We start from the raw sequence: 72,089 nt of genomic DNA, 5'->3' as shown, positions 1-72,089 counted from the left end.
TTAAAGAGAAGTATTATTACAGGTTTATAACAAAGAAAGTTGATGGATCTAGCTGTAGTCTTCATGCAATCCCTTCTGAAGCATTTTCAACTGACTGTTTTTGGCAGCCTGTTTTTCTGATTTTCTTGTTATCATCTTCCACAAACATGCATTATATTAAGAGCCCTTTTAGGTCCAGAAGAAAAATTAGAGTTACTGTTGCTAGAGCTGATCCTGGAGAAGAAATCAAACACTACTTGGATTTTATTTGCAATGTTGTAAGAAAAAGTCAACTAATTATTTTTCCTATTATAGAATAGTGAGGGCATATCTACACAGCAGGGCTAAACTCAAAATAAGCTACACAACTTGAGCTATGCTAATTGCGTGGCTTAAGTTGATATAGCTTATTCTGAATTTGGGAACATCTACACAGCACATATTTTGAAATAATCCTCCGACCTCACTTACTTCTCATACAATGAGGTACACAGAAGTCATTGTAAGTAGCCCGTTTTTTAAATTTATTTCTTTATTTTGAAATAACAGGCTTGATGTGTAGATGTGCAATACGTTATTTTGGAATAACTGACGTTATTCTGAAATAACGCTGCTGTGTCTCCAGTTCTCTTGTATCCACATTCTGCCATATATATTTCATATTATAACAGTCTCAGATGATGGCACAGCACATGTTCATTTTAAGAACACTTTCACTGCAGATTTGACAAAATGCAAAGAAGGTGCCAATGTGAGATATAAAGCAGTCATGTAGTGCTATAAAACACACTTCTACTCCCTACAAAAAAGAAAAGACAATAAACTTTCCAAACTACTCTATGCCACAGGATACTACAACGGCAACTACCTCAGCCCACCGGATAATATTGTTAACCTTTCTAGCTACAGACTCAGCCCAGCAGAATAGTCTGTCTTATCCCAGGGTCTTTCTTTCTGCCCCACCTTCCCCACGAACTAGGTTCAACTCTGTGGTGACCTTGAAGCCTTCTTTCGCCGCCTCCGTTTATGGGAATATTTCCAAGTCACCAATGAACATCAAGCTGACCGGCTAGATCCCCCCATCAATATAAAAAAAAATTCTATGTGAACTCCCCCCAACAGTCGTTATGACAGTCTGGATTTCTATATTCAATGCTTCTGCAACCGTGCACAGATTGACCTTATGCGCAAACAACAACAAGTGACATATAATCTCAGCCGCGCTGAACGCTATGCTATCCAGAGTCTCAAAACAACTCTGACATTATAATCAAGCCAGCTGACAAAGGGGGTGCTATGGTCATTATGAATAAGTTGGACTATGAACACAAGACAGCTAGACAACTCTCCAACACCACATTTTACAGACCTCTCTCTTCTGATCTCACTTCAGAATACCAAAAGAAACTAGACCATCTTCTTAAGGAACTCCCTGCCTCTAATACTCGGGACCAAATTCAAACAGACATGCCTTCTGAACCCCCACCAGGATTATTGTATTTGCTTCCCAAAATCTAAAAACCTGGAAACACTGGATGTCCCATCATTTCAGATATTGGCACACTCACTACTGGATTATCCAGCTATGTAGACTCCCTCCTCAAAACCTATGTTACCAAACTCCTAGCTATCTCTGAGATACCACTGACTTCCTGAGGAAATTACAAAACATCAATAACCTTCCTGATAACACAATCCTGGCCACCATGGATGTAGAAGCTCCCTACACCGATATTCCACATGAAGATGGACTACAAGTGATTAGAAACACTCTCTCAGAAGTTACCACAGCAAATCTGGTAGCAGATCTATATAACTTTGTTCTTATCCACAATTATTTCCAATTTGGGGACAACTTATACCTCCAGATCAGTGGCACAGCCATAGTCACTTGCATGGCCCCACAGCACGCTAACATCTTCATGGCTGATTAAGAACAATGTTTCCTCAACTCCCATCACATATTACCCCTCCTTTACTTACACTTTATCAATGACATCTTTATCATTTGGATGCAGGGTCAAAAAGCATTCCACAGAGGTTTTAATAACCTACACCCCACCATCAATCTCATCCTAGACCATTTGACACGAGAGATCCATTTCCTGAACACCACAGTACGACTCACTGATGGCAAAATCAATATCACTCTCTACAGGAAGCCCACTGACTGCTACACTTACTTACATGCCTCCAGCTTCCATCCAGGACATACCATCCGATCCATCGTCTATAGTCAAGCCCTTAGATACAACTGCATCTGCCCCAATCCCACTGACAGAGACCAAAAACTTCAAGATCTCTACCAAGCATTTGTAAAACTCAATTACCCAAAGGGGGAAGTAAAAAAACAGATTGAAAGCCAGACAAATACCCAGAAGCAGCTACTTCTAGACAGGACCAAGAAAATCAACAATAGGACATCACTTGTTTTTACCTATAGCCCTCAACTCAAACACTTCGAGTGCATTATCAATAACCTACAACCTATACTGGAACAGGATGCTACACTCCGAGAGGCTCTGGGTGACAGACCTATACTCTAACCATGGAGATTTCCCTTGCAACAAACCCCATTGCCAGCTTTGTCCACATATTTACTCTGGAGACACCATCACTGGACCTAATCATGTCAGTTATACGATCAAGGGCTCATATTCACGTACATCCAGCAATGTGATATATACCATCATGTACCAGCAATGTCCCTCTGCCATGTATATTGGACAAACTGGTCAGTCATTTTGCCCGAGAATTAATGCTTACAAATCAGATATCAGACATCTTCACACAGAGAAACCTGTTAGCCAACATTTTAATCAAACTGGCCATTCCCTTAAAGACCTTATAACATGCATCTTACTTCAAAGAGACTTTAACACCAGATTACAGAGGGAGACTTCAGAACTTTTATTTATGCTAAAATTCGACACGGTGCAAATGGGCCTTAATTTAGATGATAATTACCTTACACATTACAAAGACAGCCTCCCCACCTTTTGATATCTGTAGTAACTCCAGATTAGCCACTTAGTTGATTCTTACAATAAGCAATTTCCTCCTTCCTTGTCTCTTCCTTGCCCCTACCTCCTGTAGCTGATTCGTTACCATATAATTTGTTTACTTCTTCACTGTATCACTCTGTTATATAATGGTCATGCCAATTCACTTTCAGAATCTGAAGAAGTGGGTCTGCCCCACGAAAGCTCATCACCTAATAAACCATCTTGTTAGTCTTTAAAGTGCTACATGACTGCTTTTTTAAAATGTGAGATATGTGAAGCACTCGACCCAAAGTTTAAGAATCTGAAAGGGAAGTTCACCCATTTTTTAAATCCAATAATGTCATAATAGTGATTATAGACTATTAGCAGTGTATTCAAGTCTAAACAATGGAACAAACGTTGTGATGGAAAGAAAGTAAGAACTATCTGTAAGCATATAGCAAAAATCTTCATACAACATTGAATTTCAAAAATTTCCAGCAATTAAAATGCTTTAACATGCAAAGTAAAAAATGCACTAGAGAATGATGGCATTAATATTTCATGTTCTGTATATTTCAAGGCAGTAGTTTCCCTGGTGCATGAAATTGATCAATTCTAGTTGTAATATAAATGTAAAATATCATGTGTGAAGTTGTTTTCCCTATTACAACTTGAGGACAATTTGTGGGATTGGGGGAAAAGGGGGAAAGCTGCAGAAAAACCATTATATACCACTAAAATGTTCTGTGTTTAAACAGGAAAAAGCTGTCAACAACAGAAAGACTAATAGTCATTTAAACTGTAACAAACTGATTAGCAATAGCACAGCTGTGACATGTGTATGTGATTAACAGTTAATGCAATTCTACATGATCCTGCAAACAGTCATACATAAATAATTTTATGTATGGGAATAGCAAAATTACTCACATGCATATTTGCATCATTGGGGACCTATTTAGTAAGTTTTTTTTATCACTTTAATAACATTCTTTACTATAAACGTAGAGTTCTGAATTGGTAACAGTTATTTTATAGTTAATGCGGCTTTAACAATAATTAGTTAGCATAGATGGCATATAGGAACCACTATGTCTCTTTAGATCTTACTTTTAAAAATATTTCTTGTTATTAATCCACCTGTTTTTAATATTGCAATAAAGGATACCATTTACTTTTTTATATATTATAATAAAATTTCTCTTACAATTTCTTTTAGATATTAGAAAACACAAAATTTATTACATTTTCTGGAATAGGACAGAAAAAAATAAGTTAATATATTTACAAGTGTCAAAATTTTTCAAAAATATACTCATGTTTTATTATTTTTAATTGTACCAATAATATCAGTTAAGCAAACTATCTGAAAACTCTTCCTCTATGCTAATTCTTTTCTTTCTTGTAGATTTTCATTTTAACCCTCTTATTTTAGTTTCTAAGAACATTTCAAATTCCAGTATTTCTGCAAGATTTGCATTAAGCAAAAATGGAAAGACATAGGTGCACAGATGCTGGAACTAGTTTGAAGTGGTTCCCGTTATATACAGGATTTACAGTTTGATTCCTTGTTGGGTCACAGCACTCCGACTATAAAAATTGTTCCAGCCTCCCTGCATACGTGTGATGGAATTCTCCACAATGCAGTAGGAAGAAAATCAGAGCTGCTCCTGGCTGCTGTCTGGATTCTGGAGTATAGATAAAATCCCATGTCAACTGTTTTCAAACAATTGCTAAGGAAGCTGCAAAGCTCAGGAATATGAAAGCAGAGATGTTATTTTTTTCTGATTGAACTGGTGAAAGTATACAATAAGAAAATAAGTCAGAATGGCCTCTGCTGACACTTATGAACACAAGGGAAGAGTCATTCAATCTAGTTACCAGAATACTATATCAGATAACATGCGGACAGTCTCAAAGTACTGCACCAGGACACACATCAGCATCACAATGATATGCTGCAAACTGGGCTCCATGCTCATGCTGCTATGATGTCTGCCTGGGCAACAAGAGCACAAAAAGGCACAAGCACACTGCCTTCCATTGATCTCACACAAAGGGGGAGGGACTAGACCAGTGCATATGGGACGCTGATTACATGAACCCATAACCACCTGCTGCACAGTTTTGGTCTCAGCTGGCACTGTGAACATAGCCCAGAATGCAAAGCTGCCCATGGTGCATCATTCCATTTTAGATTTGACCTGATTTCATAGTATGGATGTGCACTGGGAGTTTAGGTCAAACTTAATTGTATTAAGTTGATTTCTAAACAATGAGTTCATACCACCAACCCCATTCCATCACCTTTAAGGGCTGTTAAAGTCAATGTCAGTATTCCTGCTTTTCATGAGGAGTAACGGTAAATTCGACCATGCATGCTTGACTTTAGGATAGTGCAGATGCAGCACTGGGAAATTCAACTTTCTTGGCCTCCAAGAGGTGTGGCCCACTGTGACCACTCTAGCTAGGACTCTCAACTCTGCTGCTCTCCAGGTGCACAGGAAAAGCCCAGGGAAAACTGGAATTTAATTTCCTGTGTGACCAGCATGGTAAGAGACTCAGAGCAGACAACACACTTCAGCAGTACACTTGACTATCAATGCCCAAGGTCACAAATGAGCACCAGAATGGAGCATACAAGGGATCCTGGACCTTATTGCTGTGTGGGGAGAGGAATCAGTTCAGGCAGAACTATGAAGCAGCTAAAGAAATGCTGATATTTATGCCAAGATCAGAAAGGGCACGGCACAGAAAAGATTAATCAGGGAAGCTGTCAAGGCTGATTCCCCACTCTGGCACAATGAATGCAGAAGTGGGGGCCTGCAACAGCAACCCCAAAACCTGATCTCTACAGACTTTGGTACAAAAACTCCCTCCAAAATCCTAATACCCAGATTTTGGGGAATCTATTGTCACCATCAAGTGCTTTTGAACCCACAAACAGCGGTGGACACTTGAAACCAACCCCAGGGCACCCCTAGCTCTCTTCTCCAAAGAGCATGAAAAGAAAAAGAGAAAATCCAAGCTGCCGTCTCTGATTACTGTCCTCTCATCAGAGGCATGCAGATCCCACAGACAGATTTTCCAGGACACCGAAATGAACCAATACCAGGTTAATTTTAAAAAAAGAAAAGAAAGAACTTCTATTATTAAACCAATACCCCAGTTACAAGCATAGTTAGAATGGCTAGATGGTAAGAGCCACCAATTAATATACTCATGGAGGATTCCCCCATGGGCTCAGGACTTAGTTGCAAAAGAGAGGAAAAACCATTTCTAACAGCACAGACATCAAATCTAGATTTCCTAACCAAAAAAACAATAAAACCTGACGGATTTATCCAGACTTTACCCTACTTACACATTATGAAGAGTCTTTTTCTTGGAGAGTGACTTGTCTTCTGTCTCCCTCAGTATCAAGAGAGTAAACACTGGCTCAGAGACAAAGGAGGGAAAATCCCCAAATTCTTTTGTCTCAGTTTGGCTGAGCAGATACCTGGCTAGGTACAGGGACATAGTAAACCCCTCAGTCCCCAAGCTGCTAGCCATCCCTCAAATCCATGACAGATGCCCAGCAGTGCCACATTAAAATAAAGGAGATAAGGCAGGAATAACATAAGACAAAAGGAGGCAAACGGATGATTTGGGTTATTGCCACAAACATGCCACCTCATGGGATTTTAGGGAGGGACCTAACCAATTTTCTAAGCCAGTCTGTGGATTCCTTCCAAGATACTCTTCAGGTAGCCTTAGGCAGCGGCGTGGAGGACAGTGTGGTTGAGGAAGAGGAAGAGGAGGAGGAAAATGCTTAGCAGGTGAATAGAGCATCTGATCTCACCAACAGCCAGGACCATTTTATAACTTTAGAGATAATCTCCTCCTCCCAGGACATCGCGCTGCTGGGTCGTGATGGCAAGGACGGGACTTCTTGTGAGTTCACATTTTTAATCATGCTCCAAGTTGGTTAAGGCAATTGGGTGTGCTTTGTGGTGGCCACTCTGCCTACACAGCAGGGGCTCCCCAGATTAGCTTATTAATGTGTCTGAAAACACAGCAGGAATCCTCCCTGCACGTCTTCAAAAAGCTCTCATAAAGGAACGCTTTCATCCATCTCACAAGATTTCTGGGGAGGCCTGCCTTATTCCATTTTCCACCGGACACCTTTCCATGCCAAGTCAACAGTAAGTGAGCTCCTACCCTGCCCTGACCACCGCTCCTCTCCCATCCCCAGGCTCCTGAGAGAAGCGAAAGTTGCACTCTCCTGGCAAATGGGGGGTGCCAAATACTTGGTCATTGCATGAACCCCTGCCCTGCCACCATGCCCAGGCCACTTCTGCTTCACAGGCTCAATTTCCAGCCTGACCTTTACCAGGGCTGCCGCCAAACAAGTCCAGCTGCTCCCTTCAGATATTTGTGGTGTACCTGCTGCATAGTGAATGCTTAATAGCATACCTGTGGCCTTGTACATAATACGTCCCTATTGTCTTTGGGAAGATCTCAATCTATATTAAGATTTTAGATTTTATGCTTCACATCTTTTTTTCGGGGAAGTCTTCCCTTCACTTTTCATTACAGAGGATGCATCAATGAGCTTGCTGCACACTCCCCCAGCTCCTCCAGCTATCTGGCTGGCACAAGTCCAGAGGCAAAAATATTCTAGGAATCACATGTTCAAGGAGCAAATGCCATCTGCCCTCTTGGACAGGGAGCAATTAAGTGCGTGGAGGAAAACACTGCTGCAGGAGATGTGTGAGGACAGGAGAGCATCCAGAGAATCTGAAATGAAGACACAGGAGAAAGTCTTGACAGTTAGTAGAGGTGATGATGCACATAGTGGATTTCTAGGACACCCTCTCTAGTCCATGTGGTCCCACATTCCCTCCTCACCAAGTTCCATAAGTTCCTTTCGTAGGGGCCCTAGAATGATGGGGTGGGAAGGTCCAGGGCAGCGTCACACTCAGTCCCATGGATTGTAATATGCACAGGGGGATTGTAATATGCCACTTCCGCTTCTTTCTACCCCCCTCCATCTGAAGCTTCCATCTTGAATTCCTTGTCTGTCACTGCTTCCTTGTGTTCCCTCAATAAAATCACGATTTCTCAACAATATTGTTTTTATTGCTGGTGTCACATGGGGAGGGGCTACAGGTTTACAGGCAAGCACACTTAATACCTTGTTAAAGAGCAACATGCATGACAGTCATATTGCTGTCTGGCCATTCACAAAGCTGTTTTTCAAAACCTCTCAATTTGCAGTGTCCCTCCTTATTGCTGTGGTGTCTGGCTGCTCATAATTAGTGGCTAGGCTCTCTGCCTTGACCCCCCACTCTGGCATAAAGCTTTCCCTCCTACTTTCACAGATATTATGGAGCACACAGCAGGCTGCCACAACAATGGGAATGTTGCTTTCACCAAGATCTACCCTAGTCAATAAACTGTGAAACCTTCCATTTAAACACTCAAAAGCACATTCTACTATCATTCTACACTTGTTCAGCTTGTAGTTGAACTATTCCTGACTGAAGTCCAGGTTGCCTGTGTACGGCTTTATGAGCCATAGGAGCAAGTGGTAGGCTGTATGTCCAAGGATTACAATTGACATTTCAATGCCTTCAATGTGAATTTTCTGGGAACACCTGCAGCCTTCTGAAGAGATAGGAGTTTGTAAAGATGTGTGTATCATGAACCTTTCCTGACCATCCCAGTTTGATGTTGGTGAAATGGCCCTTGTGATCCACCAGCACTTGTTGCACCATTGAGAAGTATCCTTCGCAGTTTATGCACACTTTTGCAAGGTGGTGCCAATATAGGAATGGGTGTTCCATCTACTGCCTCACCACAATTAAGGAACCCCATTATGGCAAAATTTTCCACTATGACCTGCATGTTTCCAAGAGTCTCTATCCACCTAGGACACAGACTCTGGCTCCAACCTTTGGCTTGACTCTGTTTTCTGCTTTGACCCTTGTTCTGGTGCCATAGCTACTTGGATAACAATAACCTCCATTATAGATTTCCCCACTCCACATTGATAGCCTACAGACTGGTAGCTGTCTGGTATTGCATACTTCCACAGGGCTACTGCCACTCATTTCTCAACTGTCAGAATGGGTATTGCTGGGCTTCAGGGTGGGGGAAAGTAATTCACATGAAAGTTACCTTACACAAGTGAAAGTTTTGCAGCCAATGCTGATTGTCCCATAGCTGTATAACTATGTGGTTCTACCAGTCTGTGCTTGTCTCACAGCACCAGAACCGGCATTCCACTGTGTCAATAGGATTGAATGCTGCCATCATCACTCAACACAAGTGCTTCAGAAAAGAGTATGTCCATGGGCTCCCAAGATTCTTCTTCATTCCCGCAGGCCCTGGATATGCTCTGGATTAACTGCAGTATAAAGCACAAGATGATTATTATAATTGCCATAGTACTTTGCTGCTGAACAGGTTCCATACGTACCATGCTATGGCATCTGCATGGATAGCCAGGGGGGAAAAGAGAGCAAGAAGATTGTTTGCCATTGCTTTCAAGCAGGGGTAAGAGAGGAGATGAGTGCATTATGAGATGATATAGGTTCTTGGTCCAGTCCTAACAGTTTCTGTATTTCCCTCCAGCTCAGGTTAGGCAGGCAGACTCACTTTTGGGTCCAGTCTCTCTGTTGCTTTCTGTGGAAATTGGTGAGTGTGAGGGAAAGTCCTAGCCTTCACAGCCAGATATGCAAAACCAGACTGCAGCTTCCACCCAGTAGCTTTCTGGTGCCAGTAGGGAATGTAGACTGGTTGAACTGAACTCACCAGTTGCTCCACCCATAAAGCTCTTGATGGGGGAGAGGAGATGTCTAGCCTCTCTGTTAGCTCAGGCTCACTATTTAAACCAGAAGGAGGCACAGGAATTGGTCTGAGAAACTAGGTGGGTCACTGGCTGGCTGTTACACTGGACACTGCCTTGTTCCAGCTCTCTGCTTCTACACCTCACCTTAGATAGGTGCCAGAGGAGGCTGTGAAGGCTAGGACTATAACAGAGTTTAAAGAGAAGCTAGATAATTTCATGGAGGTTAGGTCCATAAAAGGCTATTAGCCAGGGGATAGAAATGGTGTCCCTGGCCTCTGTTTGTCAGCAGTTGGAGAAGGATGGCAGGAGACAAATCGCTTGATCATTGTTTTTGGTCCACCCTTTCTGGGGCACCTGGTACTGGCCACTGTTGGCAGATAGGCTACTGGGCTAGATGAACCTTTGGTCTGCCCAGTACAGCCATTCTTATGTTCTTATGATACTAACTCTGGCTCCAATCCTTGGCTTGACTCTGTCTCCCGCTCTGACACCTTGTTCTGGTTCTTGACTTCTGACTCTTGCTCTGACTGTTCTGACCATTCGGCATTGTTGCCTGTCCCAAACCAAGACAGTAAACAGTTCCCTGAAGCCCCCAACTTGACAGGGGGAGTACAGTGGAAATTTCTTACACAGCCACTTATCCCCAAAACCACTGGATTTACAGAGCATTTTGTTTTTATAAACAAAATACCAAATGACAATGAAACACTTTCTGAACATGTGGCTGAAGTAAGGAAATTAATAGCATTGTCAGCTGGAAGAGAGTTTAAATGATGCATTAAGGGACCAATTAGTGTGTCGTGTGCAAAATGAGGTAGTACAAAAATGGTTATTGACCGATGCCGATTTGACTCTCGAACATACACTAGAGATTGCTGTATCAATGGAGACAGCTAATTAAAGATGCCAGGGAGCTTCGGCAAGTAAACATGGGTTCAAGCAGAAATCACAATGTGGACTACACCCAAAGACTGTGGGAGGACAGTCTCACATTACAAATGACTGTTGGATCAAGGACAAGCTTTACAGAACCTGCAACAAATGGGGCCACAATGCAGTGCAACCAGTGCAAAAAGCACAACAGCTATTTCACAACAGCATCATGAGATGATTTCAGTGTAATCAGCCTGTAAATTACAACAGGGATACCACAGAGAATGTTGTAGGATTTCTTCACCTGTATAATGTGAAGACAACAGGTGGAGTGTTGTTCAGATTTCTTTTCAAGCATAAGTAATTTTTAAAATAGAGGATGATACCAGGGTTTGCTGTTTCTGTAATTTCACAAGGATTATCAGAACCTTTTCCAATTTCTTCTTTCTTTTACCCAATGGAACAACTCTTTTCCCAATGCAGATGCTGTCCTCCATACCATGGATGGAGGCAGAATTTTCCTTTTGATATTTACCTCTTGGCCCTCAAATTTGGGTTAACGGACATGTATGCTAATAGATTGCTTAGACTCATTTTTTTTTGCCTTGCTGCAATAAATAATTTTGTCAGACATATCAGTGAAGGTAAATTAAATTTGATATTTCTCAGTATATAGATCTACATCTCTGTCTCTCCATATATATAAGCTGTGGGTAAAGAAGGATCAGTTGAGACAGGAATTTCATTAAATAAAATATATTAAAAATATCATAATGGTTTTAGTAAAATATTGAGGTAGATTCTGTTTAACAGTTATATCCTCAGAGAGGATCTTAGACTTCATTATATTGATGTAACAGATATAATGTATTTAGAAAGTAAAATAGTCACTAATTATCCATTTCTATTATGTACACACACTTCCTCTTCAGGTGAAAGATGCTAGATAAATGTAAAGTATCATTCCAGAGGGAAGATATTTTTAAATTGCAAACAACGTCACGATTAGAGATGTAGGCTACCTGGGATCTTGCTCCAGTGTAGTGCTTCTCAACATTTTTAAGATCATGACCCCTTATGCACCAGAGGCAAAAACTGTCACCACCTCCTTACATTTATTGTAAAAGTAAGAGTAAAAATATATCAGTAATAATAGTGTCCATGTCTTTCACTTCCTCCTGTATGTGTTCCTCATATTTCTCATGTCCTCCTGAATTCAAATTTTGGTTGTCCCAATATTATTTTGGAATTTTTATTTTGTTTTAGAATGGTAATAATTTTCAATGACTCCATTACACAACGGACTGCCTTCTGTGACACTCCTCCCTCCTTTCTCAAGGGTTGCAACCCACCAGATGTGAAACACTCTTCTAGTTCAGCAAATCCAAGTTCAAATTTCATTTTTGGGCCTTTACTTTCTGAAAGGCAGAGCTGCAACTACTCAGCCAGGAGTTAAGAATATGTTTCATTGCTTTGCACTGATTCTTCTTAAATATTCTCCATAGTTCAAGGTCACTCTTACCTCCAGACTTCTCTGTCTACTTCTAGAGATCATTCTCCGGTCACAAGACCATTGAAAGATCTCTTCTGTTCCATTCTCATTTTAAAAACATTCCTTTCACTTTACTAACCAGGTTCTCACTAAATCCCACCCTGTCTCCATCCTATAATTGGATGGGAGGCAACAATATTTATGTTCAATAGGACCTTTCACAAGTTAGTTTTTATTTTCCTTTGGTCTGTCTCTCCACGGTGTTGTATAGTTGTTTGTATAAAATTTGCTGTACCTGATTCAATAAAATCTTATAACATATTATTTAATATTTCACTGTAAGGTATTTTAAGATATTTTACATATGAAATAATCATATATATAGTAGCCCAGTGTCTGAGAGTCTGTAACGCTGAAATGCTGGCTGTTCTCTCTGGGTGGCGCTGTTGCCTGAAATGCTGGCTGTTCTCTCTGGGTGGCGCTGTTGCCTGAAATGCTGGCTGTTCTCTCTGGGTGGCGCTGTCGCCTGAAATGCTGGCTGTTCCCTCTGGGCAGCCCGTACTGCATGGGGAGTGCGGGGCCGAAATGGCTGCTTGCGCTGCTTGCTCTCCCTCGGCAGCCCGGCTGAGCGGCGCAGAAGTCAGCCAAGCACCACAGAGGAGAGAAAGGGAGGCAGGGCGGTGACGTACATGGCCAGGGGGCGGGGCCTGGCTGTGTACGTCACCACCCCGCCCCTTCTTTGCCTCCCGCCATGGTGCTCGGCTGACTTCTGTGCCGCTCAGCCAGGCCACCGCCGGGGAGCCCAAATGGCCACTTGCTCCGCTTGCTCCCCTGCGGTGGCCCGGCTGAGCAGCGCAGAAGTCAGCCGAGTGCCACGGTGGAAGACGAAGGGGAGTGGGGCGGTGACGTGTGGCATGACAGTGACTCCAGACCCCGCCCCCTCGCCGTGAACGTCACCGCCCTTCCTCCCTTAGCCTCCCACCGTGGTGCTCGGCTGGCTTCTGCACTGCTCAGCCAGGCTGCCACATGGGAGCAAGTGACGCAAGCAACCATTTGGGCTCCACACTCCCCATGCAGCACGGGGAATGCGGAGCCCAAACGAGAGTTTGGGTTCCGCGGTCCCCCGAGTGAGAGGCAGGAAGGGGAGTAGAAGAGAAAGTGAGAGAAAGAGAGAGAGGCAGGAGGCAGAGAAGAGCTGAGAGAGAGAGATGGGAAGGCAATAGGAGAAGGAGAGAGAGAGAGAGACGGAGAGAGAGACGGGAGGCTCAGGAGAAAGTCTGAGGAGGAGAGCCCTGAAAATTCCGTCTTATGACGGGCTAATTGTCTATATTAAATAAATATCAATGAATGGAAGCAATAATGCCATTGTAAGTCTGGCTTATGAAATGTCTATGGCTAGAATAGCAATGAGGATGCAACTCAGGACTGAGGTCCATCAACAAAGCTGAGGGGCAATGCTTACATAGAATCTGTACATAAATTCTAATTGACATGGACCATCAGTCTCTTACTGATATGATCAGTATTTGTTAAATTAAACATTTTGAGATAGAGTATAGATACAACAATGTATTTAAGTAAAGAAAATAATCATAAAAAAACCTCTGCTAGAAAAGTTGTTATATTTCTGCATAATGTCATAGCAAACAAGAAACTGATGATTTCCCTTGTTTCTCCATTTTACAACTGGCAGTCAGTTTCAGGACTCTTGCTTCCCATTCCAGTAACCTATTCATTGGCTCATCAAGGCAAACTCCTAAACCTTGAATTACAACACTAGTAAAACTATTTGTTTTTTGGGGGGTAACTATTCTAGTGTACCCTCTGCTTTGTTTCATTGCAACTTTCAGTAGGATGTTAAAAATTATCTAATATCTTTACCATTAAAAAATAACGTGAGCTCTTTGCTAGTTTCATGTTTGGAAATCAAAGTTCTCTTCAGTTACTCATCAGTGTTCTCATCTCTTTGTCCTATGCAACACAATTTATTTGCAGTATGAGGGATGATTCCAACTTTGCTGACACTGCCACCCAGGGGAGTGTGATTCATGCAATAATCTCCCTTCCTTTTCTTTTTTATTTGTTGCAGTAATGAAATAGCCTTTTTGTATTTTCACCTTAAAGCATTCTTCCTAACACACTGCAGCAATTCATTCCACTTTTAAACCCTTCCTTTCTTACCTTTAGAAAACACATTTACCCATGAAAAAAATCTTGTAAGTGAAGATCTGGAATATTTCATTCTCTTATTGTAAACATCTAATCTTGCCAAGGCATCCATCCTTTTGTCACTGCCTCTACCTTTTGGGAAAGAACTACTGTACTCCTACAACAAAATAATAATGAGTTAATAGTTCTTAATAATTCCTTTTATTAAAGCACTCAGTACTCCTTAAAACATGTTTTTTTCTCTTTTTCAATAGGGAATGTTACTTAACATGCTCAAAGGACTACTGTGAAACAGTGATACAGGCAGTCCCCGGGTTACGTACAAGATAGGGACTGTAGGTATGTTCTTAAGTTGAATCTGTATGTAAGTTGGAACTGGCATGTATGTAAGTTGAATCTGTATGCAAGTTGCTCTGCCCCGGGCTTCCTGGAATCAGCCGCTGATCAGTTTCAACAGGCTGAATCTGGACGCCAGTTCTTACATACAGATTCAACTTAAGAACCCCAGGCGTCTCCAAGTCAGCTGCTGCTGAAACTGATCAGCGGCTGATTCCAGGAAGCCCAGGGCAGAGCAACTCTGCCTCGGGCTTCCTGTAGTCAGCGCTGGTCAGTTTCAGCAGCGGCTGACTTGGGGATGCCTGGGGCAGAGCAGCTTGGGTGCTGCTGGGTTGATCCAGTAGCGCTGCTCCTCGGCGCTACTGGACCAATCCAGCAGCACCCAAGCTGCTCTGTCCCAGGTGTCCTGATTCAGCCGCTGCTGAAACTGACCAGCAGTGGCTGAATCAGGACGCCTGGGGCAGAGCAGCTGGGGTGCTGCCGGGTTGGTCCAGTAGCGCCCAGAGCGGCGCTACCGGACCAACTGGCAGCGCCCCAGCTGCTGTACCACAGGCGTCCGGAGCAAAGCCGCGGAGCACGGGGGCAGCGGGACAGCTCAGACGCGCCGCGGCTGTCCTGCTGCCCGCGTGCTCCGCGGCTTTGCTTACCGTCTCCCTGGTCTGCTGGTCTCCAGCAGACCAGGGAGACGGGGAGCAAAGCGGAGCAAAGCCGCAGAGCACAGGGGCAGCGGGACAGCCGCGGTGCATCTGGGCTGTCCGCTGCCCACGTGCTCCGCGGCTTTGCTCTGCTTTGCTCCCCGTCTCCCTGCTCTGTTGGTCTCCAGCAGACCAGGGAAACGGGGAGCAAAGCCGCGGAACACGCCGGCAGCGGGACAGCCACGGCGCGTCTGGGCTGTCCGCTGCCCGCGTGCTCCGTGGCTTTGCTCTGCTTTGCTCCCCGTCTCCCTGCTCTGTTGGTCTCCAGCAGACCAGGGAAACGGGGAGCAAAGCCACGGAACACGCCGGCAGCGGGACAGCCACAGCGCGTCTGGGCTGTCCGCTGCCCGCGTGCTCCCCGGCTTTGCTCCCCGTTTCCCTGGTCTGGGGAGACGTGGAGCAAAGCTGTGGAGCACGCAGGCAGCAGACAGCCCAGACGCGCCACGGCTGTCCCACTGCTGGCATCCTTAGAGGCTTTGCTTCCCGTCTCCCTGGTCTGCTTGTCTTCAGCAGACCAGGGAGACAGGCAGCAAACCCCGTTCGTAACTGCGGATCCGACATAAGTCGGAGCCGTGTAACTCGAGGACTGCATGTATTTGTGACAAGCTATCCTGATTCCCAGTCCCCAGCTACAGCATGATTTGTTTTAGATGAACCTCTCAGACACATCTATGGGGAACAATATAGGACTGAATCTTTGACTTCTCAAAAAGGAAAGAAGCGGGGGAATGAGTGGCTACTGATGGTGGTTCTACCTCAGAGCAACTCCTCAATTCATAAAAGCTTTATGCGCCTTTTTCTACAAATTGTGGAGCTGGAATAGCAGCCTATACCATTTCAGAGACTCGTCTGTGTGGTTGCCCAACTTGCAGCACCTTTCACTGCATATAATTCACAAAAATAAAAATATAGTATTATCAGCAAGGTTCCCCTCCACCCTACCTGAGATGAGATGGAGGGAAAGAATCTAGCCAGCACACGACACTATGTTAACCAATTCAATGTCTATTGAGTAAAATGCTCTATAATCCCTAAAGGACTGGGAAACAAAATAAAATCCTGAGGTCAGAGGCGACACAGTTCAGGAGAGACCCAAAGGTGTATGAAAGGTTAAATGGCCTTTAAAAAATGGACTTGACATATTTAGTAAATTTTTTCTTGAAGAAAAAAATTCACAATGTATTTTAGAATGCTTAGAGCAATGTTGCCAACTCACATGAGCAACATGGTTTGGTCTCTCCTCTAAGAACTCTTGTGAAAACTTGATAAATTCCTTCCTCAGTGTGATTTTTATTTGGGAGATCTGTGAGAAGTGGTGTAGGCTGTGCCACCACTTCCTGCAGCTCCCATAAGCCACTATGAAATACCAGTGGATGCTCAAGTAAACAAAGCGCCTCATAGCCAGTCAGTGACTTACTCTTATTAGCCGCAACCCAAGTTTGAAACCTCTGGTCTAGGCAAAAAATTACCAATTAGGATACTATGGATTCTAATCCCAAATCGTCCAATCATAGTTATTCATAATTTTATACCCTTCCTAATCTCATAATGTACTGTAGAGCAGGTAATGATCATTCTCCTATTCTACAGATCTCTGAAAGTGTGTTCAAGGTTACTTCCAACGGAGCTGGGAATAGTAGAAGCCAAGTGTATAAAACAGCAGACTCAAGCCTTGGGCATGTCTACATTTTGGAGGGCTGGGGGCTGTACAGTTTGGGCAAACATACCTGTGCTATCTGTGTCTAAGATGGTTTACTAAAAATAGTGTATAGATAAACACGCCCTTTGATGGGGGAGTGGGAAAAAGGGGCAACTGCCCTATGATTCAAAAGGGCCTAGGGCTCCTGACTGCTGGTACTGTGACAATAGCAGCAGCTGGAACCCAGACCTTTTAAAATACTGCTGGAGCCCCGCATGGCATGCTCCAGGCAGCAGTGAGGGGCTACCTGGGAGAGGTACAGTGTGCTCTGAGCAGCACTGAGGCTGCCTTGGGAAGTTATTCCCAGCCCTGCCCCTTCAGCCTGAGGCTCTGCCCCTTCTAGGAGCATGGATCCAGCCTCCCACCCCCAAACCCTCCGCCTTGCCCTGGGAAATGAGAAAACTGTTGGCTCCACTGTAGACACAGCAGCAGGAAGCTGTTCCAAGAACATATCCATCCGAGATACAATACATGTATTTGGAGTGGTTAGACCTTTCTGCCACTCATGTTTGCTCAGAAGGGTATGTCTCCTTCAGCTGGAGTTTAGACCATCACTTTGATTTTCGGTTTCATTTACAACATAGAGCATGTATCACTTTCAGGCTTGAACTAGTGTAATAAGTAAATTCTCTGTAACTTCAAGGCTACATCTACATTGGCAAGATTTTGCGCAAATACTTTTAACGCAAGAGTTTTTGCGTTGAAGTATTTGCACAAGATAGCGTCTACACTGGCATGTGCCTTTGCACAAGAGATGTGCTTTTGCGCAAAAGCATCCGTGCCAGTGTAGACGCTCTCTTGTGCAAGAAAGCTCCAATGGCCATTTTAGCCATCGGGCTTTCTTGCGCAAGAAATTAACGTTGCCTGTCTACACTGGCCTCTTGCACAAGAACAGTTGCACAAGAGGGCTTATCCCTGAGCAGGAGCGTCAGAGTACTTGCGCAAGAAACACTGATTTTATACATTAGAACGTCAGTGTTTTTGCGCAAGTACTCGCGGCCAGTGTAGACAGGTGGCAAGATTTTGCGCAAAAGCTATTGCTTTTGCGCAAAATCTTACCAATGTAGTCACAGCCGAAGTGTTTAAACCATGATTTGAGGACTTCAATAACTCAGACAGAGCTTAGGGGTCTATTACAGGAGTGGCTAGGCAAGATTCTGTAGCCTAAAATGTACAGGTCAGACTAGATGGTCATGATGGTTCTATTGAGCACCAGAGATTTAAACCAGTCTGAATTCAGCCCAGCACAGTAAATTACAAGTTGTCCTCATAACATGGGCATTTAGTGGTCCTATATCAGAGGAGTTTAGTGGGATGCAATTGCAGCTCCTAGGCTATAAACTTACCTCTATGTTTGCACAAAATTATAAAATGTTCAGAGCAGACAATTATAATGTTTTTACTGGGCCTAGTTGTGCCAATCTTAGTAGAGTACCCTAGGGAAAGCTACTGCTGGAGGGGTCAAAACTGTTATTTGTCATAAATTTGGAACACTCTAATGGTCACACATAAAAAAAGGGGTGGGGAAGGACATAATATGATGTCCTATTTTTGTAAATCTTATGATTCTTTTGGGTTTGAGTCATGATTTTTGAACTTTTGGCTTAGTAATACCACCATCATTATATTAATGCAGTCAAACTATAAATACATAGTTTTTGTGGGAATTGTACTTTATTCCACTACCCTAAATCTGTCTTTTCAATCCTCCTCCCCCCATTCAGTATGTTTTCAATGTTCTGCACTTAGCTAAAATCATGTAAAATGAGTTACTATAAAATTTAGATTAATTTACTGTAGAGCCAGAATATATTAAATTGTTCCAATACAACATGCCAATGGAGCCCTCTACAGGTAATTGGTTCAAACTGATTATTTCATATCAAGTTATAAAATTGACAATTACATAGTTGTCACAATCATGCATATCTCCTACTTTATCTTGTTTTTAATGAGTTAATACTGTAGAAAGTAATGTATTTAATTGGGTTAAACTTAAATGAGATGGCCACTCTGAAACAACATCTCTCTGGAGGCCATTTCAACATAATCACAGTTTATGGTGATGACTGTTGCTTAATTGGTATATAATTAACATAAATCTACTTAAAAGAGATACATTCAGCCAGCATTAAGTGGTTCAGTGTTGCTTACTTTGGTGTAAAATTCTGATCTCTAGTCTTTTAAACCAAAAGTGGACAAATAAACATTAAAAGATAAAAAAATAAGGATAAAATATAAAATAAATGTAATTAGTATAATTTTTGTTCTTTTTATTTATCACTATATTTTAAGTCCTTTTTGGAATTTTTTAAGCAGTGATGTCTTTTAACTGGGATGACAGCTATCTTTCAGGTTTCAAATTCAAAGGATCCATCCAGTTAAATATTTTAAACAAACGTCTATAATTTACAAAGAATCAGATGTTTCCAGCAATACCACTGTGTATTAATCAGCAAAGTAGAAGATGTCTGCTATCCCATCAAGAATTGAGTGGAGGCATTGGCATTGTTCAGAGGAAGGTTAAATTGTAAAAATTCAGTAACATTTATGATGTTTTGCTATTTTGATATTTCACCTATTATTTTTCTTATTGGTGGTCATAAGTGGTCAAATTAAAAATTTCTATATTACAACACTAAATTATCTTGCAATTCATTATTTCTACAATTGACTTTTAAAAATATGTTTTTATTTCATTTAGGCAGTTAGGACCTAGTCCAACATTCAGCTGAAACTCTCCTATTTATTTCAGTGGGATTTGGCTTGAACTCCTAAATTTTTGGGCCTTTCTACAGGCTCAAACACAGAGATCACTATCTTAGCCTTTTCTTTGATATGATTACTCTGCAGCTCTATTCATGGAGATTTTTCAAACTGTGAACTCCATGGCTTTTTTTTTTGGTGAGTCTGGGAAGAAATGCAAACACTTGTGTCCTCTTTTCTGCCATACAGATATGTTGACAAGGCTGTCACACACTCATATCACAAATGTCTGTCACACATTATCTGCTGTTATGGTGATTCTTAATGCTCCTTTCCAGAAGATTGCACTTTCCTCTCAAATGTATTTCACTGTATTTATGTCACTGTCACCTGTGGGCTGGATAATACATTCTATTAAAGCAGCCTGTGATACGTCTCTATAGTGCAATGTGGAGTAATTACCTTTGGGCATGTCTACAGTAGGGAATTATTTTCAAATAACTTATTTCGAAATAATAATTCCTGAGATAATGATTTTGACAGAGTGTGTCCACACTACTGGGAAGCCTCAAAATTAGCCCAAGGCAGGCTCCCCTAATGTGGACATGCTACCTCCACTAAGAGCCCCAGGAAGCACAGGGGAGAAATTACTTTGAATGAGTTTGGGGAGTAGTTATTTTGAAATAGCAGCAATGGATTGTCTATTTCAAAATAAGTGGTATTCCTCGTGGAAAACAGGAATTATTATTTTGAAACAACCAGCCTTTTATTTGGTAGTGTGGATGCTCCGCTTGTTATTTTGAAATAACTCCTTAGTGTAACCAGAGCTTTGAGTACACGGCATTCTATGTAATTCACATATCTATAAGAATTTGAAAAATACTCATTGTTTTAGTGGGAGGCAGTTTGATTCTGGAAACAATCTGGGGGTACGTCTAGACTACATGCCTCTGGCAACAGAGGCATGTAGATTAGGCTACCAGGCATAGGAAAATGAAGCGGAGGCTGGGATGAGGCATACCTGGGAGGTCGACAAATGCCTTTGATGTTGACCATAGAGCATCCAGACTACCGCGCTGAGCCGACAAACAGCTCATCGGCTCAGCGCGGCAGCCATTTAAATTTAAATGAAGCAGCGATTATTTAAATCGCCGCTTCATTTTCCTATACTGGGTAGCTTAATCTACATGCCTCTGTCGCCAGAGGCATGTAGTCTAGACGTACCCTGAGTTCTAACTATCTTAAAAACCCTACCTAGTTTGAAAGAAATTTATATAAAATATCAACTTCTTCTCTCAGAATGAATAAAATCTGTGAGGCCTTTTCACTGTTTGTTCCCAGACCATCTGTAGGGCTTTCTTAGTTACAGGACACCGCTTTTGGAATATGTTCCTTTTGACTAAATTGTTTTATTTAGTCATGCCTTGCATTGAGCATACAATGGCTGGATGTTTTAGCTCAGATGAGTTTTTATAAATAGTGGAAGCTTTGAGATGTTCTCAGTACTGTATTTTTGTAGTAATTATTGTACAGTGATTAGACTATTTTCTCTTGTTGGTGCCATGCAAGAGAGTTAAAAAAATAAGAAAAAAGCTTTTCTTACTAAATTCTTCATTTTAAAAGAGAAAACAAAGAACTGCACGATTATTTACTAATGTCCTTATGAACCATTAACCTTTAGCACACAACAATCAACCACTGAATCTTTCATTGATCCCATTTTACAGCATAGAAATTGGTAGAATGTTTTGAAGAAATCATGTATTATGATCCTCACTCTGTATCCTATGGCAAAATAATTGGCTGAAGAGGCCTGAAAGCTTTGGCATTACTTTTATCATTTACTTACTTGGTTGTTCAAATGCCTGTTTTTATTGTCTTTTTCTCAGCTGCAATATTAGGAACCTGACTATTTTTAGTAATTCCCAAATCATAGCGTAGAACAAGATTTCATATATGTGACTCTATAGAAAAGGTTCTAAAATGGGTCAATCTGGAGTGCAAAGTTCTTCACACAACATTTTAGGGAAAACTCTTGACTGATGACAAATTATTATTGAAGATTGAAAGTAAAGAGAAACAAGTAATGTAAACACACGTCTTGTTTAAAAATATATACCAATTTTTAATATTTTTTATTATTTGTATTATTAGTGTCTGAAAGCTTCAGTCATGGACAAAGGCCCTTTGTGCTAAATGATCTACAAATGCAGAGCCAAAAGATAGTCCTTGCCCCAAGGAGCTTACAATCTAAGTACAAGACAAGAAACAACAGATGGATACAAACAAAACTAATGGGGGAGCATAAGGAAACAATGAAACATCATTGATCAGAATGATAGGCAGCCTAACTTTTGTCAAGTTCTTTGAAGATATGACAAAAAAAGTTCTGAAGCAGGCAAATTTGAAGCAGGATAATGAGTTAATTTTGTGATTTCTTATGGGGAGTTGAGTACAGAGGGAAAAAAGCACAACGTATTTTGTTTAGATATTTACAAGCAAGTGATGGTGTTTGGTATCATGAGCTGATTGGAGGAGGGAGTCAACATTTTGATGCTGAATGAGAGATGGCACGAGGCTAGACTTTGAAGGGCTTTGAAAGTGAACACAAGCAGTTTGTTTGGCACAACAGAGAAGGGGAATCCAGTACATGATGGAAAGGCAGGGTAAAAGGTTCAAAGCAACATCTTACGAAAATTATCTTTGCACAGCACTCTGAATGGATGAGTGGCAAAAGATTATACTTATTAAAGCCAGAGAGGAGGTTGTTGGAGTAATCAAGACACAACATGATAACAACCTGGCTGAAAGTTTTAGCTGTGTGGATGGGCAAGAAAGGACATTACTTAGGGCTTGTCTACACATAAAAGGTTGCAGATGTGCTACTGTAGCACATCAGGGAAGACTACCTATGGCAACTGTAGGGCTCTCCTTTCAGCTTAGGTACTCCACCTCCCTGAGAGGCAGTAGCTATGTTTATGAGGCTATGTCTACACTACGAGATTTCTCAGCAAAAAATATGCAAATGAGAGACTCTGTTTTGCAGTAGGGTTTTTGCGCAAAAACAAGCAATATGGACATTTTCTTTTTGCCAAAACCCCCTTTTTCTGCAAGATCAGTATACCTCCTTTTTTGGGGCATAAAGATCTTGCAGAAAAAGGGGTTTTCACACAAAATGTCCACACTGCTTATTTTTGCGCAAAAACAGATCGGCAGAAAATATGCAAATGAGATTGCAACTCATGCAAATGATCCCTCATTTGCATATTTTTCCCAACAAAACTCATAGTGTAGATGTAGCCTGAGAGAAGGCCTCCCATCAACATAGCACTGTCTACACTAGGAGCTAGATTGGTATAAGTACAACACCACTTTTGGATATGGAGTATGGATATGCCACACCCCTGAGTGATGTAGTTAGACTGAGATAAATGATGGGGTAGACGGAGCCTAATAGATGATATGGAGAAAGAAATAACACTTAAATTTTGTCTATGCTGTTCTGCAGTATGGATTATGGGAGTATGAACTGCAAAAATCACTGAAACATTGTACTGCTCTACATAGACATAGCTGGAGTGAATTTAAAAGGTAAGTAGTTTGCATTAAAGTAGTCCTCTTTCAAACAAAACACTTTAATGCATTCTACGATTTATAGCCCTGTAGTCTGCACCACTATGCAGTACAGACATAGTCTTAAATGTAGCTTAGATGGACTTCTAAGTCAGAGTTGAGAATGACATCCAGATTAGAGACCTGAGTGACAGGCAAAATAGTGTTGTTGTCAACAGTGATCAAGAAAGAAGTTAGTGAGAAAATTGTTGGGTTTTTTTCATTCATATTGGGCATGTCTACACTATGGAGAGCAACTCTCTGGAGGTTGATTTTCTAGAGTTCGATTTAGCGGGTCTAGTGTAGACCCTCCAAATTGTATGTTGAGGGCAGCTCCCACAGGCGTCCTGTACTCCTCTAAATTATGAAGGGCTGCTTTTCTGTACATTTCCTGCCATTGGGACAATTGAAGTTTCTGACATGCTTACAGTGCTGAGATCTGAAGGACTAGAGCTTGACAGGATGCTTCCCACAACAGGATTCTCAACATTGGAATTTTTCTCTCTTATTTATCTAACAGAATTGAACTAATGTTGATGGCCTTTAGGGCACTATGCAATCTTTCCCCAGGCCTTTGAGGGTGCATCTACAGAGCAGGGCTAAAGTTGAATTAAGCTACGCAATTTCAGCTATATCAATTGCATAGTTTAAGTCAAAATAACTTAATTCAGCTTTTGGCGCAGTCTACACAGCAGGAAGTCAAAGGAAGAACACTCTTCCTTCAACTTCCCTTATTCCATGTAAAATGAGGGTTACCTTGAGTCAGAGTATAAAGTCCTTCAGCTTGACATTATTTTGAAATATAACACTGCTGTGTAGATGAACCCTGAATGAGCAGATGAGAAGGGGTAGCTTATTTTGTTTGATTCTGGACTTTGTCCATTTTATGAAGTTTTTGTTTTAATTAATTCAATTGAATGCTTGTCATCTGAGTATCACCATAGTAGTCAGTATAACCCTGTTATAGTTTTGCAGGAAAAATATCACAGGGAATCTTACTATTAAGAAGGATGAAGTGGTCTCACGGATGCAAGGTGTGGTGTATAAAAAAATATGTGCTATTAACCATGGCGTTAGGTCCTGAGGTTAGTGTTCTGTGATCTGGGTGGGTTGGAACTACCCAACTCTATTCAGTGGGAAGGGATCAAGCTAGCGCCTAATCTCAACCTCTCTCCCATAAACAGGATAGCAAGTCTGGCTAGGAATTGTAGTATAGAGGATGGCTTTGGTAAATCTCAGCCTGCAGCAAATCATGCTAAGATACAGAGTACTGCCGAAACTCCAGTGTTTCTACAGTTAAAGAGAGATCAGTAATGAGCCAGGCTCTTGCCAATTAACTTATTTGTTTGACTGTTTATTTTGTTATCCTTTTTCTCTAATACAGGCTCTTCTGCCTGTCTGGAAGACTGAGTTTTTAATAATATTGTTCTGGGCAGAGTAAAATAAAGACATGAGCAAGGGAAACTCTCCCTCTTCCCAATTTACCAAAGTGCTATTTAATTAAAATCTATTTACAGTAATAGGTCCAAATCCTGTAAGCACTTATGAACAAGCATAACTTTATTACCCTGAGTAATTTGATGGGAATCAACATTAAGTATATACATGTCTGCTGAATTTAGACCTTACATTTCAGCACGATGCATAAATTATCCTTTTTAAGAGCATTTTCCTATAGAAATATTTTATTTAAATCATGAGTGAATGGGCTTTGCAATAGTAAAAATATATATTACGCAAAATAACTCCTCTGAAGTGCTTACAGTCTAAGCATTCTTGCTAATTCCTATATGTTGCAAATAGTTGCTTAGCTTCTCTGGTGATGGACAGTATGGAAAATATTGTTGGAAAAATAAAAGAAGTCTATTTTTGTATGTGAAATATTTCCATTCAGTGGTTAGTTTCATTACTAGTAGTATTAACTACCTATATTACATATGTATTGGATGCAAACCAATGTTTCCATACTCAAGACTTCCCAAATGTCTTAAGTATATACAAGATTCTGTGAGTGTTTTACATTTAAAATCTTTAAAATAAATAAAAGTATATACAATCTAGTGTCTGAGTTTTCTATGCTGAGAGATGCTTTTGGTTAACTTACCCAAATTGGTTTTATTCACACTTTAAAGTTAGTGTTTGCAAATATTTTCCCCAACTATGTTAAAAAGCATAAGGCTAAATATAAAGGAACTATTCAAAATGATTACAGAGGAATAAAATATTCACTAAATTAGAAACTTGGTGATTCATCATCTCAACACCTAACATATAACCTCTTTTTATTTAAAAATATAGCTATAGAACAAGCAATCAGAAAAGATTATACCAGTCCTGAGTCCAAAACTTCAGTGTGATTTTGATCAAAATTCTAGTTTTTTTACTTAATTTTTTTTCTAGAAGTTTTAAACTACTAAACCTACTTTTAAAAAAAATCAATAAAACCCTTCTTCCTTCATGATAACACTTTACAAAAAAAATAATAATATATTACTCTAGCAAAAGTTATGTTGTACATTTTCTGAAATTCCTACTTGATAAATGCATGAAAATTATCAATTACTTTGCTGATCCAGCAAAGCATGTATGTCTAAGCATAAGTTTACATAAGTGTGCAGTCCCATCCACAAGTCATGTTTTAAAGTTACACAGGTTCTTAATGGTCAGTCCTATTGAAATCAATGGGAGTTAGGATCCTGGCTTGCAGACACCCTTTTGAAAATCCCAGTAGGTACCAATATGCATCTGCCAGCATCTGAACTCCTTCAAAAATGTAGTCCTACATGCTTCGCTGTATTGAGGTGTGTGTCAGTACAAGTAGGTGTCCTAATTCCTAATGGGCTTAGCTCAGATTTAAATTTTTTTTTTAAAAAAGGAGGCAAACTAACTTTTTGTCTTACTGAACCTGAAGAAATATTACTGTCAGTAAATATGTTCCAAGACAGAGAACATATTTTCTTATATGGGATGAAATTTTAAAAACTGATTCCTATTTGGTTCTGGAGGAGTGTGTTTTCTTTTCCCCCCTCCTCTACTTTTCCTGGACAGAGCCACATCAACTCTCTGTGAGCAAATTCACCTTATCTCTGTTCATTAACCAATGCTGCATTTATGTTAACTTCACATTTTATCGCATTAACAATTCTTTAGCAAATTCAGAAAACAATCCTGACTTAGCCCTCCCCGACTTTTTGAAGAGAAAGTTGGGCACAGGAAGAATGACAGGTGGACATATTCCTTGTGCACCTTTTAGCATTGTTCCACAGTGACTCTCCCTGTAAGACTGAGAGGAGCTCTGGGCATGTTGGAGGTGTAACAGGTCTCTGCAAGCAACATGAATCCAGTAACAGCATTCCTCATTATAGCGCAAAGTCAGCAGTAGTAAGAGTAGCTATCCCTTGGCTCTGTTTTTGCTCTAGGTTCAATGACCAGGAGATTTTTCCTTATACAAACTCCATGAAAATCTGTCAGGCAAAACGTGTTGACTCAGGCTTTCCACCTAAATAAAAATTTAGTCCCAAGTTACTAATACATATAGGAAACTGAAACCAGAAAAAACTGTCTGAATTAATGATGTAATTATTTTAGGTTTGTCAGTAAGTAGGCTTTTAGGTTATATTTATTGTTCTATCACTTCATAAATCCATTCCTATTATAACCAACACAATCACCACTTTCTGCTTAATTCTCTGAGGGATACTGTTATGGTTAAAACACATTCCAATTTTTTTATATACTGTAATCTGAAAACCATTTTACATACGTATTCTTGTACACATTCTTGTATGTATTTATTTCCTTCACTCTAAAACGTGGAATTTTCTTCAAAATGTTACACAAAAAGATTAACCAGAGGAAAAGTCATCAGTATAGGACATAAGTCATATTTCTCTCTGTCTGTAGTCATTTATACAGCAAAATTATTTTTAAATGTATTGCTAGTTATCTTTAAGAGTGCTTGAACCATGTGTTTAAACCATGTGCTGTTTCAATTATACCTAGCATTCTAATGCATATTTTATGAGTTTCCTGGAGCTGAACAAAGCTAAGATTCCAATTTTTAAAAACACCTACTTTATTGATTTGGCACCTATTCTCTTCCAATGTGTACAGATCATCCACACGACAGGGAGTCGGGGGGCACTGTGCCTTCATATTAATTTATTTTTAAGTAAAATCCTGCTTCTATTCATTTAAAAGAATGCAAACTATTGTATTGTATCATTATGGTGATATCCAATTACCTACGTGCTATTTTGATCAGGCATGTATGTTACTCTGTTAAGAATAGCAGTATTATTTATTAGGCTCCAACACTGTAGTCTTGCTATACAAGACAAAGTGAGGCATGTCTCTGACCCTGAAGACCCTAGCCTTATAAACTGATCTGTGGGTGGACTTTTGGGCCTGCATGAGCTTCACCAATAGATGAGCGTGCTTTCCACTGCACTAAGTTTTCAAGTGCAGTGGTCATCACTATGTTTTTTATAGCACAAGGGAGGTCTCTAACTCATTTCTGCAAGTAATGCGTTAGGTGCCTAAGAAGGGATGTAAAGGTTTAACCAGTGTAACATGTCTCTCTGTTAGGGCTGCTTCAACTGGGATGCCGGGGCAGCCTCTACCTGTAGGATGCCCTGGTGTACCACAGGCTGCGGCTGCTCCAGTGCACCATGGAGAAGCCTCTATCCACAGCAGGCCTGGGTATCCCACAGGCAGTGGCTGGTCCGATTGGGACACTGGAGCAACCCCTGCCTGTGGGGGGAGTTGGGGAAGAGTGGCAGGGAAGAGAGGGTGGAGAGTTTCCAGCCCAATGGCAGGTGGGTGGGGCGGTGCTCCAGTCAGGCTACAGTGCCCCTTGACCCAACCCAATCAAATCGGTTATCCGGTTAAACAATATATTTAACTGGTTAGCCAATGAAATGGGATTTTACATCCCTATTCCTAACCTGCCTGATTCCAGATGGATTCCTAGTCACAGCTCGCTAAGCAAAGATAGGCGCTGAACTCTGATGACACAGACAGGCCTTAGGACACAACTTTTGGTCAGCATTTGCCATTGCCAGCTTAGGAAGCTCCTTACCTAGTGTGCTGGCTTTGAGGATCACATTCTTAGCTACCTAGCTCTTTCCATGCATCATATAGGAAGTGCCTATCTCTTTATGGGTCCCATTGCTCCTGTTGCCAAAAAGTTAAGTGTTGTGATGCTGCATGACAAACGTTTAATTCCCTTTTGTGTCTCCCACATAAGAGCATGTTTCTAATTCTTTAAGCAACTCTTTTGAAAATATCAATAGCTCCTTTGAACAGTGGACCCCTGTACTGGACACAGTATTCCACCAGTGCCAGAGTTAAACAGAGGTAAAACAGCCTTCAATTCTTACTTGAAATTCTCCAGGATTGCAATATTCCTTTTGCTCATTATTGCACTGTGTGCTCATGTTAGTCTACCCATGAGCGTCAAATCTTTCTGAGAACTCATCTTGACCACCATGTCTCAACTTAAACTTACAAGACTAGCAGTTGGGAAAAAACAAACATTTTATTTGTAAACCGATTCTGTAGGAGTTGCTTATTAATATATACATGGTGGGATGCACAAATACAATACTTTTAAACATTTTTTCAACGCATCATGCACCCACTGATATCAGTATCAAAACTTCAATTAACTTACAAAGACATTAAATTAGAACCTTAATGAGCAGCCTATGAAATAAGTATGTAATTTATGGACAAAGGACTATTGAACAGAATAGCTGAAATCTGCCCTAGCAGAGGCTACGCTGGCTCAGCTCGAAACAAATTAGTGTATGGTAAAGAGCATGAAGGCTTTTTAAGGTGAGCATTTTTCTGCTGGCATAGTTATGTTAATATTACATATAAACATGGATGATATGCAGCTGACAAACTCAGAATATGGAAGGTGGTAAAAAACAACAACATGGTAATATTGCAGCTCCCAGTTAAAAATAAGATAAGATGGAAGGAATGGTTACATAAAATGTTATTAAAATACATCAATAATCATTTTTTCTTTTCTTTTTCTGCTTTTCTTTTCTGTTGTAGTGTCTTCAATTCAGTCATTACATTCAATGTTTTATAAACCCAGGCAATCTGAAAAATAAGTAGATTGACATATGATGTGGGCACATTAAATTTAAAATCTGCTTTATAAAAATATAAAATTAAACTAAACACATACCACTATTATTATAGCATTCAACAGCAATGGAGCTGAAAATACTAGGGAAATAAACATCCCTCTCGAATCAAAGTATTGGTATTTAGAAAACAACCTGCAATAAATAAAACAAGTATTACTCAGCATATTTCCAAAGCTTTAATAAAAAATAATTTGTGTACATGTATGTTCTTCTCTGCATGCATATTTCAACCAATTCTACCCTTTCATTTTTGCACAATGTTTTTGTTAATATGATAGAAATGAGGATGTGTCCACTGTAATTTAAAGCCTGCAGCTGGCCTGTGCCAGTTTACTCAGGCTAAGGGGTTGTTTGATTGCCGTGTAGATGTTGGGCTCATGCTCAAGGACTATCCTGCCTTTCAGGATCCTAATGGTTAGGCTGAAGCCCAACATCTATACTGCAAGTGAGGTATGTTTCTGCAATTAAAAAAAACTGCAGCTGGCCTATGCAAGATGACTTGGGCTAGTGAGGCTCAGGCCAACTTGTGGGTATGTAACTGCATTGTAAAAATACCGAAAGTGACTAATGGATACAATGTCCTCTTTGTCAACACACAATTTTCATTCACTTTACAAAGTTATGCTTATGCATCCGAAAGAAAACATACTCTTACATTTATGCAACAGTTCTCTTTTTGTAGACACCAATTTCAATTATTCCTGATATTTGAATACATAAAGCAGTTATGTATTAAGACGAGAATTTTCAAGCATTTATGTCTCAAGTTTGGCACATAGCTCAACAATTAGATAACTAAATAAAATCATCAGATTTTCAGGGTGATGCATACCTATAGCTCTCATTTAAATCACAGGAAGGTAAGGAAGTTCAGTACCTCTGAAATATCAGGCCATAATTCAGGTGTCTAAATACAAATTAAGAGCCAGATTTGCAAAGGCATTTAGACATCTAAAGATGAAGATAAGCATCTAATGGGACTTTTAAAAACAATTAGGAGCTTAACTCCCATTGATTTCAGTGGCAATTAACTACTTACATACTTTTGAAAGTCCTACTTGCTGCGTACATGCAACTTAATGTGCTATTAATTGATGAAGTGTGAAATATGGCTTCTTAACATAAAACTTGGATGCCTAAACACTTAGGGCCAGATTTTTAAAGTTATTTAGGCACATGAAAGCCTCCTGAAATACAGACAGGTATTATCACACTTTGCTGTTCCAGCATTGTGCCTTCAGGATTATACCAATCATGAAAAATGTCAATGTTTTTACACAAATAAAAATATTGGTGAATTTTACAACCACCTCCTCTCAAAAAAACATAACCCTGATTTTACTTGTGACTTAAAAAGATTTTCACATATTTTTTGAAGTTAATTTGAACTAAAACTAAAACAGCCTTCCCGCCCCTACATTTGAACCTATTCTTAACGTACAGGCAGTCCCCGGGTTACGTACAAGATAGGGACAGTAGGTTTGTTCTTAAGTTGAATCTGTATGTAAGTCGGAACTGGCATCCAGATTCAGCTGCTGAATCTGGACACCAGTTCTGACTTACATACAGATTCAACTTAAGAACCCCAGGCGTCCCCAAGTCAGCTGCTGCTGAAACTGATCAGCAGCTGATTCCAGGAAGCCTGGGGCAGAGCAACTCTGCCTCGGGCTTCCTGTAGTCAGCCGCTGGTCAGTTTCAGCAGCGGCTAACTTGGGGACGTCTGGGGTAGAGCAGCTCGGGTGCTGCTGGGTTGGTCCAGTAGCGCGGCCGCTTCTCGGCGCTACTGGACCAACCCAGCAGCACCCCAGCTGCTCTGCCCCAGGTGTCCTGATTCAGCCACTGCTGAAACTGATCAGCAGCGGCTGAATCAGGACTCCTGGGGCTGAGCAGCTGGGGTGCTGCCGGGTTGGTCCAGTAGCGCCAAGGAGCGGTGCTGCGGGACCAACCGGCAGCGCCCTACCTGCTCTACCACAGGCCCCGGGCTATGCTCCACATCCCCCTGGTCTGCTGGGGGGGGGCACTAGCTGCGTCCCCCCCCAGCAGACCAGGGAGACGCGGAGCAAAGCGGCAGAGGACCTGGGGCTGGACCTGCGGCGCTTCCAGATCAACTGATCTGGAAACGGCTGCGGGTCCGGCCCCGGGTCCTCCGCCGCTTTGCTCCCCGTCTCCCTGGTCTGCTGGCTCCCGCAGCAGACCAGGGAGATGGGGAGCAGCTTTTCTCGCCCCGGAGGAAGCGGGCGGCGGGACCAGGCGTCCCGCCACTCGAGTCCTCCGGGGCGAGAAAATCCCCGTTTGTAACATAAGTCGGATCCGCGTAACTCTGGGACTACCTGTATTCTTAAAAATGGTTAATCAAGAAAAGCATAAAAATGACCCATATGAAAACTGATGTAAATGATTTTTCCCCCCTAAGGATCAGAATTAGGTACACAAAACCCAACAATATATAATATTTATCACATATGATATTATACTTTTCATGTTCAAATATTTTGTTAACTAATGAAACCATTCATGATACCGCTTTTCATGGCTGAAGGATGTAATACTACATTTAGAAACTGCTTTTGAGGACTGTACAAAAAAAGACAGCATTACAAATAAAAACATTTAAATATGAAAATAAAAGTTATGTAGTTACCTCCAATTCATAGCAGCCAGTTCATTGATATATTCAGCACAATATACCAAAGCCACTGCATCATAGAAGGAAATGAGCATTAGGTTGAATATTTTTTAAAGACAGACTTCCGGTGATCAGTTTGAGTCTGTATACTAAGAATGTGAGTAGTCGAATAGCTGACTACCCGATAAGCCTGGGCTTATCAGGTAACTGAGTTTACCACTCTCATTCCCCCTGCTCCTTGCTCTCCCTTAAAAGACGGTTCCCCCTAGCATCATCACCATGATGCTGTCTGCCCCATCCTGTCCTCCCTTGCCCTCCTCCCCCAATGCTGCTGCATCTATTAGTGGGGACTCTCTGCAAACAGGGCCTGCTGGACCGGCCCAGTCTGGCTCAGTCTGGCTTGCACGGAGTCTGGGAGCTACCCCCACTACAGCTCTGCATTTTAAATATAGTAAGAGCCGGGCCAGCTCATTATGTGAGCACACAGTACGAATGCAATATTATAAAGTGATAAATGCACAAGTACAAGCTTGTAGAATAAAAATCAACAATCAATTCTATAGTATAAAATTCAAATTTTAGTCATTCTTACTGGTAGTGCAGTTGTATAATTTAATGCAAAAGCTAAAATTTCACCAAAATCTAAGTAATTATATTAGAATTAAGTTTGTCAATATCCACTAAATTACTCTTAAGCAAAAACACGAAGAAAACATTTTAGTTCTCAGAAAACACAACTGCCTGAAAGCCTGGATAGGTTAAAGTAAAAAACAAAAATGCCTGATATTAGGAAATATCTACTTAGCAGTCACAAAAATAATAATCTCTTTCCTATCCTCTGCCAGCTTTCCTCCCTATGTACTTCACAAATGGACCATCCTGAGGAAAGCTTGACAGTTTTGTGGTATTTTTAATATGAGGAATTTAAAGCAACATCTTAAATCCACTTTATTTATAAAATGTGTCTGAGAAATCAAACTTTCATACATGACTTTGATTTTCTACCTAAGTGCCCTGCATCCCTGGTTGTACCTGATTGAGACACTGCTCCCAGAGAGGCTGTAAACTTCATAATTATTGTAATTGCACATCTATACAAAGACATTTGGAACTTTGTATATTTTCAGATAATGGTATGGTCCTGAACTCACTTCCTGTGAAGGGATATAAAATCCTGTATTTTTCTTTTGCTTATTTATGGCTTTAAAAAAAAACCAGTTGTGACTTGTAGTGATGTGAAGAGTGCACACTTTGATCTAACACTAATATATACCCAAACTATCAACAGGCAGTACAGTTAAATCACTTATTTTTGGAGACACTGTTGCAATGAAGAGGTATCTATGTATAGGATCACCTCCTGGATCACTGTTTTGCAGAAAATGATTCCATAACAGCAATTTAGGCCTAGGTTTATCCGTTAATCTTGCTGGCTACACACATCCCCCCTATATTAGAGGCAGCAAGAGGGGGCACAGGAACCGGTGGTGGGGGGAGACAGTGCAAGGGGAGAGATGGAGTAACCTCTGTCTATGGGGAGCTCAGACCTCCAGCAGACAGAGGCTGCTGCCAGACCAGTCTCTCTCTGCAACCAGCCCGGGGCCACCACAGATAGAAGCTCCTTCGCAGCAGCCTCTCCCACCCCCCCCCCTTTCCCCCTGCAGCAGTCTCTGTCTGCTGAGTTGGTGACACCCCATGTTGCTGCCTCTATATCCGAGGTAGCATCCTGGGTCAGCAGCCAGCGTGTCTGCAGGAAGCTGGTTTATAAACTGGCTCTCCTCGCAGACCAGCTCCCGCTTGGCACCCTGTGCTGCTGCCTCTGGAACAGAGGCAGCAGCACAGGATAGCAGGGGGCTCCCTGGGAGTGGGGCCACAGCACACTAGGTGCCAGCCCAGCTTCCTGGGATTATCAAATAGTTGTGTAACCTATAAGAATTCATGCTATTCAATTACTCGATATTTAACATCCCTAGTTGGATCATATATAATAACAAATGAACACAAGCAAAATTATAATCATTAGCGTGGCATAAAGGAAGTGTACAATAATACGTGAAGATATGGATGCCTATTTCAAACTGCAACACAAACTCAGGCAAGCTACTAATTCTCTACTCACCCATGCAGAGAAAATGTCCTATCTGTAGGTAGTAGCGCTGGAATGAAATGCAAGTGAGCAGGAAGCAGAGAATGTGGAAAACTAGAAGTCCCAATAGCCATGGTTCAGACCAGTCTGTTTGCTGCAGACAAAACATGAAATCAATTAGGAAACTTCTATATCAACTGGCGAGGAGTCCTGTGGCACCTTATAGACTAACTGAAGTGTTGAAGCATAAGCTTTCGTGGGCAAAAGTGGGTCTGACGAAGCGGGTCTTTGCGCACGAAAGCTTATGCTCCAACACTTCAGTTAGTCTATAAGGTGCCACAGGACTCCTCGCCGCTTTTGCAGCTTCAGACTAACACAGCTACCCCTCTGATTCTTTATCAACTGTGTATCAATCTTAGACTGTTTACTTGTGTCCCTTGCAAACCTGTTTTCTTACGTGCTGTTCTAAAAGCAGAACCTTGCATTACAGCCTGACAAAACGATGGAACAGTAAGGCAGAAATCTCCCCCTCGATGCTTCCTTAAACAAGTGAGCCAACACAGTGAAGCAAAGCAGGCTGGCCTGGACACTGGGGGCACTTACACATGGGAGTGGCCTCACTCCATATCAACAGGGCTGCTCCCACCATTGGGAATTCAGGCACTCCCGGGCAGCAGGGACACACGCCACTCGCTGGGCCTTTATGCGGGGGGGGGGGCAGCCCCGCTCTCAGAGCCCCCCAATCGCGCTTTGCGCCGCCCGAGCGCTGAGGCCGCCGGACCACTCCGCCCATCCCGCCCCCCCGGCAGCCGCATTCCCACAAGTCCACGTGCCCGCGGTAACAGAGACCAGCGGGGCCCCACAACGCTCCTGCCCCGCCCACCCCGCCGTAGGGCACCCACAGCCCCTCCCGTTCTCGGGGAAGCTCCGCCCCCACCCCTCGCGCTCCTCGCCAGGGTGGGAGGGGGAAGTTACCGCCACTATAGTAGGGAGCCCGGCAGGCACGCGCTGCGGCGCCTCCATCTCCCCTAGAGGCCGCCTCCCTTCATTCTCGCGAGAGGTCGTGAGGCATTCTCGCGAGACACGACGCCAAAGAGGCGGCGGCGCGCGGCGTTTCACTCCGTATATAAGGCGAGGGACTGCACTCCGCTTACGCAGTAGCGTGTGGGGTTGGGCTCTGTGATGTGCTGCGGTGCTCCCTAAGGGTGGGCGCGGCCTTCTTCTGGGGCGTACATGCCGCTTAGCCGCGCTGCTCTGGGAGGCGGGCGGGGTCTCTGGCTGTCTGGCGCGGAAGGAAGCTGGGGGAGTGGGCGCTGCTTGGTTTGGTTCCTGCATTGGTGGGGCGCCCTTGGCGTGAAGAGTTTGGGAAATAGCATTAGGTGTCCGCATTGGGTTTGAATCTGAAGTTTTTTGTGATGTGCGGGCTCGAGGCGTTTGTGCTACAGCACAGAGACAATGAAGTAAACCTGCCTGGCTGTGTCTAGACTGGCCATTTTTTCTGGAAAATCAGCTGCTTTTCCAGACAAAACTTGCCAGCTGTCTACACTGGCCGGTTGAATATCCGCAAAAGCACTGAGGATCTCATGTAAGATTGTCAGTGCTTTTGCGGAAATACTATGCTGCTCCCGTTCGGGCAAAAGTCTTTTTCCGAAAAACTTTTGCGCAAAAGGACCAGTGTAGACAGCAGAGATTTGTTTTCTGCAAAAAAGCTCTGATCGCGAAAATGGCGATTGGGGCTTTTTTGCGGAAAAGCACATCTAAATTGGCCATGGATGCTTTTCTGCAAAAAGTGCTTTTTTTTGCAAAAAGCGTCCTGCTAATCTAGATATGCTTTTCCGAAGGTGCTTTGCCGTTAAAAGCATTTCCGGAAAATCATGCCAGTGTAGATGTAGCCCCTAAGTTTCCCCTTCCCGACTAATGGCCGGTGGGTGGGGGGAGGGGAGAGAGAGAGAGAGAGCGCTGCCACCAGACCTTATGCCTTTAAAGTCTCTGCCTGTGTTTTCTAAAGAAAAATAGTGTTTCAGAACAATGGGATCTTTGTTCAGTGTGCTACCTGTGTTTGGTGGAAAAGAATTCAGTGGACAGACCAGTACAAGTACCAGTACCGCAGGGGGCAACTTGTTAAGAACATATATAACACAAGACTCATATAATTGATTAAACTGGTTTTCAAAGCCTCTCTGCTTTGCAGTGACCTTCAAGTGTTCACCTTATTGCTCTGGTGTCCAGCTGTTCTTAATTAACCATGAGGTGATATCCTTCAACCTCTTAAACTTTCACACACATGTACTATACAGCAAACAGCAACACCAATGGTAATTTGCTTTCACAGAACTAACCTAGACAAACTGCACCATTTTCCCTTTCAATAGCTAAAAGCATGACCTATAACCATTCAGCACTTGTTCAGCTTGTAATTGAACTACTCCTTATTGCTGTCTAAGCAGAGTGTGTACAGTTTTATGAGGCATGGGAGTAAGGGGTACGGAGGGCTTCTGAAGATAACTATTGTATTTGAATATCTCCAATGTTAATTTTCCAGTCTGGAAAGAAAGCTATATCTTGGAGTTTTCTAAAGAGACTGAAATTCCTAACAATGCATGCACCTTTTTTGACCATCCCATGCTGATGGTGGTGAAACAGCCCGGCTGTGTCTACACTGGGCCACTTATTCCGGAAAAGCGGCCGCTTTTCTGGAATAACTTGCCAGCTGTCTACACTGGCCGCTTGCTTTTCCGGAAAAGCAATGAGGATCTACTGTAAAATTGTCAGTGTTTTTCTGGAAAAACTATGCTGCTCCCGTTCGGACAAAAGTCCTTTTTCTGAAAAACTGTTCCAGAAAAGGGCCAGTGAAGACAGCACAGTAGTCTTTTCTGCAAAAAAGCCCCGATTGCGAAAATGACGATTGGGGCTTTTTTCCGGAAAAGCGCATCTACATTGGCCACGGATGCTTTTCCGGAAAAAGTGCTTTTCCAGAAAAGCATCCTGCCAATGTAAACACGCTTTTTCCGGAAATACTTATAACAGACAACTGATCCATTTTAAGCATTTCCGAAAAAGGGTGCCAGTGTAGACGTAGCCCCCTTGTATTTCCCCAGCTCTTGTAACACCATTGACAAGTACCTTTTATGGTTTATGTACTCTTTGGCAAGGTGGTCTAGTGACAAGATAGGAATGTATTCCATCCATTACCTTTCCACAGTTAAGAGACCTCATTGTGGCAAAGCCCTACGCAATGTCCTGCATGTTTGTCAGATTCACTATCTTTCATAGCAGAAAGGTATTGATTGTTCTGGCTACTTGGATCACAGCAGCCCCTGCTACAGATTTGTCCACTCAAATTTGTTCCCAACTAACTGGTAACTGTCTGGTGTTTCGAGTTTCTATAGGGCTATCATTGTTCACTCCTCAGCTGTCATAGTGGCACTCATTCTGGTATTGCTGCACTTCAGGGAGAGGGAAAGCAATTTGCAAAGTTCCATTAAAGTGTTTTTACATGTGAAAGTTTAGTAGCCCCTGGTCATCGTCTCATAGCTGCATAACTATGCAATCCTACCAGTTTGTTCTAATCTTCTGGGACCAAAATCAGTGTTCCACTCTATCAACAGACCCAACCGCTGCCAACTTATGCCCATTGCTCCTTTCAGAGAGTTCCTGCATCCTGTCTAAGCTTTGGAAAAATTGTAGTATAATGCGTGAGATATTTGCAATGTTTGCCACAGCAGTTAGGTCCATGCTTGTTATGCTATGGAATATACACAGACAACTGCCTGACAGTTCTCTTTTGAAGATGTCAGGAAATTGGTAGCTAACACAAAGTTTGGAGTGGTCTCTGGGTCAGACACAGGTTTCTAGTGGCCAGCCCCCTGTCTGTCACTGGGGATATTTTGATGGATTCACTAAAGAGTCCACTTAACTTTTGTCCTTTGTTCCTCCTCCTGTCCCCACTATCTTTTACTCATTTTATGCCTACAAATGTTACAACAAAATATCAATCTAAAATGTCAAAAAAATAGAAAATTAAGAAATCAACTTCGTCATTTTTTGTACAGCTGTATTTTTTATATCAGCCATCAAGCATAGGTAGACTATAGGCTTTCCTGTTTTTCTAAGCCACATGCTTCAACAATTTTAAAAACAAACAGGATGGCAGAAGAGTCATGTTCACTTGTAGCCATTCAACCTCCTCCCCTCTGGCTTACTTAGTTATGCTAAGGTTGCTACAAAGGGCCTAGAGCTTTGGGCAATGAACATGATAATCAATAGTCCATGTTACTGACAGCGGGATAGGACTTTTGCTGGTCTTACAAAATCTCCCATAACAAGCTGGTTGCCACACAGGTTCAGACTTACAGGATCCTGGGTTTGAGTGCAAGGTTAGCACATTTTTGCTTGACCCTGAGTTCAGACCTCGACCTAAATTGATGTGTAAACACACTCTCTATGTCAGGCAGTTGACGTTGGTAGAGCTTTTCTGAGTGATTGAAGAGACAGGAACTGATACAGGGGAGAGTGAGAAATCATTTTAGCCTCCTGCTAATGAGAGTACAAGAAATTGTTAGAGAGGAGTGGGTGAAATCTATCCCCAAACCCAGCAATGGCACATGCTACTACTAATGCACAGAACAAACTGAAGAAATGTTGTTTCTAGTTATCCAATAAGCATGCACAGTAGAAAGGTAAAAAGAAATTGAAGAAATAAATCACTCATTTAGCAGTGACCTTTTGGAACGTGTGTCAGAGGAGAAAATTAGTAAAGAAAACTGCTTTCAGTATGCAAGAACCTCAAGCTCCAAAATTTTGCTTTCAGCCTCACAATGTCACAGTTCTGTGTTCCCTCTGTTCAATAGTGTAAGACTTAAAACTTTCAGTAATATTTTTTTAGGCTACCCTTATGTCAGATTGATGAAAATTCTAATTTTTGCACGATAAATATGAATACCTTAAACTTATATATTTAAGAAAATAAAAGTAAAAGAAGTAATCATTGCTATAATATAACATTCATGCATGTCTGCTCCATAGCAGCATGTATGCCTGGCCACGTCTTCATACGTATAATTTATATTACTAAAGTCTTATGCTCTGCTATTGAAGAGATCTTTCTCTTTTTGGGAAAGCTTAAATATTTGAGACATCTTATATTTAGAGCATAACATTGCTGGTGGTTTTACTAGTATTGTTAACCCAACAATTCTGGATCCAAGGCACTTTTGTTAGTTGGCCCAAATGGGCAGAAGGGGATAGCCCACCCTATAGGAATTTCCAGAGTATTGCCAGGTGGTTTATCTCTGACCCACGGAGGACTCTCCGGAGCAGCCTAATCCTGCTAATCCCTAATTTGAGAACACAGAGGATAAACAGTTATTCTTCAAAACCAGAATTTATGTTTCTTAAAAAGAAGAGCAATTATAGTATAGTATAATAGAATACGACAAAAAGTAATACAGAAATACACAGCCTTGTTGTATGTCATAATATTGGCATGTTCTGATCCCTTTTACATATACATGGGACACCCAATGCATGTATGTCAGACAGTATAACAATGCAACTGGAAAGAGCACAATAATACAGCAAAAGTGGATTAAGAGACATAAACTAAATATAGTGACAGAAATGTAGCCGTGTTAGTCTGGTGTAGCTGAAACAAAAAACAGGACTATGTAGCACTTTAAAGACTAACAAGATGGTTTATTAGGTGATGAACTTTCGTGGGCCAGACCCACTTCCTCAGATCAAATAGTGGAAGAAAATTGTCACAACCATATATACCAAAGGATACAATTAAAAAAAATGAACACACATGAAAAGGACAAATCAAATTTCAGAACAGAAGGGGAATGGGGGAGGGGGGACGTAAATGTCTGTGAGCTAATGATATTAGCGGTGATAATTGGAGAAGCTATCTTTGTAATGGGTAAGATAATTAATGTCTTTGTTTAAACTTAGGCGTAAAGTGTCGAATTTAAGTATGAATGACAGTTCAGAGGATTCTCTTTCAAGTGTGGTCTGAAAAGGTCTTTGAAGCAGGATGCAGGTAATCAAGTCATTGAGACAATGTCCTTTCTGGTTGAAATGGCAAGAAAGTGTTTTTTCTTTGTGATCCTGTCTAATATCTGTTTTGTGGGCATTGATTCTTTGGTGAAGTTTTTTGTTTAAACTAAATATAGTTCTTCTTCGAGTGGTCCCCGTGGGTGCTCCACTCAAGGTGTCAGGTCCTGACCCGGCACCGCTAGTCAGAGATTTCCAGAGCCGTAGCCGGGCCGGACCGCACATGCCTGAGAGCAGAGCGTGGCGTTTGCGCCTTTGCAACGTCTCACAGTCCGGCCCCCCCTCGTCACTTCCTCTCAACTGCCTGTGGTTGCTGGCGGAGCGCCGCTTATCTCCTCAGAGAAAAGCCGTTCTTAAAAAAAAAAAAAAAAAGGGAATTTATTATAGACAGTTTAAATTCTAGTACCTATAGTTAGTTAGTTAGTTAGTAGTTCAATTGTTAAACTTTTTTTTTTAAAGAAAACTATTAGTTTACTTGTATATAGTTAAGTTGTTAACATCATGTCCGGCTCATCCGGGTTTAAACGGTGTGCGCAATGTAAGGAAGCGATGCCGGCGTCTGACGGGCATGCGACCTGTATCAGATGCCTAGGAGAATCGCAAGTACCACAGAAATGCGCCCATTGCGCGAAATTGACACTCAGAGCACGCAGGGAGAGAGACATGAGAATGAAACTCCTACTGTGCGATAAGGCCTTACAGCTTCTAATGACCAGGTGTCAGAACCTCCCGCAGGGCAGAAAGGAGATCGCGATCGCCAGCGGTGATGGGGTCAAAGAGAAAGAGAGTGTCTCCGTCACGCTCTCTTCCAGCCACTTCATTGTCCCGGATCAGTCAGGGACAGAAGCCAGGTACGTCCGGAGTGATGGGGCACCAAGAAACGCCACACTGGGCACTGTCGGCAATGCCTGCACCTCTGAGCCGATCGTCATTGGCACCGGCTCTGAACGCCTTTAAGCGTTTGGCTTACCGAGAGCAATCGGCACCGCCGGAGGTGCTTGAACCGGGACCGACTGTGCAGCCGCAATCTACAGCGGCACCGCAAGTGGCGCCGATGGCTCATAACAAGCCGGCACTGCAGCCGGCGCCGGAGTCGGCAATTAGTGACGGGCCCGAGGAGGAGCATGAGTGGGCCCAACAGCAGGGCGTCCCGTAGCGCACCGAGTCGGCACCGGGAAATCGCTTGCGCTCAACAGCCTTGGCAGACAGGGAGCTGCCCACGGCCCCGCGTGCGAGCCTGGCTCAGTGGCATGATACCACAGTGCACAGGACGGAGGGTCAATCCCCTCCCCTCTCCCCCCGTTCTTTACTATTACAAGGGAGGGAAGATGCCCATGCATCTAAGGTCCCTACGAAGTCTGCTAGAAAGTCAATGCCAAGACACTCCATTTCACCATCACCAAAATTTTCACCTGAACCTTTGCTTTCACCGTGTCATTCAGCGGGGGTCAGAGATTACTCAATGTCTCACGGTCAGGCAATGTGTTCTCCGCGATGGAGATCAAGGTCTCGTCACTCTGGCCATTGCGACCGGTATCCCTATTATCATCAGGGATCATATCGGTCTCGCTCACCTAGCTACTCTCCTCCAAGATCTTATCATAGGAGGTATGCTAGCAGATACTCCTCGCGACGATCGTCCCCGGAGCACATTAATTACAGGAGCCACCGTTCATCCTATGAACACGGTAGATTTCAGTCCCGGTCCCGTCTGTGCTGCTGTCAAGCCCCTTGTGCATCACAACAATCACCTCCAATCCAGGAATGTCGGAGTGCGAGACCTCTGTCAGAGACCCCCTCGGCCCCAGCTCACCTGTCGGAGCCCGAGGAAGGACAAATTTTGGATATGGACCATCGCCTGCATACTGTATCTCCAGAAGATATTTCGTCATCCCCAGACGATGCTGTGTTTGCAGGAGATTCTTCTCCTCCTGATGACACAAAGGAATTTCAGGATCTTTTTAGAAGAGTACCCAGTCTCAGGACGTCCAACTATCAGATGTCCAGACGAAACAATTCAAACTCTGGAGAAATTTACATCCTAAACAACAATCTAAGGTCGCTCTCCCTATTGATGAGGCAATCCTACAGTTAGCAGAAGAAATTTGGCATACCCCAGCTTCGACAGCTCCAACTTCGAAACCAGCGGAAAAACGTTATTTTGTGTCATCTAAAGACTCAGAATTCCTCTTTACCCACCCTCAGCCAAACTCCTTGGTCATCGATGCAGCTCTCCAAAGGGCTAAGAACCCACAGCTGAAAAGTGTAGGGACAGATAAGGAGGCAAAAAAAATGGATATATTTGGCCGCAAAGTATACTCATTGGCCACGTTGGCTTCTTTGCATAGCGAATTATGCAGCCCTGTTGGCGAACCATAGTTTCGATAATATCGCGCAGCTTACAGAGCTGGCCCAAAGATCATCGGATGCCAATAAAGAGCTGTTACGGACGATCCTCAAGGAAGGCTATGCGTGTTCAAAAGCTAATCTCCAGATAGCTATGGATGTGGCGGACACAGCGGCTCGAGGAGTAGCAACAGCAGTGTCTATGAGACGCTTGTCCTGGCTCGCCACAGCAGCGGTACCCAAGGAGCTACACTCCAAGGTTGAGGACCTTCCTTTTGACAGGGTAAAATTATTTACAGAGAAGACAGACGAGGTACTTCATACTGGCAAAGATTCAAGAACAACACTTTGTACACTGGGAATGTATGTACCCCCATTCCGCTGTCGTCGTTATTTCCCGTATCAAAGACGGTACAATTACCAGCCTCGGAGACAGCAAAATCGCCCGTTCGACCAGTCCCGACCTAGACAGCGGCCTCAGCGAAGGTGCCCACCACCACCTAGAGTGTCGGGCACGTCCACCTCTAAACAGCAAGTTTGACTCTTTTATCGAGGGCAAGTGAATGCTACCAATCGTTGTTGTGCACACAAGTCCCATTTTCCACCATCGCTTACGACCCTACTATCACCAATGGGTCAAAATAACATCGGACAAATGGGTACTAGAAGTCATAAAGATCGGTTTCACCATTCCCTTCACTTCCATTCCCCCCACCATCCCACCTTCCCCGTCCCTTTTCAGGGACACATCTCACGAAAACCTCCTGCGATAGGAAGCTCATCGTCTCCTTGCCATCGGAGCGATAGAGAGGGTCCCAGATCAGTTCAAGTGAAGAGGGTTTTATTCGAGATACTTCCTAACAGAAAAGAAAATGGGGGGCTGGAGACCCATTCTCGATCTACGCCGTCTAAATTGTTATCTTCGCAGGCAGCGCTTCAAAATGGTGACCCTGAGTTCCATAATCCCATCCCTCGATTACAACGATTGGTTCGCTGCCCTCGATTTACAAGATGCGTACTTTCACATCGCAATTCATCCCGCTCACAGACAGTTTCTATGATTTGTGATAAGCCACGATAATTTTCAGTATCAGGTTCTGCTATTCGGTCTTGCTTCAGCACCCAGAGCTTTCTCAATAACCCTGGCTGTCGTAGCAGCTCATCTGCGTTGGCTATAGGTGATAATATACCCGTACCTGGACGATTGCTTAATAAAAGGTTCCACGGAGCAAGAGGCGTCGCAGATGGTGGCGATGATCGAACAAACATTCGAATCCCTCGGTCTCCTCCTGAACAAGCAGAAATCAACACTTACTCCGACGCAATCCATAAAGTTTATAGGGGCAAACCTCGATTCGCGCACGGCGAGGGCATACTTACCTCAGGAAAGATTTCAAGCGATCAAAGACCTCGTTACCGTACTCAACAGGAATGTGAGTGTCTCGGTTCACAATTGCCTTCGTCTCCTGGGTCACATGGTGGCTGCCACCATTGTAGTTCCTCATGTGCGGCTTCACCTGAGGAACCTCCAACATTGGCTGTCCACGGTTTATGTTCCCATGAGGCACGACATTCACAAAGTAGTATGGCTACCTTCACATGTTCAAAGATCTCTGCGTTGGTGGACGAAGCCGCAAAATCTTCTGCTGGGAGTTCCATTCCACCGACAACAACCATCGGTACAGAGAACGTCAGATGCCTCACTCATTGGCTGGGGTGCCCACACGGGCAATGAACGAACCCAAGGCAAATGGTCTCTCAGTGAGAGGCGTCTTCACATCAATCAATTGGAGCTCCGGGCAATTTTCTATGCATGCAAACATTTTCTCCCGCATATCGAAGGTCTTTCAGTAAGGATACTGACAGACAATGTAGCAGCGATGTATTATGTGAACAGGCAGGGAGGAGCATGATCACGCTCCCTATGCGCCGAAGCAGTGCGGTGTTGGAATTGGTGCATACAGAACAACGTAACCATAATAGCATCGTACTTACCTGGCACCCCCAATGTAATTGCAGATTCCCTCAGCAGACGTTTTCCCATGGACCACGAGTGGGAAATAAGGGCAGATGTAGTTCGTGCGATATTTTGCAGATGGGGTATGCCCCTTGTAGATCTCTTCGCAACGTCCAACAACAAGAAGTGTCGCCTATATTGCTCCAGAGTAGGGCTTGGCAAGGGCTCCCTCGGCAATGCGCTTCTGGTCAGATGGAAGAAGGCACTTCTGTATGCTTTTCCCCCTATGGCCCTCATCTCCAGAACACTGGAGAAAATCAGAGCAGAAGCGGCGACTGTCATTTTGCTAGCACCAGCCTGGCCCAGGCAAGCTTGGTATCCATTTTTACACAAAATGTCGATTCAGCCACCATACCTCCTTCCTCTCCACCAAGATCTTCTTTCTCAGGAACAAGGCTCTCTGTTACACCCCAGACTTCAGGCATTACATCTGACGGTGTGGCTCCTGAATGGTTAAAAGGAGATGAAAACCTGTGCTCTGAACAGGTCAAAGCCATACTTCTACATAGCAGGAAAGAGTCTACGTGGAACACTTACCTTGCAAAGTGGCAGAGATTTTCTAAGTGGTGCCTTCAAAATAACATACAGCCTCTCTCATCTCCTCTGCATCCCGTTTTTGATTACATTCTTCATCTACGAAATTCGGGACTTGCACTATCATCTTTAAAGGTGCACTTAGTAGCTATTAGTGCCTTCCACCATCCAGCAGAGGGTTCCTCGCTCTTCTCTCATCTAATTACAAAGAGGTTCTTAAAGGGGCTCATGAATTTATACCCACCACGAAGGGCGCCTCCCCCTTCTTGGAATCTTGATTTAGTGTTGGATACCATTATGTATCCTCCCTTTGAGCCTCTAGCGTCGGTTTCTTTACATATGCTAACCATGAAAACCGTCTTTCTACTTGCAATTACATCAGCGAGAAGGGTGAGTGAACTGGGGGCGTTGATGGCAAGCCCTCTTTTTACGTTTTTTTCCAAAGACACGGTAATGCTACGATTACAGCCGGACTTTATTCCCAAAGTCTGCTCTTCCTTTCACATTAACGAGCCTATTGTCCTCTCAGCTTTTTACCCCAAGCCTCACTCCTCAAGTAAGGATGCTGTTTTCCACACCCTCGATGTCCGACGTGCGCTTTCTTTCTATATAGACAGACCCCGCCAATGGCGGCGCATGGACAGGCTGTTCGTATCTATGGCACAGAAATCCAAGGGCAAGGCACTTTCCACTCAGCGCATTGCAAAACTAATTACTCTTTGTATTACAAGTTGCCATTCGATTTGGAACAAACCTCTTCCTTCTTTACCTTGGGCTCACTCTACGAGATCAGTAGCAACCTCCACAGCTTTTGCAAGGGGAGTTCCCCTTGCGGATATCTTCCGCGCGGCTACCTGGGTCTCTAGTGTAACTTTTGCGCATCATTATGCCATAACTAGGAGGTAGGCTTCAGATGCCGCGGTGGCCTCTGCGGTTCTATCCACAGTAGAAAATAACTGACCCGGAGCGCATTCTGGGTTACTGCTTTGTAGTCACCTTGAATGGAGCACCCACGGGGACCACTCGAAGAAGAAGAGGTTACTCACGTTGTGTAGTAATGATGGTTCTTCGAGATGTGTCCCCGTTGGTGCTCCACGACCCACCCTCCTTCCCGCTCCGGGTCTTTCTGCTTTATCTTTCAGAGACCGAGCGGTGAGAGGAACTGACGAGGGGGGGCCGGACCGCGAGACATTGCAAAGGCGCGAATGCCACGCGCTGCTCTCAGGCATGCACGGTCCAGCCCGGCTACGGCTCTGGAAATCTCTGACTAGCAGCGCCGGGTCGGGACCCAACACCTTGAGTGGAGCACCCACGGGGACACATCTCGAAGAACCATTGTTACTACACAACGTGAGTAACCTCTTCTTATTTTACATGATACATGTATATCTTACGGCTACGTCTAGACTGGCATGATTTTCTGGAAATGCTTTTAACTGAAAAGTTTTCCGTTAAAAGCATTTTCGGAACAGAACGTCTAGATTGGCATGGACGCTTTTCCGCAAAAAAGCCCTGATCACCATTTTCGCGATTGGGGCTTTTTTGTGGAATACAAATCTGAGCTGTCTACACTGGCCCTTTTGCGCAAAAGTTTTGCTCAAAAGGACTTTTGCCTGAACGGGAGCATCATAGTATTTCTGCAAGAACACTGACAATCTTACATGAGATCGTCAGTGCTTTTGCGGAAATTCAAGCAGCCAGTGTAGACAGCTAGCTGGCAAGTTTTTCCGGAAAAGCGGCTGATTTTCTGAAAAAACTGGCCAATCTAGACACAGCCTACATGTATATCTTTCATACATATTCATAGAACTGTAGCTTAGTGCTATCTAGTAATGATGGAACATACAGGCTGTGTCTACATTAGTAAGATTTTGCGCAAAAGCAGATGGTTTTCCGCAAAAACTTGCTCTCTGTCTACATTGGCCGTGAGTTCTTGTGCAAGAACACCGACTTTATAATGTAAGAAATCAGTGCTTCTTGCGCAAGAGGCCAGTGTAGACAGGCAGCCAAGACATTTTGCGCAAAAGCAGCCTCAACAGAAATAAGCCTTAGTGGCCGCTTGGCCGCTCTGTACCTGCAGGCAGCTCCCGGACTTCCTGGTAACCCGAGCCCCCTTAAAGGCAGACGCAGCCTGCAGAGGCCACGAGGCAGAAGCCCTTCTGCCGCCTTTGCCCATAGCTCTGCCACGTGGCTCTGCTGCCTTCCCCATCAGCCACCAGACCACCAGGATGGCCGCTCCGGGGGGGAACAACTCGTACCCCCAGCGCAGGAGGCCCCAAGGGGCACGAAGCGGCGTGCCCCGTCCTGGTCCTCAGGGGAGATAGAGGCCCTCCTGGACCTGTGGGCTGATGAGGAAGCTCTCCACGACATCCGCTCTCGTCAGCGCAACGTGGACATTTCCCGCCGCATGGCCCAGGTGCTCTCTGACCAGGGTCATCCAGCCTGGACCCTCGAGCAGGTCCAGGCTAAGGTGAAAGAGCTGTGCCTGGGCTACGTCCGGGCCAGCGAGGGCCAGGGGGCAGGAGCCGACACCTGCCCGCACTACCAGTGGCTCCACGGCATCCTGGGCCAGGCACCATCCCAGGGACCCTCGGTTCCTGTGGACACCAGCAGGCGCCACCTCCCCCCGTCACCAGGTCCAGTGAGGCAGGGGAGGAAGAACAGCTGCCCAGTGGGTCGGAGGACGAGGAGGACCAGGGGAGCAGTGGGATCCTCCAGGTGGAGGCCCTCTCTGGCAGCCCTGATGTCTCCTGTGCATTCTCAGAGTCTGGGGAAGGATCCACTGGTGAGTGTTGCATTTTGCACTCACAAGGGCGGGTGGAAGCCAGGCATCCAGGGTGGGGAGGAGGAGGAAGCATTACTTAGGCAGTGTGAGCTGCACGCTGTGTAGCATTAGCAATATGCAGCATGTACAGCCACGTGCAGCCTGGTGACCGAGCGGCACGTGGCTGCGGCAGGCAGCTCCAGGTCATGTCTGGGACCGTGCTGCTCACTCACGTCTGGACCAGGGGGGAAGGGTGGATGCCGGCTGGATCCGGCCAGGGCCCCAGGGGCTCAGGCCACAGCCCACAGCTCCTCAAGGCTGCAGCACGCAGAACGGCACACTGTCCCATGCCTGGCGATGAGGCACAGCCAGCTGCTGCTGGGAAAACCACAGCGTCACTGCCTTGTGAGTGTGGCCCCCACTGAGCCCCTCATCTGCTCCCGGTGCCTTGGCTGGCCCCCCAAGAGAAGTCCCCACTGCGACCACACACGTCCCTGGGCTACGTGTGTGAGGGCTAGCAGGAGGGGAAGTGCTCGGGCTGGCCCTAGGGCCACTTGAGTTTCGCTCCAAGGATGGTACACTCCCCAGGCACCCCTGGTTCTGTCCAGGGGACATCCACGTGATGGGGATCTGAGAGCCCAGACCACGTCTGCCAGATGTGCTCCCAGGTACTGTATGGGGATTCATCTTGCTCCCTGTCAAACACCATTGATTAGCCCAAAGCCTCACAGCCTCCTCTGGCAGGGAGTACCACAGGTTAACACAACACAAGCACCCTCCCACCCCCCAAGGAGCCAGGACACAGACCGGTGGTTACAATACATGGAGGAGCGCCCTTCTCGGGGGCAGTGCTGTATGCAAACATGCAACACGGGGGGGGGCGAGTAGGACGGGGGGGAGAGAGAGTGGGCCTAAGCCACAGTCCCGTGGTGTCACCTGGCCTCAGGGGCGGAGGGCATAGGATGCGGGGACCATGGCTGGGCTGCCTGACTGACCCATCCTTTCCTCTGTTCCCTGCAGCGGGACCGAGCAGGAGCGGGGGACCCTCTAGTCCTGCGGCAGCGGCAGCACCCTCAACCACCCAAGCCCAAAGCCGGCGAGTCCGGCAGTGGGACCAACTGCTTCAGCGGCATGTGCAGACCATCGAGTGCATTGAGGTGGCCATCACCCGGCGGGTGGAGGCAGACGTTGAGTGGTGCCAGCAGGCCTGGGGCCACTTCCAGGCCCAATGTGAGCGAGTGGCAGATGCAATCACTGCTCTCACCTCTCACATTGGGCATGCCGTGCACTACAGCATGGCAGTGCCCCATCCACCCGCCATCCCTCCCATAGCAATGCCCGTGTCCCCTCCTCCTCCTCCTCCTCCTCCTCCTCCTGCCCCTCCTGCTCCCGCCCCTCCTGCTCCCGCAATGCCCCCTGCTCCTCCTGATCCCGCAATGCCCCCTCCTTCTCCTACCCACCTCTCCGTGCTACTTGCCCCAACGTGGCCTGATCCCCTTGTCCAAGTCCGCCTCTGCAGAGGCAGTCGCAGGGGCCACCCCTCCCAGCAGTAGCTTCCCCCTCCCAGGTGAGAGCCTCCTCCCCCCTCCCACACTACATCCCCCCCATCCATTGTAAATATAAAGTTTGAAATGTTGTGTTCCAAAAAAACTTATGTTGGTTGTTTATTGGGAGGTAAGGTGAGGGGAGGAGGGAGAGGTTGGGGATGGGAGGGAGATATCAAGGGAGACAGAGGCGACCCTACTATGGAGCCTGGGAGAACTTCTCCATCAGGGCCTCCCGGATGCTCACCCCATCGCTGTGCACCTGGCGGATGGCAGCTTTGAGGGGCTGTTCGAAGGCCTGGCCCTTACCTGCTATCCATGCCGGGAGGAAGGCCTCTCCCTTTCGCTCCACGAGATTGTGGAGCACGCAGCATGAGGCCACTACCTCCAGACGGGTGAGCAAACAGCGGAACCGGGCTTTCAGACGCCAGAAGGCACACTCGACTTGGTTGCGGGCCCGGTTGAGGCGGTCGTTGAACCGTGCCCGGTTGTGGTCCATCCGCCCCGTGTAGGGCCGCATTAGCTGGGGTAGGCCGCGTCCCCCACAACACACGTGGGCATTGGCACGTCCCCAACAGTAAATTCCCGATGGGGGAAGAAAAGAACGGTTACTTACCTGTAACTGTTGTTCTTCGAGATGTGTTGCTCATGTCCATTCGAAGTAGGTGTGCGCACCGCGTGCACCGCATCTTCCGGAGCATTTTCCCTAGTGGTACCCGTAGCGCCGGCAGGGTGCCCCATGGAGTGGTGCCACCATGGCAGGGCATAAGTACCCCTGCCGGCGCTGCCCCTCCTCAGTTCCTTCTTGCCGGACACTCCGATGAAGGGGAAGTAGGGTGGCAGTCGAATGGACATGAGCAACACATCTCGAAGAACAACAGTTACAGGTAAGTAACTGTTCTTTTATTCTTCGAGTGGTTGCTCATGTCCATTCGAAGTAGATGACTTCCAAGCCAACCCCACATCAAGGAGGAAGGGTTGGAACAGTCAGACAACAAAAACTCATGCAAATGTTGAATAAACCCAACAAATTTATTCGACCAGATAAACACAGAAAAGGCAAGTGCAAAGAGACAGTGATATCCAAACATATTTACACCACAGAATGGAGGACTGCAGAGCCCACCCCTGCGTCCTCCCTGGCCTGTTGTGCTAGCGCATAGTGCGCCGTAAAGGTATGGAGGGGACGACCATGTGGCTGCCCTGCAAATCTCAGTAATTGGTATCTGAGCCCCAAACACTACTGAGGACACCTGCGCCCTGGTAGAGTGCTCTGTAACCCGGGGCAGTGTCTTGCCGGCCAGTACATAACACTCCCTGATACACTCCACGACCCAGTTTGACAGCCTCTGGGTCGAAATAGGTAACCATTTTACCCTGTCTCCGAAAGCAATGAACAGCTGTTGGGATCTGTGAAAGGGCTTGGTCCTATCGATGTAGAACGCTAGCGCTCATCTAGCATCCAGGGAATAGAGCACCTGCTCCTTGGGGGAGGCATGGGGTTTTGGAAAGAAAATCAGGAGGTAAATTTCCTGAGACAAGTGGAACGGTGACACCACCTTGGGGAGAAAGGCCGGGTGAGGGCGGAGCCTCACATTATTATCTGAAAACAGCAGGTAGGGCGGGTTTATAGTCAACGCCCTCAGTTCGGAAACCCTACCAGCCAACGTAATGGCCACAATGAAAGCAATGTTCCAGGAGAGCTGCTTCAGGGAACACATAGCTAACGGCTCAAAGGGGGGTGACATAAGTTTGCGTAACACCAGGTTGAGGTCCCAGGCGGGAAGCGGGGGCCTAACCGAAGGGTACAGTTTCTCCAGACCCATAAGGAACCTTTTAACCACTGTGTCCGAGAAGAGAGAAACTCCTGCCGTACCCACATGGAAGGCGGAGAGAGACGCCACATGGACTTTAATAGAAGAGATAGAAAGGCCATTAGACCGAAGGTCGAAAAGATAGTCCAAAATGGCTGGGACCGGGGCACAGGACAGGCGCACTCCCCTTCAGACGCCCAAGACAAGAAGCGCTGCCACTTGGCAGGGTACGACTGTCTGGTAGAGGGTTTCCTACTACTGAGGAGCACCATCTGAACCTCCTGGGAACATTCCCTTTCTGGTTGGTTCAGCCATGGATAAACCAGGCCGTTAGGTGAAGAGACCTGAGATTCGGGTGAACCATGGTCCCCCCGTCCCACAGTTGGGTCAAAAGGTCTTGGACTGGCGGGAGCGTTATAGGCTCCTCGGTGAGCATGTCTACCAGAATGGGGAACCAGAACTGTCTGGGCCACCAGGGGGCTATCAGGATGACCGCGGATCGGAAGGTCCTTGCCCTGGTCAGAACCCTGGAAATTAGTGGAAAGGGGGGAAAGGCATAAAGGATGCCCTCCAGCCACATGGCCGTCATGGCATCCTCCCAGGAGTGTTTCCCCAGCCCCAGCAGGGAACAGTAGCTCTGACACTTGGTATTGTGTGCCGAGGCAAACAAATCTAGAAGGGGATAACCCACCTGCGAAAAACCTGACAAAGGACTGAGTCCTTGAGTGACCACTCGTGGGCTCCAAAGGATCTGCTGAGAGTGTCTGCCAGCAGATTCTTGCACCCCGGCAGGTACTCCGCCTGCAGGGTAATATCATGTTCCACACACAGGTGCCACAGGAGCAGGGCCTCTCAGCAGAGGGGAGGTGAAGGGGCTCCCCCCTGCTTGTTGAGGTAGAAAACAGCCGCTGTGTTGTCTAAACGAACCAGGACCGAGTGGTGAGAGAGCTTTGACAGGAAGGTTTCGCAGGCTCTTCTCACCGCTCACAGTTCCCGGACGTTTATATGAAGGGTCCACTCTGCAGAGGACCATAGTCCCTGAGTCCTGTGTTGTCCCAGGTGTACCCCCCAGCCCAGGTCGGAGGCATCTGTGACCAGTGTAAGTGAGGGAGGAGGGGCGTTGAACGGGACCCCGCTGCACACCACCGCCTCCTGGGTCCACCACTGTATGGAGGCTAGGACATCTGGGGGCACTGTGAGGATTGAGTCCCAAAGACCCCGGGACTGATTGAAGGCCTTCGCCAACCAGGCCTGTAGAGGCCTCATCCTTATTTGGGCGTGGCGCACTGTGTATGTACACGCCACCATGTGACCCAGGAGCCTCGAGCAAACCCGAGGAGTCGTGATCGGGGATCGGGTTAACCCGGAAATCAACTCCACTATGGAGAGGAACCTGCTTCTGGGGAGGAAAGCTCTTGCTACCCTGGCGTCCAGGAGGGCACCCACAAATTCAAGATGCTGTGAGGGAGTCAGGGATGACTTTTCCTCGTTCAGCATGAGACCAAGCTTCACAAAGAGGGCTCTTGTGAATCACACATGAGCCTCTACCTGCTCGTAGGAGCGACCATGGATTAGCCAGTCATCGAGGTACGAAAACATGTGCACCCCTTGCTTGCGGAGGAATGCAGCAACGACTGCCATGCACTTGGTGAAAACCCTGGATGCCATTGATAGGCCAAAGGGGAGCACCGTAAACTGAAAATGGTGCTGGGCAACAGTGAACCTGAGAAACCTCCTGTGGCTGGGTCTTATTGCTACGTGGAAGTACGTGTCCTTGAGATCGAGAGTTGCGTACCAGTCTCCTAGCTGTAGCACTGGAATAACTGAGGCTAACGTTACTATTCTGAATTTGTGTTTCACAACCGCCTTGTTTAGATCTCTGAGGTCCAAAATGGGATGTACTCCTCCCTTTGGTTTGGGGACAATAAAATATCGGGAATAGAATCCCCGTCTCCGCAGATGTAGGGGGATCTTCTCTACTGCTCCCTTTGCAAGGAGCGCCGACACCTCCTGACACAGGGTATGTTCGTGAGGGGTTTCCCTGAAAGGGGACGGGGAAGGGGGGTTTGGAAGGAGGCCGGCCCAAAAAGGGGATGGTATAGCCGTCATTTACTATTTTCAAGGCCCAGGCGGCCGTCGTGATTTGTGCCCAAACATGGGCAAACTGGGATAGCCTGGCCCCAAATGGGGGGCCAGGGTGGGAGACTGGTGTGCAATTCTCTAGCAGTCAAAATTGCTGCTTGGGCTGATGGGAAGAGCCTTGGGATGCTCCACGCTGGTTCTCTGCCCTAGGGCGGCGGCAGCGACCCCTAGTGCCCTGGGGAGGCGCAGCCGCTCCGGAACCTCCATGGAGGCCCAAGAGTGGCGTCTCCAGTAATCCCCATGGGGGACCTGGGACTGCGTCCTCCCCTGCTGCCTGTAGGGCAGCTGGCGACGCTGAGGGGCAGGGGTGTGAATGCCCAATGAATGAAAGGTGGACCTAGTGTCCTTCAGGGTATGGAGCCTGCAGTCAGTATGCTCCGAAAATAAGGCCTTCCCGTCGAAGGGCAAGTCCAGAATGGTGTTTTGTACATCCGGCGGGATCCCGGAAACCTGCAGCCAGGCACCACGGCGCATGACGACACCCAACGCCATGGTGCGGGCTGCAGTCGACAGCGTCCAGGGAAGCCCTGGAGGACCGTTCGGGCAATGATCTTCCCTTCTGCGGACAAGGCCGCGAACTCCTGGTGGTCCTCGGCAGACAGTTTGTCTTTAAATTTCTCTACAGCCCTCCACGTGTTAAACGCGTTGCAGCTCAACATCGCCTGTTGGTTAGTGATGTGGAGTTGCACCACCCCAGTGGCATAAACTTTGCGGCCCATTAAATCAAGGCGCTTGGGCTCCCTTGCCTTCAGGGACGGACCCGGTTGGGGGAGCCTCTCCTTTTGGGCTGCCGCCTGCACCACCAAGAACCCCGGAGTGGGCTGGGTGTAAAGGTACTCATGCCCCAGCTGGGGAACATAATACCGTCTCTCGACGCCCTTCAAAGTGGGCGTCAAGGTTGCCGGGGTCTGCCACAGGGCATTAGTAACCTTGGCCACTGTCTTGTTAAGAGGAAGAGCCAAACGGGTGGGAGCGTCCTCGGTGAGGATATCCACCATGGGGTCCATATCTTCCACTACTGGCTCCACTGGGACACCCAAGTTGGAGGCCAGTCGCCTCAGCAGGTCCTGGTGAGTACGAGCATCCATTGTGGGCAGAGCCGGCGCAGGATCCGCCAGGGCTTCGTCTGGAGATGGCCAGCTGGGGTGGCCAGCTTCCATATGGCGATGGGACCCTCTTGTCCATAGGGATGGGTGCCTGCAGCTGAGTGGTGCTTCTCTGGAGCGCAGGGGCGAGCTAGGCACATAGCTCCAGGAACGTCTGCTTTCGTATTCGAAAGTTCTGGAGCCATTGCTGGTCGTCTCATTGCCCCAGGACCAGCCGGTCCCACCAGTCAGTACTGGTGTCCAGTCTCCAGAATGGCCTCTCCACGGTGGGGTGAGGATGCCACCGCATTTGTGGTGAGGGAGTCCAGAGTGACCTGCACCTCGAGGTCCTGGATGACGAGTGCAGCAGCATGGAGCAGCAGCTGCAGGCACTCCAAGATGGCCGGAAGGGGCCAGAGCAGACACAAGACCACCCCTGGCTCCATGGCACAGCAAAAGAGATGAAGGCAAAAAATGACCAAAAGGCATTAAGGCACAAGCTGTGGTGTCCAAGAAGGCAGAGGGCAACCACAACTGGAAACTGCTACAGCTGTCAGTCCCTCCAAGAGGTCCTAAAGCTCTCAGCAGGAGAGAAACGGCTGTCCAGAGAGATCCCTTTAAGCACATATCTCAAAGGAGCTCCAGCCCTCGCCCCCAGAAAGTCCTGGTGCCCTTTTGCCCTCTGCCAAGAAATTCCAGGCTCATGCTTTTGTGCAAGAGCATCCTGCCAATGTAGACGCTCTCTTGCGCAAAAGCACATTGCTCCAATGATGCGCCGTGGCCAATGTAGATGCTCTCTTGTGCAAATACTTTAACACAAGAACTCTTGTGCAAAATGATACTTGCGCGAGAATGCGTCAGTGTAGATGTAGCCCAACATTCTCACTGAAAGAATGTTTAGCCCTTCCTAACTGACCGGATGTATTACGGGAAGGCAACTGTTTTATGCCTCTCCTGGGCTGCTTTTCGAAGGTGGGAGAGGCCAGACTAGACTGCAGGTGAAAATGCAGCTTTGGCTCCTTTACAGTCCTAGGTAGTGCCCCATAATTATTCATTTGAAATAACTGGCTAACTTCTAACCAACCAGTTCTTTCCTCTGAGAATTGCTATGTTATTGTCAGTTCCACAGTGCCATCTGCTGTCATTTTACAGAATGGCAGAGGAATTGAATACATTTTTTGATATGTACAGTTGCCTTATTCTCAATCCACAGTTCACAGTACTTTTTTATTTGAATCATTAGCTATAGTAATAAAAGGGCAAAAAATGACTCTGGGTTTTACTGTCCTGATTAACTTTTGTAGCATATATTTTTAAGGTCAATCTGCTTACAGGCTACAATGGACAGACTTGGGTTGTTCTGTATCCTGTCACCCACTCAGTGTAACTGCTGTATTCTTTTCTTCCCATATTAATTCATTTGGAAATGCCTCCATCCCATTCTCTTCCTCCTCACTGGATCTCTAGGGCAGGTTGAGAGAGAAAATTTTTTACTACAGGAACATCTCTTTTACTTGCCAAATAAATGGAAAATCCCAAGAAAAAGCAAACACATACAATATATTTAATACAGTGATTATATTAAACAGGAGATAAATATAAAAGGTAAAACATTATTCTCAGGTCATTTCTCATGTTGAAAATACCTATGAAGTTGCCCAATAACATGAGTTAATATAGCAAATATAAAGTTAGCGTTCCCTTGCCAGCTTCTCATACAGCCAGTCCTGCTCTTTCCCTGACTGTCTCCAGACTAGTCCAAAATAGCTTCTGCCCCCTCAGTTCCCTGGGCGGGGAATGTCCCCCTCTTAGTTGCCAAGCAGACACTGCCTCTGCCATTGGTTTCCCTTCCATACCAGGGATAATGGTCTTCTTCCTGAGCAAGCAGTAGAGCCATCCAATCCATTGGCTGGCTCAGAGCAACTGCTCCAGACCCATGGAGCCCAGAGCAGCCTCGGGGACTACTAAGGGACCTGGCACTGGCAGCAGAGCGACCTATCTCCAGCCCACTCTGCTCCTGGCTCCCAGCTGCATCACTGGGGGGAGAAGGTTTGGGGAAAAAGATGGAACAGTCCCAGCACTTACCAGTGACCGTGGGAAATAGAACAATGTGGCCGGGAGCTGAGGGAGCAAAGCAGATGGGGGCTAGGTCATTCCCTTTCCCCTCTGCCACCAGCGAGTGTGGGGAGCAGGCCCAACCTCTGCTGCCGGTGCCAGACCCCTGCTAATAATCCAAGTTGATTCACTTAGGAAGGGGGGTGGGGGTGGAGGAAGGGCTGGAATGGGGGTGCAACAGGAAGGGGCAGGGTTTTGGGGGAAGAAGTGGGGTGGGGGTAAAGGTGGGGGTGAATTGGGATAGCCCCAGCCCCTGGGGACAGCCCTGGCTAGGAGCACACAGAGACTGGGAATCTAAGTAAGCTTCTTAGGGGTTACACTTTGATTACAAAGCATGAGATACTTATGAATTTGTCTTAATAAGACCTATGGCACGTCTACACTGCAGGGCAAAAGTCAAATTAAGCTACACAACTTGAGCTACATCAATTGTGTAGGTGAAGTCAAAATAGCTTAATTTGGCTTTTGGTGCTGTCTACACAGCAGAAGTCAAAGGATGAACACTTTTCTTTTGACTTGCCTTACTCCTTGAGAAATGAGGGTTACAGGAGTTGGGGTAAGAAGTCCTCAAAATTATTTTGAAATAATGGCTTGTTGTGTCGATGCACAGTATGTTATTTTGAAATAACATCAGTTATTCCAATATAATGTTGCTATGTAGGCGTACCTTAAGGCTGTGTCTACATTGCAGGTTTCTTGTGCAAAAACTTGCCGGGTGTTTACATTGCACGCGCATTCTTGCTCAAGTGAATTTACACTATAGTGTCGGAAAACAGGGCTTTTTGTGCAAGAGCTCTGACGCTCCGTATCAGTAAGAAGCCTTCTTGTGCAAGAGGCCAGTGTGGACAGGCAGCCAAAGTTTTTGTGCAAGAACTGGCTTCCCAGGAAAAAATCCAAGTGGCCGTTTGGACCCTCCATATCCGCACTCAAAGTTCCTTACTTCCTAGTTGCCGGATCTCCTCCCCCCCCCCCCCCCCGCCTTAAAGTCACACGCAGCCTGCAGATTTTGCTCGGTGGCAGCAGCAGCACAGCCAGCAGCTCCACCACACGGCTCTGCCCTGCTGCACCCACGAGCCCCAGGATGTCTGCTTCAGAGGCACCCCCAAGAGCCTGCACCCCCCTCCCAGCAGCCACCCGGGCCCATCGTGGACATTTTCAGCCGCATGGCCCAAGCGCTCTCCAACCAGGGACATCTGGCCTGGACACTTGAACAGGTCCAGCCCAAGGTTAAGGAGCTGTGCCTGGGCTATGTCCAGGCCACCGAGGGCAAGGGGGCAGGAGCCAACATCTGGAACCAGTGCCCAGCAGCCAGGATGTCCCCTGGGCTTTATCCGAGGCCAGTAAAGGATCCTCCGGTGAGTGTTGCGCTTCTCACTCGCAAGAGCAGGGGGAGCTGGGTGCCCTGAGGGAGGAGGAGGGAGCATCACTCAGGCAGTTCGAGCTGCACGCTGTGTAGCGCTACACAGCACGTGCAACCTCGTGCAGCCTGACTGTGTGGCATGTGGATGTGGCAGGCAGCACCAGGGCACACCTGGGACCCTGCTGTTCACACACGTCCTGGCCGGGGTGGGGAAGGGGGTGCTGGCTGGAAGCAGCCAAGGCCCCAAGAGCTCAGGTCAGACCCCACACCTTCTGAAGGGTGCTGCACACAGACAGCATGCAGCCATGCCTGGCTGTGCGACAGCAGCAACTCCTGGGAAAACCCCTGAGCACGGCCCCCACGGAGCCCCTCTGCTGCCCCCGGACTCTAGGCTGCCCCCGAGGAAAGCCCCTCACTGTGGCCACACACTTCCCTGGGCTACTTGTCTGAGGGCTAGCGGGAGTGGGAGCAGGGAAGCGGCTGGCCTGGGCCTATGGCCACTTGAATACACTCCCTAGTTGCCCTGGCTCTGTCTCTAAGGATGTCAATTGACAGGGGTCCGAGAACCCAGACCTCATCTGCCACACTTGCTCCCATGCAGTGTGGGGATGTGTATGCAAACATGACTACAGCATCAATGGTGTGTTGGCCAGGGGCAGCCCGTGCCTATAGACGAACTAGGCAGCCGCCTAGGGCACCAAGCTGATGGGGCGCCAAATTCCTGGACCCTGCTACGCCTGCTACACTTTCATTTCTCCCCCCCTTTCCGGAAATGCCTTACCTGGCTGGATCACCTTGACCAAGAGCATGCATTCCCTGCTGCGCTACAGGGAGGTCACGGTTAGTCCTAGGAGAGGGGCGTGTGGGGTTCCCTGCACCAGGGGGGGGTGGGTGCCGGCTTCCTCTGCTGCGGGAGCAGGGATTGCCCCAGAGAAGCCAAGTGCCGGCTTCCCCTGCCAGAGAGGGGGAGCTAGCATCAGAGAAGCCAAACGCCTGCTGGCTTTCCTGGTGGAGAGGCGGAGGGAGGGATCAGCCACAGCAGGAGAAGCGGGCCCTGTGCCTTCTCCAGAGAGCCAGTTGATCTCCCCCTCCCCTCCGCGGCAGGGGAAGCCAGCCAGCGCTTGTCTCCTCCGGTGTCAACTCCCCCTCCCGTGGGGGGGTCAGACCTGGAGAAGCCAAACGCCGGCCGGCTTCCCTTGCCATGGGAAGGGGGGGGATACAGCTGGCTCTGTAGAAGCCAAACGCTGGCTGTCTTCCACTGTGCTGTGGGGGGGAGGGGGATGTTGGCCCCAGGAGAGGCGAGCCCAGGTGTTCCCCGCATCGGAAGGGGGGGTCAGTCCCAGGAGAGGTGTTCCTGTTCCTTCTCCCAACTCACCTCTCCCAGCCCCCCTCTCCCCAGCCACAGAACTGTATCCCCAACCCCCCTAGCCAGGGGTTTTTCCTCTGTGTTTTTTTTTATCAGGTGCTCTATCACCAAGATTGCTCCATGGCAGAAGGAGGAAAAAGAAAGCCCTCAGGAGCTGTGTATCGTAAGCGAAAGTCTGAGAAGGAAAAGGACGAAACAAAACAGCAGGGATCCTTCCTAAAATATGTTTTCTTTAATCCAAACAAAGAGGGAAGCAGCTCACAGCATCCAGATGAAGGAATTTTACTTGGAGAGGTTAGCTCACATCTGCATGTAAGCAGTTTGGAACAAGAAGATGAAGAAATATTACTTCAAGATGAGGGTATCTCACATCCACAAAAAAGCAGTTTGGAAACTCAAGATCATGGAAACCTACTTCTAGATGAAGGCAGCTCACAGCATCAGACTGATATGAAAGTGGAGAAAATGTATTATCCTTCAGAGACAAATGCAGAAATCGAAGTAAATGAAGTAGAAGGAATAAAGGATGAGGAAGTTACAAACAAGTTAAACTATGGGGACCCAGCTTCATGGCCAAGATGTGATGACAGTGTATGGCAAATTCTCATGGAACATGGACCCAAACAAGTTATTGAATTTACCTTCCCTAAGGATGAAAATAAAAGAAAATTCTCTGCTCAGTATTACAAGAGGAAACTCGTTAATGGGGAAGAAATTCATCGAAATTGGTTACAATATTCAGTGTCGAAGGACTCTGTGTTTTGCTTTTGCTGCAAGTTGTTTAGAAATCAAGCAATTGGCACATCACTTACTGAAAATAGTTCAAAGGACTGGAAAAACATCTCATCAATTCTCTCTTCACATGAAAGAAGTAAAGAACATTTTCAATGTTCTCAAAATTGGAAAGAACTTAAATTACGATTGAAAAAAGGAAAAACTGTCGAAGAAAATTTACGTGTGATCAAGGGAAAAGAAGAATATTAGCGACAAATATTAGAGCGTCTGATTGCTTTAGTTAGTATTTGGTGAGCAAAATATAGCATTCCGTGGCCGCGGTAGAAATGAAAAATTATACACTCCAAGTAATGAAAACTTTTTAAAATTTGTTGAATACCTCGCTTTGTTTGATCCAGTAATGAAGGAACATCTACATAAAATAACTGATAATGAAACACAGGTTCATTACTTAGGAAAAAATATGCAGAATGAACTGATTCAAATCCTAGCTAATGCCATTAGAAAGAAAATTTTATAAACTTATTTTAAATAACATTTTAAATACTTTTCAATAATACTGGCATGTACAGCAGATGTGAGTAATGTTGAACAAATGCCGATGATTATTCGTTTTGTGGATATGGAAAAGTCTGCAGATGAAGATAATGTTGAAGTGCTCATAAAGGAACATTTTTTAGGTTTCGTACCACTGAAGGAGACGACTGGAGCATTTATGACTGAAATTATTCTACAAGAACTTGAAACGCTGTCATTATCTATTGATAATGTCTGTGGCCAAGGCTATGATAATGGTAGTAATATGAAGGGCAAAGACAATGGTGTGCAAAGGAGAATCCTGGAAATCAATCCTAGGGCCTTTTTCGTTCCTTGCAGTGCGCATTCTTTGAATTTAGTTGTCAGTGATGCTGCTAGATGCTGTTTGCAGGCAAGCAGTTTCTTACACCTGGTGCAACGTGTTTATGTGTTTTTCTCAGGCTCAACATGCCATTGGGAGATTCTGACTCGCCATGTGAATTCTCTAACTGTGAAACCATTTAGTCAGACAAGATGGGAGTGTCACATTGAAGCTTTGAAGCCTCTTCGCTATGAACTTGGCAACATTTATGATGCCCTAATTGAAATTTCTGATGATACTACCTTTACTGGATCATCTGACATGTCGGCACGTTCAGATGTAGAAGCTCTTGCAAATAGCCTTTCCAAGTTCAAATTTGTGACTTCACTCATTTTGTGGTATAATATCCTTTTCCTGATTAACCTCATTAGTAAGCAGCTTCAGGAAAAGAACTTGGACATACACTCTGCTATTCAAAAACAGCAGCAAACTAAAAATATTCTGGAGGAATTCAGAAGTGATGAAGGGTTTGAAAGAACACTCATAGATTCTCTCGAGCTTGCTGAAGGAATAGACTTTCTGACCGAATTTGAACCAAATCCAGTTCGCATTCGGTAAAAGAAACAGCAGTTTTTGTATGAAGGACAAGAGTACAAAACAAAGGTCCAAAGTGAATTTCTACTTTGCAGTCCTTGATACTGCTATTCACGCAGTTGACGAAAGATTTCAACAGATGCAGCAGCTAGAGTCAGTATTTGGTTTTCTATATGATATCCACAATTTGCAAAATAAAACAGCAAAACAGATAAGAGAATTGTGTATAAAACTGGAGTCGGCATTGTCTCATGAAAATTCAAAAGACATTGATGCTACAGATTTATGTAGTGAGCTTCAGGCTTTTTTGAGACAACTTAAGAAACATTTCCTTCCTGAAGAAGTACTGAAGTTTATTTGTGAAAATAAACTCACAGACAGTTTTCCAAACATTTTTATAGCTCTACGGATTCTTTTAACTTTTCCAGTTTCTGTAACTAGTGGGGAACGTAGCTTCTCCAATTTAAAATTAATAAAAACATATCTGCGTTCAACAATGGTGCAAGAGAGACTTGTTGGACTTGCCACAATGTCAATAGAACATGAAATAGCTGGAACACTGGATCTAAAAGAACTAGTGACTGAGTTTTCAAAATGTAAAGCAAGAAAAGTCATGTTTTAAGAGCACAGAGTGTTTTTTATTCAAAGTATTTTGTAATTACAGGTTAAAGTTCATTGAAGAGTTTTCTTAGCTTATATTCGATGTCATAGTAATGACAGTTAAAGCAGGATAGCATAATGGACTATTTTGGATTTGTAATAATAAAACTTATAAATAACATTTGTAATGCATTTTTATTTGAAATTGGATGGAAATATCATCTAGCTGTCATGTACAAATCTATTCTGTAAATTTCATGTCTCTACTTTAATCTGATCTCAGAAACATTTGTTGGACCACCAGACAAACCGAATAATTATGCCTGTTTAAATACATATGCTTAAAAACATTAAATGGAAAATAGGGGCAAAATGTTCCCCAGTTTACCAAAAACCTCTGCCTAGATCTTCCCCTGGGGCGGGGGCACCGATTACATGGTTCGCCTAGGGTGCCAGTTTCTGGCAGCTAGTCTAGGGCCGCCCGTGTATGTTGCTCACAGACAGTGACAAGAGTCGAAGCCATGTCCTCTACCTTGGGGAGGAAGTGTGCACAGTGTAATGCAGACACACATAAGAACGGCCATACTAGATCAGACTAAAGGTCCATCTAGCCCAGTATCCTGTCTGCCAACAGGGGCTAGTGTCAGGTACCCCAGAGGGGGTGGACTGAAGACAGTGATCAAGTGATTTGTTTCCTGCCATCCATCTCCGGCCTTTGACAAAGAGGGGCCAGGGATACCATTCCTTACCCCCTAGCTAACAGCCTGTTATGGGCCTCACCTCTATGAATTTATCAAGCTCTTTTTTTAACTCTGTTATAGTCCTAGCCTTCACAGCCTCCCCTGGCAAGGAGTTCCACGGATTGACACACCACATGCCAAGTGACCAGAACACAGACAAGAGGACTACATTCACAATGGTGTCTCCCAAGGGTTACAATCCATGGAGCGGCGAGGAGTCCTGTAGCACCTTGGAGGATCACTTTACTCCAGGGAGTCCTGTATGCCAAAATACGCACAGGGGACCGATTAGGCCCAAGTATGGTGTCGCCTGGGGCTCAGGGCGGAGGGCATGGGGCTCAGGGACAGTGTGGGCAGGGCTGCCTGACGGCCTCATAATTTTCTGAGTTCTCTGCAGCAGGACCACCCAGGAGCGAGGGATCCTATAGCCCTGCGGCGGCGGCACCACCTCCACCAACCACCCATGCACCAGTCCAGCGGGCCAGGCATGTACAGGCTGTCAAAAGATCAAGGTGGCAGTCAGTAGAAAGATCGAGGCTGACCTGGAGTGGTGGCAGGAGATGTGGGGGCAGTTCTTCCAGTGGTGCGACACAATTACCATGCTGATGTCGCACATCAGTAACGCCGTGCACTACGGCATGGCCTTGCCTCATCCTTCTGCTCTCCTGCTGCCCCTCCTGCTGCTCCTCCAGCCGCCGCTGCCATGGCCCCACCTGCTACACCCCGTCCTGCCCTCATCCCCGTGCTGCCTGCCCTAACCTGGCCTGAAGGACGCCAAGGCGTCTGCACCCGCAGAGGCACTGGCAGGAGCCGCCCCTCCCAGCAATAGCTCTCTCTCCCAGTTCAGAGGCCCCTCCCACTGCCCACTTTTTTCCCCTATTGTAAATAAAAATACAAGTTATGTCTTGTTTGAACAAAAAACCGGTTTTGTTTATTGGGAGGTGAGGGGAAGAGGGGGAGGGAGATGTAGATGGGAGACAGAAACGACCCTACTGTGGGGCCTGGGAGAACATGGCCTTCAGGGCCTCCTGGATGTGCACCCATCATGGTGCACCTGGAGTCCGTGCAGGGCTGTTCAAATGTCCGGCCCTCGGTTGCCATCCATGCCGGGAGGCGGCCTCCTCCTTCCGCTCCACTATGTGGTGGAGCACACAACACGCTGCCACAATCTCAGGAATGTTCTGCTCACCCATCTCGAGACGGGTGAGCAGACACTGGAAGCCCCCCTTCAGCCATCCAAAGGCGCGCACTCAACCTGGTTGCGGGCCCAGTTCAGGTGCTGATTGAAACGTTTCCGGACGGGGTACATCTGTCTGGTGCAGGGCCGCATCAGCCAGGGCACGAGGGGGTAAGCTGTGTCCCCCACAATGCAGAGAGGCACGTGGACATCCCCAACTGTAAATTCCCGCTGGGGGAAGAAAGTGGCTGCCTCCAGCCAGCAATACAAGGTGGAGTTACGGAGGACGTGGGCGTCAATTGCCCTGCCGGACCACCCCACATACATGTCTGTGAAGTGGCCACAATGGTCTATAAGGGCCTGGAGCACCAATGAGAAGTACCCCTTTTGGTTTATGAAATGGGCCTCTCGATGTTCTGGGGCACAGATGGGGATGTGGGTCCCATTCACAGGCCCTCTGCAGTTGGGGATCCTCAGCATAGTGAAGCCAGCCACTGTTGCGGCCATGTCCCACAGGTGAATGACTCTCTGGAGCAGGGCGTCATTGATGGCGTGGACAACCTGCAGAAGAGCACACAGAAACACAGGGAATGCACCAAATGAGGGTAGGTGCATGAGCCCTTGGGGGATGCCCGCCGCCCTGTGATGCCCTCTGCCCCCAAACACACCAGGGCCCCCTCACCCCACAGCCCAACCCCACTCCCATACCAGCAGGCCTGTGTGAGGGAGGAATGGGGTTTCTTCCACTCACCCCACCCTCTCAGCCTGGAGTCTTCCCTTTCCCTGGGCAGGGAGTGCAGCAGCCCCCCCGCCCCCGGACTTATCACGACAGCACTGACTGGAACCTGCCCACCCCAAACTGGTTTGTCACGGAGTGGTAGCTGTCCGGGGTGGCCAGCTTCCATATGGCGATGGCGACCCTCTTGTTCACAGGGATGGCGAGCCGCAGCTGGGTGGTACGTCTCAGGAGCGCTGGGGCAAGCCAGGCACATATCTCCAGGAACGTCTGCTTTTGCATCCTGAAGTTTCGGAGCCATTGCTGGTCATCCCATTGCTCCAGGACCAGCCGGTCCCAACAGTCGGTACTGGTGTCCATTCTCCAATATCACTTCTCCACGGTCGGGTGGGGATGCCACAGGGACACCACCGCATCTGGGGAGAGGGAGTCAAGACCAAGCTCAGTCTTGAGCTCCTGCAGGAGTAGCGCAGCAGCGTGGAGCAGCAGCTGCAGGTACTCCAAAATGGCCATGTGGGGCCAGAGCAGGCACAGGGCCACCCCTGGCTCCATGGCACAGCAAAGAGAAGGCAAAATGCACAAAAGGCACTAGGGCACAAAGCTGTGGTGTCCAATAAGGCAGAGGGCAACCACAACTAGCACTGCTACAGCTTTCAGTCCCTACAAGAGGTCCCAGAGCATACAGCAGGAGAAAAACAGCTGTCCAGGGAGATCCCTAGACGCACATGTCTCAAAGGAGCTCCAGCTCCCGCCCCTGGAAAGTCCTGGTGCTCTTTTGCACTCTCCAAACTAGTTCCTGGGGGGGAGTTTTTGTGCAAGTGTGTCCCACCAGGGTGGATGCTCTCTTGCGCAAAAGTGCATGACTTTCGCGATGCGCTTTGACCAGTGTGGATGCTCTCTTGCGCAAATACTTTGATGCCCAGCGCCCCCTGTGAGGTGAGGACGACCATGCCCTGCATCATCAGAGCCAACCTGCTTGCACATAGGCCATGGGCGAGATGTCTGGCTCTCCCCGGGAGTGGGAGCTGCCCCAAGACCGCATCCATGCCCCTATGCCGTGTATTATGCGGCCGAGGCGAGGGAGTGGGGAGGAGATGTCCCCTGCCTCTGTGTAGAGGGGGCGTGTGAAGGGAGGGTGTCCTGCTGGGTCCCGCCCCGGGGTAGGGAGCATGTCAGGTCTCTTCACACATGTGTGTGGCTATCAGGCTGGAACTACCTGCCCAAGGATGGCACAGCATGTGCCTGCATGTTCTCAGGTGGCTGCATGATCTGTGGGACGCATGGCCCACGTGTGTGGTCCCTGGTCTCCCTCCCCGCTCCCCTTCCACCCCCCCAGTAGGGGACAGTGATGACACTTACCTGGAGTGGCCTCCCCTAATGACCCTGATGACTACAATGACTCCGATGCTTGGACAGCTCGGGGATCCCACTGGCACGGCACCCTCCGTGCTGGCCCCTCTGCCACACCCGGGTCAGGGCCCTCCGGTCTTGGCTCGCTGCCCCCCGGGGTGGCACAGACAATCCTGGCCCCCAGGATGCGGTCGAGGGCTGGGAAGTAGTGGCAGGTATCAGTCCCTGCTGCAGTGCCGCCCCTCCTGACCCTGACATACGCCTGCCGCAGCTCCTTTATTTTGAGGCGCATCTGCTCCTGGGTGCGCCTGTGGCCTTTTCTGGCCATGGTGGCCACTATGCGGCCGTAGACGGCTGCGTTCCTCCACCTGGTGCAGAGATCATGAACATTGGGGGCCTCCCCCCAAACCTCAATGAGGTCCATGATCTTCGCACCAGTCCAGGTGGGCACACACCGTCTACAGCCCCTGGGAGCTGGGGGACTGGATGGGGGACACTGGGCTGGCACTGGCTGCCCGGCTCATGGCGGGGCCACTGGGTGCGGGGCTGGCAGTGCTGGCTTTCTGCAAGCAGGCCTCTGGCTCGCACGTGCCCAGTAGCCAGACTCTACCCCTTTAATGGCTCCGGGGCTGGGGGAGAGGAGAATAAGTTTTCCTGGTTGTGCCCAGCGTGGCCACCAGGGCTCCCTGGGAAGGGCTGGAAGCCCTCTATTTTGAATTAAGTGTCTACACAGCACTTAATTCGAAATAGCTATTTTGAATTTGGCATTATTCCTCATAGAATGAGATTTACCAAATTCGAAATAAGCGCTCTGCTATTTCAAATTAATTTCAAAATAGCGGTTTGCATGTATAGACACTATTAAAGTTAATTCGAAATAACAGGTGTTATTTCAAATTAACTTTGCTGTGTAGACATACCCTAAGGAATTTCAGCAAGGATTGCACAGTGTCCGCCTCACTACATTCAAGTTCTAAAAGAATGAATTTAATTAAATAACGTTATAAAATTTTATGAAGAAATAAATAATCTAATTCTTACCACCTGAGAGTATACCCTCTGTGTTCATGAACTACATTGTGTTGGACCAATCTCCATTGCCTAAGCTCAATGCTGCTGACTGGCAGAAAGCCCAGGTGCAAGATGCTGTCATTCGCAACACACTACTTGCAAAAAGAGAGGGGCAAAGCCCTAGTGCAGTTGCCCCATCCACCCCTGAGGGTAAGCTACTGTTGCAGGAGTGGTGCAAACTGGAACTGATACGGGGGTTGTTGCACCGGATCACTGTAGATCCATTGCAAAATCGAAAAACACAACTAGAGCTACCAAAAGAGTACAGAGCCCTGGCCACGAGAACCCTGCATGATGATTTTGGGCATTTAGAATGGAGAAAACTCTTATCTGTAGTAGGTTCTACTGGTTCTGAATGGCTGAAGACCTACTGAAAAAATGTGAGACCTGAAAACTCTGCCTACTAGAGCCGTCTATCTGGAGAATATCACCACCAACAGGCCGTTGGAGCTGGTGTGCATTGATTTCTTGTCTTTAGAAGTGGACAGGAAAAATATAGGGAACATTTTAGTAGTGACTGACCATTATACCTGATATGCACAGGCATATCCCACACATGACCAGTGGGCCACCTCCGTGGCTCAAGTTTTGTGGCAAAAATATTTTTCAGTATTTGGTCTCCCAACTTGGATACACACTGACCAGGGGCGGGACTTTGAGAGTTGCCTCTTGAAAGAGGTGCTCCGGTTGTCCGGAGTTAAGACCAGAACAACACCTTACCACCCACAAGGTGACCCTCAGCCCAAGCGATTCAATCGGACTCGGTTAAATATGTTGGGGTATGTCTACGCTACAGTGCTAATTCGAACTAACTTATTTCGAATTAGTTAATTAGAAATAACACATTTAGACCCAAAAACTACCGCATATACTCGAGTATAAGCCGACCCGAATATAAGCCGAGGCACCTAATTTTACCACAAAGAACTGGGGAAAAATATTGACTCGAGTATAAGCTTAGGGTAGGAAATGAGGCAGCTACTGGTAAATGTAAAAAATGAAGATAGATACCAATAAAATTACATGAATATTTATTTCAAAGAAAAACAATAACCTAGCTCTGTAAGTGGAAAAGGGGGTCAACAAAAACAATATGGTATCAAAAATACCGTAACTTTAAAAGTACAACAACCTTAGCTCAATCAGCAACCAAGCTAACACACAAGAGCTAAAATCCTTCAAAACTGGAGTTCTCCTCCTCATCATCTGTATGTCCAAACAGAGCTTCAGCTGGTGTGAGGTTATCAGCATAGACATTGTCATCGTCACTGAGTTCACAGTCATCACCATCACTGCTGTCGTTCTCATACAAAGTGCTGTCTTCACTGCCATCCATAGCATTACTAATGCCACATTTCTTGAAGGCACGTTGCACCAGGTCCTCTGGAATCTCTTCCCATGCATCACGAACCCACTGTGCTATCAATTCTATGTCTGGCTTCCTCAGATTTCCAACTTTTGTCAGTCGAGCTTGACCAGATGACATCCATTCATGCCACATCTTTCGCACACGGTCTTTGAAAGGTTTATTTAAACACACATCTAGGGGCTGCAATACAGATGTAAGCCCACCTGGAATAACTGCCAAAGTAACTTGAGAAGACTTTGCCAATTTTTTTATGTCATCAGATGTGTGGGCTCTGAACATATCCCAAACTAGCAATGATGGTTTTTTCTTTAAGGTTGCTCCTGGTCATCCGTTCCAAATTTCTTCCAGCCATTTTTTTGTTCTGTCTTCATCCATCCAGCCTTTAATATGTGCACGCACTATAATTTGTGGTGGGAATTTGACCTTTTTAGGCAAGGTCTTTCTTTTAAAAATAATGACAGGCCGCAGCTTAGTTCCATTAGCCAAACATGACAGAACGACTGTGAAATGGTTTTTTTCATTTCCTGTGGTTCTTAGTAAAATAGTTTTGTCTCCCAAACTTGCCACAGTTCTGTTGCTTGGAAGATCAAAGGTCATAGGCGTTTCATCCATATTCCCAATATCTCCCAGGTCATAGTTATGGATCCTTCTTTGTTTTATGATGAATGAATGGAATGACATCACTTTTTCATCAAGGTCTTTTGGCAGCTTCTGTGAAATCTTCGTTCTTTGCCGCAAACATAGGGCAAACCTATTCATGAAGCGGGTACACCATCCTGCTGATGCAACAAAATTTTCAGTGCCTGGTGCTTTAAATTTGTCATCTTTAGCCATTTGAAGGGCACGTAAGCGAATTCCCATGCGTGTTACACAGTAACCTTTTTGACGACACTCCATAACCCATTTATGCAATTCAGTCTCTAGAGCCCCATATGAAGTCGTTAAACCACGTCGAGCTTTTTTTGCCTTTGGAATCTTTTCCAAGTCAGCTTTCATTTTCCGCCACTCCCTTACTTGTTTTTCGTCAACACTAAATTCCCTACTTGCAATACTGTTATTGCTTTCTTCTGCTCTTGACACAACCTTAAGTTTTAAACCAGCTTCGTATGACCTGCGTTTTTGTTTTGGTCCAGGATTAGAAGTACCGATATTGGGATCCATTTCTAACAGGATAAAAAAAAGATTTTTTAGGATGGGGGGGCGCCAGGCCCCGTCCCTCCTTTTTGACCCCTCTTACTTCTCATAAGCCCCACTCCTTATAGAATCCACCCACTTCATCCCCTGTATTCCACATATTGTGTAAGGAGTATACAGCTCAGCGTCATAAGTTGAGAGAGATTGTATATTAATTAATGATCATCTAATAGATCTCACTGGACAATAAACTTGACATACAGAGTTTTACCTTTTAGGACAAATTCAGTGCAAGTGCTTAAGATTTCTTGGTAGGAGAAATAAATAAATAAATAATGTTGAATATTAGAAGATCACAACACAGTCCTCAAAGTCCTCCCGCCAATCCAATGAGCCCCTGAAGGGATCTTTCCCAGGCCAGAGCCCCTCTCGGCTGCTCCCCGAGCCTCCCTGCTGGCGGCCCCGGGGCGAGGCCGCTGGCTCCGAGCAGCACCTGCGGGCGCACCCGCAACCCAAGCGGCCGGCAGAGGCTCCGAGCGCCCCGCGCAGCGACGGCCCCTGACACACGGAGCCCAGCCCGCTCCCGGCAGCGCCCCCCGCCCCGAGCGCCTCGGTTACCGGGGCCGGAGCTCCGGGCTCACGCGGCTAGACCCGGCCGGCGGCAGAGATGCGCTGAGCCCGCCCGCCTCAGTTCTCGAGACGCTGACTTGAGTATAAGCCGAGGGGGGCATTTTTCAGCACAAAAAATGTGCTGAAAAACTCGGCTTATACTCGCGTATATACGGTAATTCAAATTAGTGTTTTGCTAATTTGAAATAGCGCATCCACACTGATTGGATGCTGGGTCGCATTTAAGGGCAGCTGAAACCAGTTCCAGCAGGGCATCAGGTCAGTAGTTGCTTGGTGTGGCTGCTGTCTGAGGCTATCTGAGGCTCGTGCTTAAAAGGACCCCCCTGGACAGCCGGTTCTCAGATTTTTTGCTTGCTTGCCTACCTTGCCAAGGGACAGAAAGTGTTTTCCTCTCCGCCTGCCTGTGTCGGTGGTTCCCATTGGGGATGCCACTGCAGTTGGCACCATGGAGCCAGAGCTCACCCTGGGCATGCTGCTCCAGTTTTTGGACTTGCTGTTGCAAGCCTGCCAGCAATAGCTGGAGGCTGCCTGGTACCATCTGGTGCATGTCAGCCCCCTGCCTCTCTCCCTGGCCTCCCTGGGGGTCGTGGAGGAGTGGCAGAAGCGGCCGGACGCCAGTGTGCCCCGCCGCATCTGGCGTCTGGACACCAGAAGCAACTGGTGGGACTGCATCATCCTGGAGCGCTGGGAAGACCAACAGTGGACCCAGAACCTCAGGATGAAGGACACCTTCCTAGAACTCTGCGAGAAGCTCGCCCTTGCTCTGCGGCGATGGGACACTCGCATGAGGCTCGCCATCCCCCTCCAGAAGTGTGTGGCCATTGCCCTGTGGAAGCTCTCCACGCCGGACAGCTACCGATCCATTGGGAACCAGTTTGGCGTGGGGAAATCCACCGTCGGAGCAGTGGTAATGCAGGTATGGCATTCACCGGCCATTGGGCCGGGGCCGGGGCGGGGGGGGAGAGGAAGGGGGCTGCATGGAGGGGATGGGCTGCCCCAGGGAAAATGGGGGGGAGGAGGTGAAAGTGCCCCGCACTGGAGGGTTCGGTCTGTTCCAGCCGTACTACACGCCACCCGCAGTGGACAGGATCACAGCGGAGGTCGCTTCCAGGAGTGGGGCACGGGGCAGTGCCAGGGAATGAACACTCCCAGCCACCCAGGCACCCCAGTGATTCACGGTTTGGTGTGTCTCTCTGCAGGTGGTCAAGTCCATCAACTGGGTGCTGCTCCGCAGGGTGGTCTGCCTCACCAACCCGGACATTGTCATCCAGGGGTTCGGCGCCCTCAGCTTCCCCAACTGCGGGGGGGGCCATCGACGGGATTCACATCCCCATCCATGCCCCAGAACACCAGGCCTCCCAGTACATCAACCGCAAGGGGTACTTCTCCGTCCTCCTGCAGGCCTAGTCTGACTACCGGGGCCAGTTCACGGACATTAATGTGGGCTGGTCCGGCAAGGCACACGACGCCAGGGTGTTCCGCAACTCCTCCATGTGCCAGAGGCTGCAAGCCAGGACCTTGTTCCCCGACTGCCACATCAGGGTCGGGGACATGGACATACCCGTCTGCCTGGTGGGGGATGCGGCCTACCCCCTACAGCTCTGGCTAATGAAGCCGTACACGGGGCACCTAAACCCCTCCCGGCAGGCCTTCAATGCCAGGCTCACCAGGGACCGCATTGTGGTCGAGGGGGCCTTCGGATGCCTGAAAGCCCA

The 72,089-nt window shown here is 46.2% G+C and overlaps 1 protein-coding gene and 1 long non-coding RNA gene across 2 annotated transcripts; one reads left to right on the top strand and one right to left on the bottom strand.

Annotated features, from left to right (window-relative positions):
- Positions 1-28,903: 28,903 nt before the first annotated feature.
- TMEM18 (transmembrane protein 18) lies at positions 28,904-35,364 on the bottom strand. Its single transcript, XM_006130962.3, has 5 exons — positions 35,235-35,364; positions 34,293-34,413; positions 32,189-32,243; positions 29,586-29,679; positions 28,904-29,497 (listed from the first exon to the last, which is right to left on the bottom strand). Exons 1-5 carry the CDS (start codon positions 35,280-35,282, stop codon positions 29,408-29,410), a joined length of 408 nt encoding a protein of 135 aa, XP_006131024.1. The 5' UTR covers positions 35,283-35,364; the 3' UTR covers positions 28,904-29,407.
- LOC112547082 (uncharacterized) lies at positions 35,260-49,598 on the top strand. Its single transcript, XR_012902543.1, has 3 exons — positions 35,260-35,390; positions 40,212-40,299; positions 48,995-49,598. It is a non-coding gene; the product is annotated as an uncharacterized LOC112547082 (long non-coding RNA).
- The last annotated feature ends 22,491 nt before the right edge of the window (positions 49,599-72,089 follow it).

Source organism: Pelodiscus sinensis, chromosome 3 (genome assembly GCF_049634645.1).
Source record: "Pelodiscus sinensis isolate JC-2024 chromosome 3, ASM4963464v1, whole genome shotgun sequence".
NCBI lineage: Eukaryota > Metazoa > Chordata > Testudines > Trionychidae > Pelodiscus > Pelodiscus sinensis.
The sequence above is the reverse complement of the archived record's forward strand: the minus strand, read 5'-3'. Positions and strand labels throughout refer to the sequence as shown.

Coding starts and splice junctions, on each gene's coding strand:
- TMEM18 (XM_006130962.3), bottom strand. CDS start 35,282: ATGGAGGCGCCGCAGCGCGTGCCTGCCGGGCTCCCTACTATAGTGGCG. Junction 34,414..35,234: donor GGCTCCCTACTATAGTGGCG/GTAACTTCCCCC, acceptor TTTTGTCTGCAG/CAAACAGACTGGTCTGAACC. Junction 32,244..34,292: donor AGGACATTTTCTCTGCATGG/GTGAGTAGAGAA, acceptor TCTATGATGCAG/TGGCTTTGGTATATTGTGCT.